This window comes from Danio aesculapii, chromosome 10, assembly GCF_903798145.1.
Source record: "Danio aesculapii chromosome 10, fDanAes4.1, whole genome shotgun sequence".
Classification (NCBI taxonomy): Eukaryota; Metazoa; Chordata; class Actinopteri; order Cypriniformes; family Danionidae; genus Danio; species Danio aesculapii.
In genome coordinates, this window is record NC_079444.1 from 13670673 (window position 1) to 13742761 (window position 72089).

General features: G+C 35.8%; 2 protein-coding genes across 2 annotated transcripts; one reads left to right on the plus strand and one right to left on the minus strand.

Annotated features, from left to right (window-relative positions):
- The first annotated feature begins 803 nt into the window (after window positions 1–803).
- On the plus strand, window positions 804–35730 carry ca9 (carbonic anhydrase IX). The gene is made up of 11 exons (XM_056466178.1): window positions 804–1069; window positions 18144–18176; window positions 19566–19736; window positions 21474–21616; window positions 24745–24837; window positions 24953–25019; window positions 25099–25256; window positions 30243–30366; window positions 32286–32342; window positions 34487–34580; window positions 34665–35730. Exons 1-11 carry the CDS (start codon window positions 967–969, stop codon window positions 34750–34752), a joined length of 1131 nt encoding a protein of 376 aa, XP_056322153.1. The 5' UTR covers window positions 804–966; the 3' UTR covers window positions 34753–35730.
- Window positions 35731–44103: 8373 nt separating this feature from the next.
- zgc:114200 (Gamma-secretase subunit Aph-1b-like) lies at window positions 44104–69774 on the minus strand. The gene is made up of 7 exons (XM_056466401.1): window positions 69286–69774; window positions 66153–66323; window positions 62285–62358; window positions 62047–62169; window positions 57276–57403; window positions 52569–52692; window positions 44104–51866 (listed from the first exon to the last, which is right to left on the minus strand). The coding sequence occupies exons 1-7, from the start codon at window positions 69396–69398 to the stop codon at window positions 51838–51840; spliced, it is 762 nt and encodes a 253-aa protein (XP_056322376.1). The 5' UTR covers window positions 69399–69774; the 3' UTR covers window positions 44104–51837.
- Between the last annotated feature and the right edge of the window lie 2315 nt (window positions 69775–72089).

Below are 72089 nucleotides of genomic sequence, written 5' to 3' on the forward strand. Positions count from 1 at the left end.
AAGATTGCTTCGCAATGCACATTATAATAATAATAATATTTTGATATGTACTAAATATCTTGATGGAAAATAGCCTGGCACATGGCATAAAAAAAAACTATAATTTTGACCCATACAATGTTTTTTTTTTTGGCTATTGTGCATCATAAGACATAAAGATTAGTGGTCCAGGGTACCAAAAATGGCAACTTCAATTTCCTTAATTACAATATTCATTCATTAATTTTCCTTCGCCTTAGTCCATTATTTATCAGGGGTCACCACAGTGGAATGAACCGCCTAATTACACTATGATTTAACATTTTTTTTTACGTTATGAAAGTTCATAAGTCATAACCCCCAGTTAACACTCCATGGTATAAAGGGTTAAAAGGTACTGACATAAGCATGTTACTAATCGTTAAAAAAGTGAATATAAATAAAAAAGCAATCATATTTCCAGATAACAGTAATGGTAAATGTAAAACAACAACACAATGACCACTAACAAAAAACTTTTGTTTTAAATACTTTTTTTGCCATTACAAATAATAAAAAATAGACTCTATTAGATGTAGAAAAAAGCCTAATACAGAATTAGCTGATCTGTTTGTAGTTCATTTGCTGAACTTTGACCACGGAGGGATAAAGGCACAAAGTTTATGAGAGAGAGAGATTTGGTTACATTCTAACTCTAAGAAAAGAAAAGAAAGAGAGAGAGAGAGAGAGAGAGAGAGAGAGAGAGAGAGAGAGAGAGAGAGAGAGAGAGAGACAGACAGAGAGAGAGAGACAGAGAGAGCGAGAGAGAGAGAGAGAGAGCCAGATCTCCTGGCACCTTGAGCACTGTGATTGGCTGGTCTGTGAAGTCCAGCCCAGTCAACGGACCCGAGTCACTAAAGTCGAGGCTGAGATTGAGATTCTGTAAGAAATAAGCAGAAATAGTTACCTGTGGACAGCAGCAGCAGCAGAAAAACAGAGGTCTTCATCATGCTGCTAGGTATTCTAATCCTTCATCTTCAACTGCTGCTTGTCGCATCTTCATCCTCTGAGGAAGACAGGAGCAGCGAGAGAGACGGACAGCATAGTAAAGGTGAGTGCAAATCAGTTAAGCGTCCATCAGTGTCCTGAATGAATGAATGAATGCTCTCCTGGTTTCTCCAATGTGAGGCACCTTAGACTTTACTGAAAGAGAAGAGCTGAAGCATGTCAATGAAAGAAAAAGTGTTAAAGATATTATCATATATATTTATTTACTTTTTAGTTAAATTGTCACTGAAATTGAAGTTGCCATTTTTGGTACCCTGGACCACAAATCTTTATGTTACACAATAGCCAAAAATACATCGTATGGGTCAAAATGATAGTTTTCTTTTATGCCATGTGCCAAGCTATGTTCCATCAAGATTTTTAGTAGATATCAAAACTCATTTTGATTAATAATGTGCATTGCCAAGCCCATCTTTCAGACAACTTTACACTGCAAAAAATACTTAATTTTCTTACTTAGATTTTGTGTCTTGTTTCTAGTCCAAATATTTAAAAAGTCCTAAATCAAAAAGCATTTTCTAGAAAAGTAAAAAAATAAAAGCTGAATTAAAACAAAGATTATTGATGTTTCTAGAGAATGCTATTATTTTTCATTGTTATTCAGAGTGTCTATTGCACACTGAAAAAAATTATTCAAAGATGATTCCTTGGATTTACGTTTTTTTTTTTTCTTAGCTAACTAAATTTTTTTACGTTAAGTGGTTGTAAACAATTTATTTGGGCTGAATTTAAACAAACAAATTAAGTTGAACATTGCTCAATTTAATTTGTTTGTTTAAATTCAACACAAATAAATTGTTTACATGCAAAACTTTTTTCAGTGCAGGCAATTTGTAACTTATTGATGTTTCGTATGAATATGTATGATCTCATTTGCATATTTTAGTATGACTTGTTTATCCACCAATGAGGTTTAGGAGTGTGGCTTGTGGGCACTGCTCCTTTAAAAATGCAATAAATTCATAAAAGTAAGCCACATAATTTCATAAAAGTAAGCCACTTTCCAATTCGTAAAACAGTTACGTTTTCTCATGAGATCTTTTACTAGCATTGTCATTGGTTGCAGAATTAAATTTGTCACTTGTTTGTTTAAATCAGTTTTATTTCTGTGCAGTAAAATTCATCAAAAAAAAAAAAGAATGACACAAATGAACCAATAAACTATGCCAAATGAACTGAGAGTGAGATAAAGGCTAGTTCATCGACTACAAAACTAGACATTTAGAATTAACTCAAAATTGACTGAAAGTTAATTCTACTCATTTGAAGAGTTTTGAACTCAGTGTTGAAGCTAATGAGTTAATTAAATCCCTCATTACTTCAACTTAAATGGAGTAAGTTCACAGTACTCATATAGATTAGTTATTTTTTAACTCAAATGGTTTGAGTTGCCTTAATTTATTAGGTTTTACTGTGCTCAAATTGCTTTGTTTACTCAAATAGATTAAGTTCACAGTACTCATTAGGATGAACTTAAATGGTTTGTTGCAATCGGTTTCCTCAAATGGTTTGAGTTACCTTAACTCATGGGGTTTTACAGTATATATATATATAGAAAGTTCTTAAATCCTAATCAAACTACCCATTTAAAATGAGCTGAAACAAAACAATTTGTGAGATTTTTGCAGAGAAATCTTAATTGTTTTAAGTTCAATCCACTCAAATTTGTCAAGTTAATCAATTTGTGTTGAATGAATAAGAATGAATTGTGTGCAATCATTCATTTTTTACAGTGTAGCTAGCGGCATATGTAAAAGTATTTATTAGATTACTTGTTACTTGCTTTGTCATTGTTTGCATAATTAAATTTGACAGTTTATTTGTTTAAATCAGTTTGATTTATTTCTGTGCAGTAAAATTCAAAAGACAAAACTATATGACAAAAATAAACCAATAAAGTAACTATGCAAAATTTACTGAAAGTGTGATCAAGGCTATGATAACATTTGTTTTCCACTGCTGAACATTAAATTGTATTATGGCTGTTTACGTTGGGTGGTTGTTGGATTTCTTCCATGTATTCTTGTTTTTAAATGCATTCTGGGGCATAGACTGATAGATGCATACATGTCTTCAGAAGAATTAATGCCATTTGTATCTGGAGATCTTTATTGCTTTGTTAACTTTACCAGTAATGAAGGAAGGGTGTGTATTTGCTATGGTATGGTTAATGTTTGATATAGCCTATTGTGAAACAGTTCAAGACATAACTGATATTGAAATTTAAACAAAATGGTTCAGCAAACAGGATGTCCTTAATTAATGCTATTAATAATAATAATAATAATATTTAAATTATTCAAGGGGTAGTTCACTCACTATTTAATCAACCTCAAGTGGTTCATCCTTAATCTGCTACTTTATCTATTATCCAATGGAAAGAGATTTGAACAATTTTTGAATCTGGGAGCCATCAACATTCATAGTGTTATGTCCCTGATAATGTCTAGGAGTGGGAGCAACAGTGAAAAGTTTTAATGTTGGTTGGGATGAGTGTAGATCAATCCCCTGCCTTCAAGACAACACACCAGATTCTAGTTAGTTAAAGAATTTATTAACAGAAAAATGTACAATAATAAAACAGACCTAGGAAGCAAAAATAGACTTCAGGAGGGGGAAAGGCCAAACCAACAAACAAAAGTACACTCCAAACTGACTAAACTGACAAAGTAAATTTAAATCAACAACAGAAATGTATACCAACTCCCTAACTAAATATAAAACAAGAGAAAAAGGGTTTTAGAAATAAAATAGCACCCACCTCCCTACAGCTTCCAAACACAAAATTATGTTTCACAAGCAGGGCTTAAGTGGTTTCAAAAGCTTTTACAACAGATTTTAACATCAACAAGTTAAGCATAACAGTGGCAATAATCTTTCTCAACAAAACAACCATGCAGATTAGAGACCACACTCTGGAAGCAAGCTTCATTGTGGCTTGCAACTAGCAGGCTTTTAAGCTTGCCGGGTAACGAGCAACAGGTGCAATCAATCAACCTCCTCTCCTCCACACCTAGCTGAGAAACAGATGACATGAACAGAGAGAGAGAGAAACCAAACACAATAATACTTTCAAACACCATCGAATATTTAAGAACATGACATTGAAGCACATATTGAGTCTGTCTGGAGCAAGTTCAACAGTTAATGCAGTTATACAGTTTCTGAAAACAACACAGCTAGCAAATAGGATCTAGAAATGTAATATTTGTATATATATATATATATATATATATATATATATATATATATATATATATATATATATATATATTTTTTTTTTTTTAATATACAGTATATAAATATATATATATATATATACACACATCCCTAATGATCACATCTCAGTCCAGAAGTTGGCGGTAATGCACTAAGTTTGCAAGCTGCCAATAAAATACCACAGAAGAAGAAGAACACCATCGAATGTATCAACGGGATGTAGGAAAACAAAAATGACTATGAAAGCCAAGGAAAAGGAAAAGTTGACTCAACTTAAAATTGTAAAGTAAATTGCTGCACAGCTTTTTTTGAGTTCACTCAACTGTTAAAGCCTGGTTTATACTCGACGTGTCCGCTAATTCGCAAACAGTTCACGCGGCGCCGCATTTGATTTGAGTTGAATATAAATCACTTGGAAGAGATTTTGTCTGAAACAGGTACGACTGCACAGACATCTTTATGATCCATGATCATAGATATAACCAGATGATCAATAATTCTTAGCTAGATATTGCAACAGCAGTGGGAAAGGAGGAATGTTTTTGTTAAAAGGTTTGGAAAAACCTGAGGGATAAGTTTGTTAAAGCCAAAAGAGGCCATGGCAAAAGTGGAGACCCATGTACACAATTACAGAAATATGTTTTTCCACCATTCATAGGTTTTGCACTGATTTATATATTACAATATTGAATTTAAAACAATTTAATAGTCACAAAACTATAACATAACTGGAAAGGATTATCTGAAGCTATCCGTTTACAATATACTGATGGCCTGTTTTTCTAGGCTTTATTGGTGATAATGGTCAGGAATGTTGGACTATTATTACCTTTTTAGCAGAAGAAGAGGACAGAAACTAGCCAAACAGTAATGTGTGAATTGTGTGTGGAGCGGGCTAAATCTAAAAAAACATCTGTATTTTTTAGTAACTGTACTTTTTTTGCTTTTATTCTTGCTTTTATTCTTGCCAACTTTATAGGTAAAACTGTCTGAGATATGAACAAAACAAGTGATGCATTAAAGTTTTATAAAAAAAAAAATCTAGAATGGTTATAAAAATCCTTATAATCATTCAAATAATTTTTTTAATGTATTAGTTTAAAATCATTGAATGATATTAATGATATGACGTAGTTCCAGAAACTTTCTATTAGCGGAAGTGCGCGATGTGGCGCCAGGTGAAAGTCTAAATCCAGCTTAAAGTTAAGCCAACTCAAACACCAAGTTGTCTAAATTGAGTGAACTTTTATTAATTTACAGTGAACATTCTTCAAAATATCGTTCTTTTTTGGACGGTGAAATGAGTAAATGATATTACCCCAGATAGCAAAATGACATAATTTCAACTGAAAATCAACGTTTCTTTTGATATCGAATCAACGTTGATCACTGACATTGTTTCAACATCGTTTTGCTCATCGGGGTAATGTTGAAACGACGTCAGGCACTCCATTCAAATCTAACCTAAAATCGACGCAATTGGTTACTTAAACGACGTTGAACCGCTATTGATTTTCAGTCGATCAAAACGACGTTATAGAATCCACACGTTTTCAACATATAATCGACCTAATTAGTTTGTCTACCTAACGTCGAAATGATGTTGATTTACAGTCGATTGGAACAACGTAAAATCAATACATATTCAACATAAAATCCATCTAAATTATATAACGTTGAAATAATGCTTAAACAATATTTAATTTTTGGGTGAACTCTTCTTTTAAAACCCTCCACCAAATCAAAAATGCAATTAGTAGTGATAAAGGAACATTAAAACTCAAACTCTCTCATGCTGGAGTTTTACTGCTAGCATAACACACTCATCAAGTATTCCTGGATGCTAGTGTTTGTGGTTTCTCCTGGTTGGAGAGGGTTTGGTCTACGTGCCGCTTTGAATGTACCAGCATCTACAACTCACCATTCACACCACGATGATGTCAGCGGTTCCCATAAAGACACACACATCCTTATTCTGAGGAAAATCTGACAAATACACAGTTCTATTGACACACCATTCTAAAGCACTGGATAATCCCAGTATCTGAAATGAATATGAGCATGAGAAATAATGTCTTGTCACATCAGCAGAATTTGAATTAGCTCTGCGACAGACAGCAGTAAGGGATGTTGAGTTAGTCATCTGCTGGAATAAAACTGAAAGTGGTATATATTGAGTGGGAAAGTGGGGAAGAAGTTGACTTCACAGAATCTTACACTGTAAAAAATGCTGGGATCCACACAATTCCTTTATGTTGTCCCAACACAAATCAATTAAGTTAACATATTTGTTATCACAAATTTAAGTAGATAAAAATTTAATTGTCCTAAAAAATACTCAAGAATTATGTTGATACAGCTCATTTTAAGCCCATAAAAAACCATCAAAAATCAGTTTTTGAGTGTAGTTACCCAGCAAGCGTTTTTATTTGTGTGTGTCTGCTTAAAGACATCTAACAGACATCTAAACATAGACATCTTGGCTAAAACAATGTGGTCTAAAAGACGTCTAACAATGGTCCAAAACTATAGTCACCAAATAGACAGGAATGAATGACTTAACATGTGAAGTCTGTCTGTTTATTTGATGACTACATTTTTGGGCTGTTGTTAAATGTCTAGTGACCACAATAAACCTCGTTTTAGTCATGATGTCTATGTTTAGATGTCTATTAGAGGTCTTTTAAATATGAAATTGCTTGGTGTAGTACAAATTCAAAGCAATTGACTGGTGACTGGAAGAATATGTAAATGGAGAATACAAATAGTGCTATGTACAAGTTACAGGACAATGTAAAAAATAGCGATTAACTAACAATAACCTATATTTTGTGATTTATGGATATTTTTTCATTTGTTTGCTCTTTTAAACTGCATTATGGAACTTCTTAGCTAACTTTTGATGTTGTAAAGTTTAACTACAGTATATACATATATGTGTCTGTGTGTATGTTTATATTTTGTATACAAATTTTTGTTTCAAACTACTTCAAATGTCAACAAAAGTAATTTTACTGTCAATTTTTTACATCAAAAGATAACATAGCATATATCAAGATCCCATAATGCAGTGCGAAAACATAAATAAATTAAAAACACGTGAATGTATATGTCGTATATATTTTTGGTATACACTACCTGACCAAAATCTTGTCACCTATACAAATTTTAGAAACCACAAATAACTTCTAGTTGATCATTTGGTATCAGAAGTGGCTTATATAAAAAACAAAGGCCTCTAGATTGCGCTTATTTTACCAAAATAAAATATGATCATGCCTTGATTTTGAATTATTTAATTAGGACAGTAAGGTCTGACTTTGAGCAGTGGAAAAAGAGTTAATATTGTGTATGATTCCCATAAGCTTGGAGGACTGCATCCATACATCTCTGCAATAACTCAGATAACTTATTAATAAAGTCATCTGGAATGGCAAAGAAAGCGTTCTTGCAGGACTCCCAGAGTTCATCAAGATTCTTTGGACTCATCTTCAATGCTTTCTCTTTCATCTTATCCCAGACATGCTCAATAATGTTCACGGTTGGTGACTGGGCAGGCCAATCCTGGAGCACCTTGACCTTCTTTGCTCTCAGGAATTTTGATTGATTTGGAGCTCTATCCTGCTGAAGTATTAGCCCTCTCCTGTGGTTTGTAATGTAATGAGTAGCACAAATGTCTTGATATTTCAGGCTGTTGATGTTGCCATCCACTCTGCAGATCTCTCATGCCTCATACTGAATGCCCCAAACCATGATTTTTTCTTCACCAAACTTGACAGATTTTTATGAGAATCTTGGGTCCATGCGGGTTCCAATAGGTCTTCCAATAGATCTACTGCAGTATTTGTGATGATTGGGATGCAGTTTAACAAACGATTCCTCAGAAAATCCACCTTCTGCCACTTTTCCAATTGATCAACTAAGTCAAGTTTTTAACTTTTGCCTTTACAATTGCGATTGACGACGACTTTTGTCAGGTAGTGTACATAAAGCATGCTAATGCTATAATGTGTGTTCTTGTAAGTGTACTATTTCAATGGTGCTTGGGACCAAAGTGCCCCATTTATATATATTCTTTTTGTGTAACAATAGCAGATTTTGCGTACACAACTATTATTTTTGTATATACACTGCTCTAATGAATCTATAGTCACTGACGATTTATAAGTTAAAGTTTTGTCACTCTCTGGTCAACTTCTGCTGAATGACTAAATGCAAATAAAAGGTCTCAGCTTAAGTTAAAAAAAATATCAAATCAGATTCTAAATAAATGAACTGCATTCAGTTTAAGGCTCCCTGATAGCGTTTACACACAGATTTAATGAACAGCAATTAATAATATAATTAATATTATTAATAATTAATAATAATCATAAAACAGCCAAATTGCCAAATTATTATTATTTATTTTTTTGCTAAAATAACATTACTCGTTTTCGAAATGTTTCAGGCTCATTTTACATTAGTGTTCTCAGAACGTTGTTTAAAACATTATTAGAACATTCAATCAACATTATACTAATGTTTCAAGATCTTTCTCTATCGTTCTCAATAGGTTTATTATAAAAATGTACTGTTTATTTTTTTCTTGGATGATTCATTTGGGTCATTTTTTTAGAAAATGTATTAACATTATTTTTTGATTATAGTAAAGTTACTCAAAATGTTTTCATAACGTTTGTCATGGAAATTTGCTAAAATTACTTCAGTCAGACATGGGTTAGAGCAGTGGTTCTCAATTCCGGTCCTCGGGCTCCACTGCCCTGCACATTTTGTATATCTCTCTTATTTGATGCACAAGGATCAGTTCATGGATGTCTCTGTTAAAGAGTTGATGAAGTGAATCAGGTGTGTTAAGTAAGGAAGACATACAAAATATGCAGGGCGGTGGGCCCGAGGACCAGAATTGAGAACCACTGGATTAGAGCAAAGCAAAATGGAATTTATTAAAACAATCCTGCAGGATGATACCTGTTACACACACAAAACACACGAAGTGAATGTGTAAAAGACTGTTTTAGTCTTTTCAACTGTCAGTTCTAGACCCTTCAGTGCACATACGCTTACATTTGTGCCACACTCCAGGAAAGCTACTTTTCTGGTGGGAAAGAAAAGATCTTGTGCTTTACTAACTCCTGACTAGGAGTGCTACAATGTGTGTAACTGGCCTTGGACAGTACATTCTGATTCTGTCTGGGTTCTACAAAATATGTTGTTCGTCCAGATCACACGTTTCAGTCTCATGTTACATTAAAGTTCTCAGAACATTATTTAAAACGTTCTCAATTCATATTAAATTAATATTCTAGGAATATGGTAATATATAAAACATATATATATATATATATATACATATATATATATATATTTTTTTTTTTTTTTTTTTTTTTTTCTATCAACCTTTCAAGAACATTATTGTAAATATATTATGTCTATTTGCTAACATTAACAAAACTCTTAAGAAATGTTCTGAGAACATTCCCTGTTAGCCGGCTCTCCATTAAAACAACAAGCATAGACTCTTCTGTCAGAATGAGTCAGGTATACCTAATTGTATTTTTAAGTACTTTCATGGGAAGCATATACAAAAAGTAGACTGAAAGCATTTTGTTTTAAAAAAAAAAACTATACTAATAACACACTTCAGCAAACTTCTTTCTCTGTGAAGGATTTTATCATTTGACAAAATGGACGTCTTTTGAATAACTGGTCCAATCCTATAATTCTGCAGTCGCTGTAGTTATATTGGTAAGGCTGTGTTTGAGTTGGTTTGTACAAACATTCAACAAATGTTTTGCAAACTACAGTGAAATCAGCTATTCAGCTATATTTGGGACTTGTGGAGCTGCGCATTGTTGGATTTGCTCTTCGGTTTTGGGGCTTTCAGCAGTGACATTTACATTACACTGAACCGAACTTCAACTGTAAAAACTGGACTGAACTGAAGCAGTTTCCATTTACTAGAACTTGATCTATGTTAAGCTGCTTTGACACAATCTACATTATAAAAGCGCTACAGAAATGAAGAATTGTATTTAATAATATAATATTCCAGCGTACTACTTGTAATGTTGAAAAATTTCCGTCTTTTTAGAGCCATCCATACACAAGCAAAGATGAAGAGACTGTGAGAACAGGTTTTGTTATTGTGAGTGAAAGACTGAGATAGCAGACAGTATCTTTTCCTTATTCACACACATCAGCGCACTCACACAATCCCTCCTTCATGAAGCGCAGTGAATGTGAGCTTTATGTGCACCAGTACAGATGCCGGGCAGATTTCAGCATTCACTGCTCACATGCATCAGACCTAAATGCCTTAGTCCACCAGATATCCTGCTGCACATACAATAACATACAAAAAAGTAGGCTTTGTTACAGCTAAAATATAAAAGTATAAATATATTAAGTATAATAAATAAATATTAATCTAATTTAATCTAAATCAAAACTATTTGCTGTGGTCTGGAAAAAATGGATTCACATAAAGTAAAAATCAGTAGTGTGAAGTAACAAATGACAAATATTGTAAAATGTTAAATTTTCTTTCCCATCAGTACATTTTAGTGCTGTATTGGTACTTTTGCTACACAATTTTTCTTCAACCTGCAGTCACTACTTTTATTTTTTCTTGTCTATGGGGATTGCTGAGTAAAAAAACCAGTCCAATCCTGTGATTCCAGTCCAATCAAATCACAAATAGATAGTAAATATTGAACAACCTCAAGACATTAGTGCTTTCAGTGGCGGATTTAGGCATGGGTAATATAGGCGATCGCCCAGGGCGGCATCTTGCTGGCGGCGACACGGAGAGACAAAAAAAGTGACCCAGTAAAAGCTTTGAGACAGGAGCGTAGCAACCGGGGGGGATGGGGGGGATGGGGGGGATGGGGGGGATGGGGGGATGCGTCCCCCTCACTTTTAGAGACAGACCATTTAGAAACAGGTGATTAATAATTATATGAACGTATGATCTCATACAGCCGTCCCCCCCACTTTTAAAATGTCTGATACGCCCCTGCTTTGAGATAATATTTACTTTATGCAAGTATATAGAGTGGTTATCCAAAAATAAAGACAAGTGGCAATTCACATTTGGCGTCTTTTGCAGACGCAAGTTTGTTATTCTTTATGTGCAACCGAAACAACACTGGTGAAAACAAATTGACGCATGTGCGCAGAAAGCCGTTCACTGCCCCCTTATCCCGGTTGTTTACATGCACGCCGATATGCGTCGACATGCAAGTCGACAAAACTAAAGTTTATATAATATGATGATGATGATGATACTTTGACTAAGCATGGCTATGAAACAGAAAGGAGGTATAATCAGGAGGTAACTAAGACATCATAATATTAATTCTCGGCCACGAGTCGGGTCTAAGACAACAGATAATTCTATAAAACATATTTTTTTGTATTCTATTGAACTGTCATATTTAGAATTCATGCAAAAGTCTTAGAATATTACTCCAGTTGTGTCTTTACATTGTTTTTCAGTTACATTTTGGATTGATTTATGTTATTTTTTAGAATAATAGTTGAATAATAATAATAATAATGATAATAATAATAGTAACAATAATCATAATAATAAGCAAATTGTTATATTTATTGAAAATAAATAAATGTATTTAAATGTATTTATAATTATTATTTTAAATGTATATATTTAAAATATATACTTAAATATTTTAAATATATATAAAATCAACTTTGGTATATATAAAATCAATTTTGGTACAATGGAAAAGTTAATTTTTGGAAAACATAATCTTTTTACTTTTACATCAAAGTGTAATTACAATTCCTCAGATTATAGTTTTGAGTAGGCTGAAGCTGAAAAATGTTTTTAATATTGATCAAGATATTTTTTCTGCCCAAGGGAAAAAAATGTTTTTACTCAATGGTAAAATATAACTTTTATAGACACTATGAATTAATTTAATTACTTTGGCTCAACTTATAGGGTACATACCTTTTTATAAGATGTAAGATAAGCCTTTGGTGTCTCCAGAATGTGTCTGTAAAGTTTTAGCTAAAAAAAACCCATCAAATTATTTATCATATAATGTACAATCTGCCCGTTTTGGTGTTTGAGTACAATGTAGCTGTTTTTTAAGCCTGTGGCTTTAAATCCAAATGAGCTGCTTCTCTCTGCCTACCGCTCCAACGTGCGTGTCTGCTTCTCTTGTTACATCAGATAAACAGCAGTCAGTGATACAGACACACATGAAGCTGAAATGATTAGACAAAAATACCAAGTAAGTTTATTTCATGTATTTGTGGTAGAGTTAATTCAAGCCTTTCTGATATGATGAGTCACACACAAATTCCATTTGCAATGCACACACATATATGTGCGTTTACTGACACCATGCGGTTGTGGTGATTACAGTGGTTAAGAATTACACATAGATTTATTGTCTTTATTTTAAACATGCTCTGTTTAAAAAACGTTTCTAAAACGTTTATGAAACGTTTTTCTTATAAAACTAATTATTGAGATGCAGCTGATCACAGAGACTTGTAACATATGTTTTAATCCCAGTTTTTTTGCAAAAAATGTACTGTGGACTTGTGTTTTGATCTTATTCTTCAATGTGAAAGTGCGCTTGTTGTTTTTGTGATTGTTTTAGAACTTCCGATTCAGTTGCCTTTGGGAGAAATGAGTAGGAATGATAAATGACAGAAGACGGTCAAACTACTTGCTCTACAAACAAGTGTTTGCATGATTATACAGAAAAAAGTAGAATAATATAATAAGAAAATATCAGTTTGCAACATCAAGCAGCAGAACAAAATGAATGGAAGTGAACGAGACTGGAAGTCTTCAGCCAAAAAGATTCAAATGGCTGCGCCCGCTCGTACGCAAAGAATAAGGTGAATATACACACTGTAAAATATTTGATTTACAGTAAATTACTGGCTAATAATTGTATTACTTTCACAGTAAGGTACTGTATGTAAATTCACAGTAAATTAATGTGAGGTACTTCATAATAACAATAATTGTGTAAATATTTTTAAATATCAATAAAATGCCTGTACTAGCATGAAAGTTAATGTGTATTCATTTCTAAGTTGAATAAAATATTAATAGTGTTTGAATTCCTATAACTAACGTGCAAAAGATACAGCCATTTTAACAGTAATTTGCTGTAATCATGATGTCTACCTTAATTTCACAATAAAATTCTGAATACTTAAAATTTAACGGTTAAATCCTGTATAGTGATGCAATCTACTGTGACAAATTACAGTAAGAATTCTGGGAAATTCTGGGAATTTATTACAGTGCATGTTATTATAGAAACATAGCGCCTGTCAATCAAATCGCAGGGCAGGGAAAACGGCATACCTACAGAACTTCACGTAGCATTGGGCCTCAAAATCACTGAGATTTGGGTCCTATTTTAAAATCAGGAAATCTTTAAAAAAGAGACTTATTGTGTTCATATCATCCCAATATAACTGTGGACCCACTACCTACACAGTTCTGTCCAAACAGCTTACAAAAGATGATTTTCATCATAGGCGCCCTTTAAATATTTATTTATAAAATCAAAGTAAAGTTGTATTTTGGATTAAACTATAATAAATACATGTCAGGTTAGGATATGCTATTGTCAATTATTTTTATTTTCATGATCTGATGTAAAATATTTGCTGGTGTTTTTATTATGGCTTTAAATGTCACACAAGATGGTAATCAAACTCTCAATAGAAATGCATACAAATTTAATAAACAAAAAAATAATAATAATAAAAATACAACTCAGAAACAAACTAATGCTTTAATTTTACCTATAAGGGGTTCCTAATTCATTCATTCAATTTCTTTTCGGCTTAATCCCTTTATTAATCCGGGGTTGCCACAGCGGAACGAACCGCCAACTCATCCAGCATTTGTTTTACACAGTGGATGCCCTTCCAGCTGCAACCCATCACTGGGAAACACATACACACATTCACACACACATACACTACGGAGAATTTAGCCTACCCAATTCACCTGTACCGCATGTCTTTGGACTGTGGGGGAAACCGGAGCACCCGGAGGAAACCCACGCGAATGCAGGGAGAACATGCAAACTCCACACAGAAACGCTAACTGAGCTAAGGCTCGAACCAGCGACCCAGCGACCTTCTTGCTGTGAGGCGACAGCACTACCTACTGCGACACAGCTTCGCCCCCTATAATCACTGACATAATTCACTCCTCTCTCACCACTGGTATTGTTCCTTCCTCTCTCAAAGTTGCTGCTGTTACTCCAATTTTAAAGAAACCTGGTTTAGATCCCAATAACCTCAATAACTTTCGTCCTATTTCCAACCTTCCATTCATCTCCAAAATTCTTGAAAAAACTGTCGCTGCTCAACTTCACACCCATATTTCCTGTAATAACTTATACGAATAATTCCAGTCTGGTTTTGGCCCACTACATAGCACAGAAACAGCTCTCCTCAAAATCACTAATGACCTTCTCCTAGCAGCTGACTCTGGTTCACTATCCATTCTTCTTCTGCTTGATCTAAGTGCGGCTTTCGACACAATCTCACATAACATTCTTCTGGACAGGCTCGCTTCAATTGGCATTGGTAACACTCCTCTCAGCTGGTTTCATTCATACCACTCAGGTCGCACTCAGTTCATTCAATTAAAGTCTTTCACCTCGTCATCAGTCCCTGTCACTACTGGTGTGCCCCAGGGTTCAGTTTTGGGTCCGCTGCTATCTATTGGTATTTTCCGCAAACACCAAATTCATTTTCATTGCTACGCAGATGACACCCAGCTCTACCTATCAACCAAACCCAACCACAAACCCAAACCCAACCTTCTTCCCTTACTAACTGCTTTGCAGACATCAAATCCTGGTTCACCTCAAACTTCCTGAAATTAAATGACAATAAAACTGAACTTCTACTTATAGGTACACGATCCACTTTAAATAAATCACATAGTTTTTTCATTCCCACAGATGATTCTGTCATTACCCCCTCCCTCCAGGTTAATAGTCTGGGGGTCATCTTCGACAGCACCCTTTCATTCACTGCACATGTTAATAATGTCACCCGGTCCGCTTATTTACACCTTCGAAATATAAATCATTTACGTCCTTCCCTCACACCTCATTCAGCTGCCATTCTTGTTCATAGTTTAGTCACATCCCGTTTAGATTATTGTAATTCCCTTCTGTTTGGCCTCCCTAAAAAAACTCTTCTTAAATTACAACTTGTACAAAACACTGCAGCATTATCACAAAACCCCCTCTATCTGTTACATCACACCCATTCTCCAACAGCTTGGCTTCCCATCTTTTTCAGAATTAATTATAAAATACTTCTTCTCACTTTTAAAGCCATCCACAATCTTGCTCCTCCATACCTTACTAATCTTATTCATATCGCCACACCTTCTCGAACACTCAGGTCTTCTTCCATTCACCTCATTGTTCCCTCTGTCCGCCTTGTCACCATGGGGAACAGAGCCTTCAGTCACTCTGCTCCTCAGCTTTGGAATTCACTTCCTCCTGATCTCCGTAATTTAGACTCTTTTTCACAATTTAAATCCAAACTCAAAACACATCTGTTTAGAACAGCTTATTCACTTTAACCCGACTGCATTTTTTAAAAAGTTTGTATTGTATTTTATTGATTTTATTGTGTTTTTATTTGAACTGATTGTTCTAGCTGTTCTGTACGGTGACCTTGAGTGTCATGAAAGGCGCCTTTAAATAAAATGCATTATTATTATTATTATTATTATTATTATAAGTGGTTCCTTTTGTCAAATTGAATAAAACATTTTAAAATCCCATAAACCATAATTTTTCACTTAATCCAATCTAAAAATGTACTTTCAATTTAAGTCACAGTAATTTCATTTATTTCAGTGTAAAAAGAAAAGAGCCCGCTGCTGGCCAAATCCAGAAATAATAAATATAAACGCTTAAGAAAAGACATTTCTGACTACGTTTAACTGTTTAAGGTAATAATATGAATCATAATTAAATTGTTCAAGTGTTTGTGTTTAAGGTTTTACTTTTATTAAGCCAAGCTTATGAAGAATACTTCACAAATTTAGTTGAGCTGTTCTTAAACATTTCACAACAGGCATATTTCCGGTGAGTGTCATTAAAAAGCTTGTACAGTTTTCTCAGAAATGGCTAAAAAAGTTTTATTATCTTGCTTCATCCACATATGGTGATGACTGATGAGTATCTCTAAAATGTTGTTGCTTTATTGAGTTAACTGATAGTGTTAAAGATAAAGTGATGATAACAATGCATATGCTGAATCAACCGTGCTTTCGTACTGTGGTCAAAGGGTTTTAAGGATAAACATTGCATTGTGTAAGGAATCGTGTGGATGTGAGTATTGATATTGTGCCCTGTAATCAGAAACTGTGGGAAAAAAGAATAGATAGAAGGGATAGTTCACCCAAAAATGAAAAAAAAAAATTCTCACTGTTTCATCTCCCTCAAATGGTTCCAAACCTTTATGAGTTTCTTTTTTCACTTGAACACAGAAGATGTTTTAATGAAAGTTGGAAATCTGTAACAATTGATTTGCACAGTAAGAAAAATAAACACTATAAAGTCAACGAGCATTCTTCTTGACAGATTTTTTTTTTTTTTGTATGACCTGTGCCTTTAAAAGTCTAAAACTATAAAACTCTTTGCTGTTACTGTAGTTTCAGCACCATCAGAACCATTTAAAAAGTTAAATGATACAACAATCAAACAATATATGACCCTGAACCACAGAAGCAGTCCATTTTAGGAAATTATAATAGAAATTTATACTAATGCGGTACGGTGACTCAGTGGTTAGCACTAAGTTCTGGCTGGGTCGTTTCTGTGTGGAGTTTGCATGTTCTCCCTGTGTTTCCATGGGTTTCCTTCTGACGAAAAAACAAGTTTTTTTGCGCATTTTTTCAGCTTCAAATGTCAATTGGAATGAACTATCACTCTAATAAACAAATTAAATATAAAACTAATTAAATTATTTTTATAAATTAAGGCACTAGTTCACTCTGACAGTCATTTGAAGCTGAAATGCCCTTTTCTATATTGTTCAATAGAGTAGTAGCTAATTTCGATAGATATTTGAAGCGGACAATATGTGCTACCCCTCTTTTCACATCCTTATTTAATGTGGTAGTTCATTCTGATAGACATTTGAAGCTGACAAGATGTGCTAACCCTGTTTGACAGATTAAGCTACCGGTAGCACATTCTGAGGAGGTAGCACAGATCGTCAGCGGTTTCCCCCACAGTCCAAAGACATGCGCTATAGGTAAATTGAATAAACTACATTGGCATGTGCGTGAATGCGAGAGTGTATGGGTGTTTCCTAGTAATGGGTTGAAGATGGAAGGGCATCCACTGCGTAAAACACATGCTGGAATAGTTGGGGGTTCATTGGTAAATTCATTGTGGTGACCCCTGATAAATAAGCGACTAATCCAAAGGAAATTGAATAAATGAATTTATAGAACAATATTTGGCTGAGATGCAGATATTTTAAAATCTGGAATCTGAGAAAATCTTTAAATTTGTCCAGATTAAGTTCTTAGCAATGCATATTACTATATCCAGTTTTGATAGTCTATATTTACAATAGGAATTTTACTAAATATCTTTATGGAACATTATATTTACTTAATATTCTAATGATTTTTGCATAATAAATATAGAATTTAAAACCCATACAATAATTTTTTGGCTATTGCTATTACATGTACAACATAAGTCTCATATCCTCAAAAATCTGACATAGAAACGTCCATCATTACTAAATGTCATCCAACTACAACAAAACCCATGTTTGAGCATCAAGTCTCAATCCTTTTTTTCTCCTTTCATGATCATCTTTTTTCTTTTTTTCTACAGGTTCTTCTCATCAGCATCACTGGGGTTACCAAGGTAAATATATTGTATTATAACTACCCACAGTCAGTTTCAGCTTAGATGTTTTTTTCTGGCCTTTTTGTTTCTAGCTCACTGTTTATAATTTATCTGCTCTATAATTTATCAGCTCTATCTGTGTATTTACTTACAAGTGGAGTAAAGCAGACACGTCAAGGATAAACTTTCTCTAGTACAATACACTGATAAACTGCATCACCTTCAAACCTGCATTACTTTTATTACCTTATATACAGTTGAAGTCACAATTATTAGCCCCCCTGTTTATTTTTTTCCTCAATTTCTTTTTAACGGAGAGATCTTTTTTTTTTTCAACACATTTCTAAACATAATAGTTTTAATAACTCATTTGTAATAACTGTTTTATTTTATCTTTGTCATGATGACAGTCAATAATATTTGACTAGATGTTTTTCAACATACTTCTATACAGCTTAAAGTGACATTTAAAGGCTTAACTAGGTTAATTAGGTTAACTAGGCAGATTAAAGGCAAGCTATTGTATAATGATGGTTTGTTCTGTGTACAATTGAAAAAATAGGGGGCTAATAATATTGACCTTAAAATGTTTAAAAAAAATAAAAACTTCTTTTATTCTAGCTGAAATAAAACAAACAAGACTTTCTCCAGAAAAAAAAAAAATTATCAGACATACTGTAAAAATGTCCTTGCTCCTTGCTCTATCTATCTATCTATCTATCTATCTATCTATCTATCTATCTATCTATCTATCTATCTATCTATCTATCTATCTATCTATCTATATATATATATATATATATATATATATATATATATATATATATATATATATATATATATATATATACAAAATGAGCCACACCCTTCTCAGTAATCAACAGAAAAGATTTAAAAGCTTTAATCAAACTCAACTCAACTCAATTCATTTAGTTCTAGAGCACTTTCAACCAACCACAATGGGTACCAAAGTGCTGTACATAAAAACACATAATACGGTTTTTAACGGTCACTTTCTCAGATGACATAAAACATGTTATCGAGTATCTTTGCAATAACTTGATTGTGTTATGAAGCTGTGTGGAATATACTGAATTGTACTGAATTTAGACACTAATAGAAATAAATGCAGCATTGAATCGTTAATTAAATAATTATTCCATTAACAGTGCATTAAAATAGGGATATATCACTCTCCAAAGAGCACTTCAGGCTCAGCGTGGGACACTCATGGACACCATATTGAAGTGTCGCTCAAACCAAACAATTATTATGCCATTAATAAGATCATTATTTTTGCTTTATATACAGCTGTAGGTTTCCTACAAGGCACTATATAAGAAACTAAATATCTAAATACAATTAAATATTTAAAATAATTAAATATGGCTGTTGTGTGTGCTTCAGATCAGGATGCATGGTTATCTGTATTTGAACACTGTGGTGGGAAATCTCAGTCTCCAATCAACATAGACACTCATAAGGTTTTGCATGAGCCCCGACTGCCCCCCATTCAGCTGGACGGTTACGATCTTACTGGCTCACACTCTCTGACCCTTCTCAACAATGGACACACACGTAAGTGAAGACCCATTCACAACAAACACTAGACTAGCTGTTATTATTCCAGTAGTTGTGTTTTTCCATTCAAAGTTGTCAGTTTCAATAGATGAAATTGTACCCATATTTGTGCATATTGCATTCATAATTTCCATTTCAAGATAACAAAATTATCGCTTTTTTAGAATGAAAGATTGCAACGGGTAAAAGGAAGATGCCTGATGTTTTGGTTTTTAAAATATGATATTAAATTTAGCACAAAAAGAGTATAAGATATACTAATAAGGATTAGAAAGGGACGCAGTTGTAGTTTTGTTCATTTGAACTGTTTAAATTGTTCCTAAATATTAATTCCATATTTTATTCCAGTTTAATCTACGTATGTTCCTGTTCAAGTTTGTTGATTTAATAATTTAGTCAATAATTAAAAGAAAATATATGTATTTACAGCTTTTCTCGTTGCCAGTTTTATACTTTAACTACTAGAGGGATTAAATCACATTTAAAAGCATAAGACTTGTTCATTATTTTTAACTAGTTATTAATATTGCTAGTAGTTATTGTAAACTAGTTAAAATGATTACATATTTCCAAATAAAGGGACTAAAAAAGATTTTTACTTTAGTTAAAGGAATTATGCGCGCATTCATTTTTCCTTCTGCTTACTCTCTTAATGATCCGGGGTCACCACAGCGTATTGAACCACCAACTATTCCTGCTTATGTTTTACGCAGCGGATGCCCTTCCAGCCGCAACCCAGCACTGGGAAACACCCATACACACTTACATTGACACATACACTCATGCTCTATGGCCAATTTAGTTCATCCAATTCACTTATACCACATGTCTTTGGACTGGGCGAGACCGGAGCACATAAAGGAAACCAATGCCAATTGGCCCAGCCGATACTCAAACCAGTGAGCTTCTTGCTGTGAGGCAACAGTGCTAACCACTGAGCCACCATGCCGCCGATAATCCGCTCATAAATTGTAATTCATTCAACAAATAGATATACATTTTAGTTAAAAAATTTATTACATATTTTGCACTCCTTTTAAAGCCTCAGAATATTTAGAATAAAATCTGAATATTTCCATACTTACATACTATAAAATAGGCTAAAAACAGTATGGGAGTCGAGTAGTATGTCCGAATTTATAGAATTCGAAAATCTGAATGTGAGAAGTACCCAGATGACCTACTTCTGGCGAGATTCAGAAGTGCGCATCAGATGAACTCTACGCTATCCCATGATGCACCGTGAGAGAATTCATGAATGGGAGTGAAGCGACACAACTCACGCGGGTAGGTCATATGATCATCACAAAATGGCGGATGTAAATTCAAATGCAGTACCTACTGATTTGGGACTCAACCAATGACTAAATCAGAATTTATGAGTGATCTGTTGTTTATTTTTATTCTGTTTATTTAAAAATAATTTTTATTTAAAAGTCAAGTTTTCTTTGATGATAGATGACAACAGTGCAACCTTTTTTTCAAATTTAATGAGATAATTCACCCCAAAATCTTTCCTTCTCACACTCAGGCGATTCTAAACTTTTATGAACTTCTTAATTCCTTTGAAAACAAAACAAGATATTCTGGAGAATTTTGGAAACCAGCGGCCATTGACATCCTTCCATGATTAGTCTTTAGTTGTTATGTTTTGTCGCTATGAAAGGTCTTCTATCTTCCTTCTGCTGGTGAATGAAAAAGCTCTGAAGTGCATGTTTTCTGTTCTTCTGTCAGTGCAGTTGAGTCTCCCCAACAGCATGCGTATCAGGAGGGGATTTGATCAAGTTTATGTTGCAGCTCAGCTTCACTTTCACTGGGGAACCACAGAGGTTCCTGGTTCAGAGCACACCATAGACAACATACACTACCCTGCGGAGGTATGCAGAGACAAAAAACACACTGTTTAAAACAATACCTCTTAATGACCTATATATAGCTGCTTTCACACTTTTCTGGAAACCTACTTTACATTTTATCATATTAAAGGGAGAATTCACTCAAAATTAAAAATTCTGTCATAATTTTCTCATCTTACACTTGTTTCAAACCTGTTTACGTTAAACGTTTTCTGTTGAATACAAAAGCAGATATTCCAAACAATGTTGGGACATTATTTTAGCCCTTACTATGGAAGTCAATGGCAATTTTTTTAAACATTCTTCAGAATATCTTCCTTTGTGTTCAACAGAGTTCAGAAGCACTTAAAGGTGAGTGGATATTGAGGACACTTTCATTTTTTGGGTGGACTGTCCCTTTAAGAAATGGGAATATGTCTTGTTGGCGCAACATCATAAATAATTTCTGCAGACTACAACATGAAAAGTTCTAACATTTCTGCTATTTTTACCAGTTTAATGTCTGATTTACATGAGACACCAAGTTAAATGCCATTCAGTGTACAGTAGTTTCTGTAGCAAAACTTTCTTGTCCTCTATACCTCTAGGTCACTGATCATCAACTGGCGGCCCGCGGGCCGAATCCGGCCCGCTGAGCCATTCAATCCGGCCCGCGACTGGATTCCAAAATTGTGAGGATCAAAAAGAAAATAGTGGTCCACACTATTAAAGCAACTAAAAATAACAACAACCGAGTCTCTTGTCAGAATAACCACCATTTATGACTATATTTAGGCTACACTCCGAAATGAGGACAGACTATGCGGTGTTAAGCATTTGTTTCAAACAGGCTTAAAAACGAACGAACGCATAACTTTTCCTCATACCCTTACTTAACATTTGTTTTTTATTTCTAAGTCTCAACAACATGCTTGATACTAGTTTGAAACTTGACAAAATGTTAAGCCAAAATTAGATTTTTATTTGATTTTCTTTCTGGGGGTCCGGCCCCCAAGGAGACTGTCTGGTAATACCCTGGCCCTCTGACAAATATAGTTGATTACCCCTGCTCTAGGTTATGATTTTTTGAGTGTTTCATCTTTTCAAATTAATACAATTTAGTATGATGTTTTATTTATTTCAACGCACAGTCAGAATAAGTTTCATTTTTACATAAATATATCTGTTAGACTGAATGATAATGGATTGTAACTTTATTTTAACCATATTTAAACATTAAAGCAGATGTTTGCATACATTTAAAATGATTTATATTTACAATTTGAGGAAAACAGCAAAATGGACACTCATCTTTGACCGATTTACAACATTAAAATGAAATTTCATATTTCAAATTGTAAAAACCTTTACAAATTGACTTCATCAGCAGAATATATTGGCATTAAGTGTTTTGTGCAATGTTTATATGCCCTGTGCACATCTTGCACTCTTATGCTGCACCTTGTGTTTTGACGATGTATGCATGTTTTGTGAATTTTTGTGCGTATAAATTAAATGTGCAAATAAATGTGAAAAACATACATAATTATTAGTGAATGAGAGCCATTGGCTTATTAGTGCTGTTAAAAGCACTTAATCAGTTGACTTTCTTCATAAAACTGAGTAAGCCCACAGACTTAAAATGATTAAGTAATATACTTAAGTTTAGTTAATAGGGGTTTACTCACTTTTTAAAGTAAAGTCGGCTTGTCGCTTTTAAGGCAATGTAATAAAATAACTAACTATTTACAGTGAGATGTTAAAAGGTGTTTCACCTTCCCAGATTTCCTTTACTTTAAAGGGACTGTGTTTCAAAGCCACTCCTCCTAAAATCGCGAATGTGCGCACCGCGACATTACAGCAGACAACCCACTAGTTCATGTCATTCGCCAGTTAGAAATGTAGTTAGTGGTTGGTCTGCGGCGTGCAGGAATTACACTTATTAGTAAGCCACACTTACATGCTATTTCAGAGTGAATATTCAGAGTAGCATGATAAACAGTAAAGGGAGGCTGTCATTGTTCAAAATAAACCTTCCTCCAGTGTGCAAAAGTAACTCCAATATTGATTCAGGATTTTAAAAGGTTTTGATTCAGCATTTGATTTTACCGCGACTGTGACTGTCTCATGTGCGCATATACGCACTATGTGTGGTTTATTTATAAACTCATTTCGAGAGGATCACGTGCTTATGATCAACACGGCTGGCTCCTCATTAGCTCCGTAATGTGACCCATCAGATAATTATGGAAGTATTATAAATAACCAGAGTTTTTCACTCCAGTTATCTTCGTCTTGAAGCTTTCCCCTCCTTCCACCCCAACTTCCTCCCTCTTTTTTTCCGATAGGGCGACACGGTGGCCCAGTGGCTAGCACTGTTGCCTCACAGCAAGAACACCGCTGGTCCAACCTTCTATCAGGCTGGTTGGTGTTTCTGTGCGGAGTTTACATGTTCTCCCCGTGTTCGCGTGGGTTTCCCCCGGGTCCCCCGGTTTCCTCCCACCGTCCAAAAACATATACCATAGAAATAGATTAAACCAAATTATCACCAAAAACAACCCTAGTTTACACTTCTCACGCGGCGACAAACAGGGGAGTTCTCGAGACCTACCTGAGCTCGAACTCCCCTCTCGCCCTTCTAACGGGAGGAAGCCCCGGGCTCGAGGATATTACGAGCTCAGGGCTCTCTCCCGGGACAGCATGCCAAATACGCTTTATTGATTATCAGCTAAGTGTGAACTCTTGAATGGCGGATATGCGTGAACAGTTGCGCAGAAGCCCAAATCTACATTTGTTGACAGACAGTTTGGACTACTTATCGGAATTATGGGAGATGTCGGCCCGACAATTTTTAATTGGATGAACATTTTTTAGTTTTATGCCTTACCCAGAACATAAAAATAGATATAAACACATTTAGATCATTACTTTAATCATGAAGATTGGACTGTGAAGAGACTTTCAACAAGCACAACAAAAAAATCTTTCTGAAGACAATCACCTACTGCACCTTTAAACAAAAGATTAAATTAATTTAAATAAAAAATCACACAAAACGGCTGCAGATTCTTCCAGGGTCTAGTTGTGCCTAGTCATAAGTGATTAAATCATTGCGTAATGTGTGACACATTGCATAAGCAAATGCTAAGACAATTTCCTCATTTCCCCAGATCCACATGGTTCATTATAACTCCAAATACGCAAATCTGACGGAGGCAGCTAGTAAAGCTGATGGATTGGCAGTGTTGGGAGGACTCATAGCCGTAAGTCTTTAAGCCTTTTTATGACTACAATAAAGTTTTCCAACAGAATGTGGTTTGACCAATGCCTACTTTGCAATACATTTGTTAGCATTTCCTTTTGACTGTTTCCCAACAGATTGGCCTTCATGAAAATAACAACTATGAAAAGATCCTGTCTGCTTTAACAGACGTCAGCACAGAGGGTAAGACACAGGAAAGTACATAAGAAGATGTTGGAAGATGATAATAATAATCTAACCTGATCTAATGGTCTTTTTTCAGAGTCACTTACTGTGATTCCTGGTTTTAATGTGCGCCACCTTCTGCCAGACAGTTTGGAGAGGTTTTATAGGTACAGCGGGTCTCTGACGACCCCTCCGTGTCTGCAGACGGTCAGCTGGACTCTCTTCAATGACTCCATCAAAGTCTCCAGAAGACAGGTTAGACTCTCAGGCCCCATTTACACTAATATGTTTTAGTTTTAAAACAGCATTTTAGAATGAAAAGAATCCGCGTCCACACTAGCATTTCACCCAGTTTTTCTGAACAACTCTCCGTCCACACTACACCACTGAAAACGCACATCACGTGACCACACACACACACTCTGGCATGCACTGCTGTGATGAGAGCTGTGCACGTCTGACTGTTTGTCAAGCATCTGCCGCTGGATCTAATCTCACTATATTTGATAAAAGCGAGATTTAACAAAATATTCCCAGACGTTGGTCTTTTGAATCTATTACTTGGTTTCAGGTCACGTGTTTTGGTTGAGATAAGTTAATATATTAATATATGTAACCGCGGGCACTCATTCTAGACATTTGACTGATTGCTTGCCTTTATTTTCCTATATTGTATAAACTTATTATACGTTTTACATTTATAATGGCCATTATTGATTATTAAAATTGATATTCAGCAAAAGAGGGCATATGTTTAATATTTTCAATGAAAATGAAAGGAGGCAGTAGTGTTATAGGCTCCGTTTTGTTATAAATATGCATACAGTGAAGATGACGCTCATATAAATACATAGATACATGATGCCTCAATATTTTTGGTGTTTGTTAAGTTGTTAATATGAAAATTAAAATAGACAGTTCCTCATATCATGTTTTCATTTTATTGTTAAGAAAGTGAAACAGCATAGCCAGTGATGTGAATGAGTTTATAAAGTACACTGTTCTCTGTGAAGATTCACCCGACGTGTCCTCGGGAGTTTGTTTTCCACATCAATATTGCTGTCTGAACTTACAAGGAGAGGATGCAAGACTGAACTGTGTGTAGGCTACTTAATATTGAGAAAAAGCCCCAATCAGATAGCCGTTTTCAGATGTCTGTTTTCCCCCATCCACACTGACATGGAGCAGCAGCGTTTTAAAATGAAAACGGCCTCTCCAGCGTTTTCAAAACACTCGAAAACCCTGACGTAGTGTGGACGGATTGCATAACAGTAGCTAAACTTATGCGTTTTAAAACTAAAACATATTAGTGTTTACAGGGCCCTCAGTCTTAAAGGGCTCCAACTTAGGCCTTTTAAGAAAATGTAAATTAAAACGGTTGTCTCCAGAATGTGTCTGTGAAGTTTCATGTTATAATACTCATCAGATCATTTATTATACCTTGTTAAAAATGTCAACTTTGAGGTTGGAGGGAATTTTAGCTGTTTATGGGCCTGTGCCTTTAAATGCAAGTGAGCTTGTTCTCACCGCCCACCACCTAGGAGATTTTGCTTTACAGAAGGATAACCAGTGTCCGATGTCAGGATAAACACACACAGGGTTATGAATTACTGAGCTAAAATTTTTCAAAATGCTATAAAAAATACAAAGTGTACCACTTACTGCTTCTTGATGTGCAGTTGGATCACAGAGAGTTGCAACTGATCTATTAATCCCAGTTTCTTTGCAAATCCTGTTTTGTGTACATGTTTATATGTATTAATACTGTGACATGGTTATATGTGCTTGAAAATCAATATTTAGTCTTGGGGAAATTCACACTGTTATGTCAGGTTGCGGTGGGCCTTAAATCATTGGGATTTTGATCAGATTCTAAAGTCAAGAAGAGACGGAGTCAGAGATTCAAATAAATAAATAAAGTTTACTGAACATAGTTTGCAGTTTCATCAGCAGAAGCCAGCTTTAACACTCACAATGAGTTCCTAGGCCGCTCTGCTTACAATCACAAGTCAATAACAATTATACTCTCTACACAAGACCAGAAAAGGTGTGATTCAGGTAACAGGTTCCGATTGGTTAAAACAAAGATAGACAATTCTAAATATGTACATCAATGCGGGGTCGTATCTAAATCCAGATAGGGATGGCGACAGGAAGCTTGGGTCAGGTCGCCCGTAGACAATTAAGAGCTGATCTCAGACCTGTAGAATTGACCCATCGGATGCATATACACACGCAAGTGACAATCTGTTATAAAAACCCAAGGTTGTTTCTTCGTTCTCTCAGCTGTCTTATCAACAACTGGTATAAACAGCATTCAGGCTGCTATCGTCTTACTACACACAAAGTCTATTTTGCATAAAAAGGAAATCACTTAAAAAAGAATTAACACATAATAATAACATCAAAATCACTTTAGACAGTATTACCACATAGCAATACACATAGGAAAACAGTTGTACAGTTGTTTTCAATCATCAAGCCCTTCAGTTCCACTCGAGGTCTCCATGACCTCTGAACTACTTTGGTTGCTCCTGAAAATAGAGTTACAAAAAGACAGGCAAATGCACTGAACTTTCTTATATTCTTATTATTGGGGATTATTTACCAAAACATATGGAGATGATTAAAACAGAAATTAATCAATTTAAATTGTGGTTTGACTTAAACAAATTGTCATTAAATATAAGTAAAACAAAGGTTATGTTATTTGGGAAATTAAAAAGTAGTCATAATTTACATTTAATAACTGATAATGAAGTTATAGAAAGAGTATATGCAATTAAGTTTCTTGGTGTTGTACTGGATCATAAAATTAGTTGGAAACCGCAAATAAATAATGTAAAATCTGTAGCAGTAGTGTATAAAGCAAGATTTATCCTGGACAATAAATCAATGTATATATTATATAACACACTTATGTTGCCATATGAGTTTTTGTGTTGAAATATGGGGGAATACATATAAATCTAACTTACGATCCGTATGTACAATGCAGAAAAAAAGTAATTAGACTGATAGAACGAGGGGTATTTGGAGCATACAAATCCTTTATTTTTTAAACTGAAGATACTTAAGTTCAATGATTTGGTTAAATTAAGACAGCACAATTTATGTTTAAAGCTAGGAATAAATGAGTTCTAAAATGCATACAAACGTTTTTTGAAGAAAGACAAGGAGGATATGATCTGAGAGAAGAACAATGTTTTAGGAGGTTGAAAACAAGGACAACTTTAAAAAGTTTGTGTATGTCTGTATGTGGTGTGAAATTATGGAACAGTCTAGAACAGACTCTCAAACAATGTCAGGATATTAATCATTTTAAAAAGTTGTATAAATGTATATTATTAAAGGAATAAAAGGATGAAGGTGATTGAAAAGGGATAAAATGAGAAAGGTATGATAAAATTTTAATTAATGGCTGTTTGCAGTACTATGTTTTTTTTTTTTGGGTCTATGTCACAAAATGTAAAGGTACAAATGGAATCAAACATATAATTTATCATAAATTCCAAAAGGACAAAAATATGTCTCATGTAAAAAGAAGAGATGAGTAAAAGAAGAAATAAGTTTAAGTAATAGACGAATGATGTATGTGGTAATAATGGGTGGGAAAATAAAAAGCTTGTGCTTCATCCCGCTCCATTTTAGACCATGTTGAAATGTATTTTTTGTTAAAGATATTTGGTAACACTTCATAATAACTACACACTATGAATAATCTATTAAGCATTAGCAAATAGTGAATTCATTATCTGTTTTGCATTAACTCTACATTAATAAACGTTAGTCAGCAGTTTATAACTGCAGCTACAAATGCTGTATTTTTGACTTATAACCACATTTATAATGTGTTTAATGATTGTGTTTTCATACTTTGTTAATGATTTATTTTTCATTACTAAATGAGGTATTGCATTATTTACAAACCAGTTGTATTCAAGAGTAGTTGGAGGTTTTTAAGATCATTTAGAATGAGTAAGTAAATGATTAATAAACTATTGAAATCAACGTTTATATATCTTATTATTCAGGCATATAGTAATAGTTACTATGTATGTTAATAAATGCTTTATTAACTCAACTTCATGCAGTTTTGTGACCTAATCTATAGTAAGGACTATTTATGCTTTATGAATCTTGTATAAATAACAATTAAAGGCTCAGTTAAATTATAAACAGGAAAAAAGAACATAAAGGACTTTCTATTCATTTGAAGATGCACAAATGAAACTATCAAATGAAAAATAAATCTTTGCAACCTTATCTAAAATAAAATTATCATACAGTTTAAACATTGCATCTTATTATATTGTTAAATTATTATATTGTTGTTGTTTTATCCAGTCTTATGTTGTATTTTGGCACTTCTGTTGTTCAGCAATTGTTTAAACCTTACAGTAATTTTACTTTTCAGATAAGATTGCAAACATTATTGTTCATTTAATACCAAGCCTTTAATTGTCTTTTATAAAGGATTTATAAAGCATAAATAGTGCTCACTTTGGATTAGGTCACAAAACCGCATGAAGTTTAGTTAATAAAGCATTTATTAACATACATAGTAACCATTACTATATGCCTGAATAATAAGATATATAAACGTTAATTTTAATAGTTTGTTAATCATTTACTAACTCATTCTGAATGATCTTAAAAACCTCCAACTACTCTTAAAATCAAATGGCTTGTAAATAACACAGTGCTTCATTTAGTAATGAAATATCAACAAGTCACAAATTATGAAAGTACAATCATTAAGCACATTATAAATGTGGTCATAAGTCAAGAATACAGCATTTATAGTTGCAGTTGTAAACTGCTGACTAACGTTTATTAATGTAGAGTTAATGCTTAACAAATGAATTCACTAGATGCTAATGCTTAATAAATGATTCATAGTGTGGAGTTATTATAAAGTGTTACCAGATATTTTATGTAGGATATTTCTGTTCGAAAATAAATAAATCAAAATAGAATGAAATCAAATCAAGCAATGTGTTAACCTTATTCCTTATTCAAATGATTATATTAATAACGTAATGAGAAAAAGGATAAATGTTGATCCATGCTGGGATGGACAGAAATCTGAATCCATCAGTGAACACGCTATACCTACACACATTGCAAATGTTGATTTTGCATGATAGGTGCCCTTTAAATCTCATCAGAAACACACGAAAGAGTGTCAGGTCATTTAGATCAGGCGATGACTGTTTTCTTCTTTTTTTTGTTTATCAGCTCGCGGCCTTGGAGGAATCACTGAAAACTGAACACAACAAGCTTCTGTCCAAAAACTTCAGAGCACCACAACTTTTGCATGGGAGAAAAATACAGTCATCTTTCCACACATCTGATAGTGGAAGTATGTGCAATGTATCTTAGCTCTGTTTTTATGGTGGCCTAGAGCAGTGTTTCTCGACCATGTTTCTGGAGGACCACCAACACTGCACGTTTTGGATGTCTCTTTTGTCTGTGACACCCATTACAGGCCTTTTAGTCTCTGCCATTGAGCTCATGGTCTGAATCAGGATGCACTCAAACTACGTACAGTTGTCTTGAACCGGGTCGAAGCACGCTTGTCCCCACTCCCGTCTCCTCCGACGGCCCGCACTCACATTGCATTCGAGTCTGAGCACGCTTACGTCTTTGATGATGTGCTGTTCAGTTAAGAAGCGCTCTCGCTCAACACAGTGGAGATTTTACTATATTGTTTTAGTCGTTTTGGATGCAGTAAAACGCAGTCAAATATTTCGCCGAACAGATCAGCCACTTTTGACGCTCATAAACCATCATAAAATCCTCGTGCTGCAGAAATTAGGAGGTTTGCTAAAGGTGTAGCTGTCGTGCAGTGAGGGGTTTGCGCCTTAATAATCTACGACAGTTTGTATTCATTGAACAGTAAGAATGATTAATAAATCCATATGAAACAGTCCCTTTTCGGGCTCAGGCGCGCTTTGCACTCGCACTACTGTGTTTGGTTAAGTAGACATGGAAAATGTGCAAAACTAGTGGTCCCCCAATAATGTGGTTGAGAATTACTGGCCTAGAGAGATCAAATCTGCTGCAAGTAAAGAAAACACATACAAATAGAAAAACACTAACAAACTAAAAACATCTACATTCATTTGAAAATACAAGCGCACTCAAGTTCTCACAACACGTGCAAATACAGAAACACACTACAAATGTGTGTCGGGGGACCCTAGTAAGTGATGAACCCGGCTGCATCTTGTTTAGAGTCTATGGTTTATTTAACCTTCATATTGTCTAAGAATTCTGTATAAACTATTCGCCCTTTGGGTCAAACATGACCCAAAATGTGTACAACCTCCAGGAAAATATGGAAACATAAAATGATTGATGTTTTCTACTGTTGGGTAAATTTTAGAAAAAGTCACCAAACTTCCTTTATGTATTCTTTCTACTGTTGAAATGGTTCATGGGTCATTTTTGTTGTTACTTGTGACAATTTTCAGAATATTATTATTATTATTATTATTATTAGGGATAAAAGCATATAAACAACAGAAGTTGTACAACCGGACATTAAAATGAACAAAAAACGTACCTCTCAGATCTCCGACAACACCGCTGACTCTAAACAGGAAGTAGCCGGGTTCGTCACTTTTAAGGGTCCCCCGACACATTTCTTTTGTAGTCTGCGCTATTCGCTTTGTGTTTCTGTATCTGCATGTGTTGTGAGAGTTACACGCATGTGCTGTCAAACTGATGAAGATGTTTTCTATCTGTTAGTGTTTTTATAGGCATGTGTTTTCTTAACTTGTAGCCCATTCGAGCTCTCTCAGCCCCCATATCTATGTTTTTTTTACTCAATTTGGTTGCAGCTTTTAGTGACCCCAAGAAGTCTTCATGTCTGTGTTTTGTTTGTATTTATGAAAATGTTTTTTATACCTATAAATGGTCACACTTTATGGTACAACAAACCATTTCTGCTAAAATTACAGTTACTAAGGTAGTAGTTGGGAATAGGTATTTGGTTGGATAAAGCATGTAAAATAAGATCATTCAGAATATGCACTTTTTAAGTACTAATAAACAGTCAATATCTTAATAATAGGCAGGTATTAAGCCACTAGTTAATAGTGAGAATTGGTCTCTATATTAAAGTGTTACCATTTATATTATAAGCCCAAAGCCTATGTGCAAACACAGATGCTGGACACACGCATGCTACAAAGCTTCATTTGATTTAACAGTGCCATTTGAATAATTTATGAGTTACCTAACATTTACATGTGGATTTTGTGTTGATTTTAACAGAACCCAGAGGAGCTCCACCGACAGAAACACAAGACAAGAATATCAAAGAATCTAGTGGTATAAATCGACAATTTGCAACCTTTTAAGTGTACTATACATACAGTTGAAGTCAAAATTATTAGCCCTCTTTGAATTTGTTTTTCTTTTTTAAATATTTCCCAAAATATGTTTAACAGAGCAAGGAAATTTTCACAGTAGGTCTGATAATGTTCTTTCTTCTGTGGAAAGTTTTATTTGTTTTATTTCAGCTAGAATAAAAGCAGTTTTAAATTTTTTAAACACCATTTTAAGGTCAAAATTATTAGCCCCTATTTTATTTTATATATTTACATATTTTTCGATAGTCTACATAACAAACCATCGTTATACAATAACTTGCCTAATTATTCTAACCTGCCTAGTTAACTTAATTAACCTAGTTAAGCCTTTGAATGTCACTTTAAGCTGTATAGTCAAATATAAAATAAATCAGTTATTAGAAATGAGTTTCTATTATATATTATTATATTTCTAAACTATTATGTTTAGAAATGTGTTGAATGAATCTTCTCTCCGTTTAAACAAAAATTGGGGAAAAAATAAACAGGGGGGCTAATAATTCTAACTTCAACTGTATATAGTATATATATAGCCTAAAGCAGGAAATAACATAAACTTGAGACACAGTCAGCTAGAAAGCTAGAGACAATTTATATGGTGTCAAGTAAAAAATATGAATAATCTTATAATATTCAGACATAAACAGAGACTTTTCAAATTCCAAAATCAAAAAATGTTATTTCCCACATTAAAAATGACTGTTAAAATTATTCAAATGATTATATTTAAAATTAAATTTAGCTTAGTTAATTTAGTAAAATGTATTTATTATTAAAAAGTAATTCATAGTAAATACTAAAAAGTCTTTGATTACTATAATAAAGTGTTTTGTATGCATTATAATATTTACACATTTTGATAATATACAGTTGAGGTCAGAATTATTAGCTCCCCTGAATTATTAGCCCCCCTGTTTATTTTTTCTCCAAAATTCTGTTAAATGGAGAGATTTTTTCAGCACATTTCTAAACATAATAGTTTTAATAACTCATCTTTAATAACGGATTTATTTTATCTTTGCCATGATGACAATAAATAATATTTGACTAGATATTTTTCAAGACACTTCTATACAGCTTAAAGTGACATTTAAATGCTTAACTAAGTTAATTAGGCTAACTAGGTAGGTTGGGGTAATTAGGCAAGTTATTGTATAAGGATGGTTTGTTCTGTAGAGCAGTGTTTCCCAACCTTGTTCCTGGAGGCACACCAACAGAACATATTTTGGATGTCTCCCCTATCTCACCCATTCACTTCAGGTTTTGGAGTCTCTTCTAATGTTCTGGTGAGTTGATTCAGGTGTGTTGGATAAGGGAGAGCTTGAAAATGTGTACTGTTGGTGTGCCTTCAGGAACAGGGTTGGGAAACACTGCTGTAGAGTATCGAAAAAATATAGCTTAAAGGGGCTAATAATATTGACCTTAAAATGTTTTTTTTTATTATTAAAAACAGCTTTTATTCTAGCCAAAATAAAACAAATAAGACTTTCTCAAGAAGAAAAAATATTATCAGACATACTGTCAAAATTTCCTTGCTCTGTTAAAGATCATTTGGAAAATATTTAAAACAGAAAAAACATTCAAAGGGGGCTAATAATTCTTCAACTTCAACTGTACACTACAGCAGTGTTTCCCAACCCTGTTCCTGAAGCCACACCAACAGTACACATTTTCAATGTCTCCCTAATTAAACACACCTGAATCACCTAATTAGAACATAAGAAGAGACTCTATATATGTATTGTTGGTGTGCCTTTAAGAAAAGGGTTGGGAAACACTGCCTTACAGCATAATGTAGTATTAACTGAACTGATAAACTGTAATAAATACTGTAGTTTACTTTAGGTTTACTACAGTAAACTGTAGTGTGTTGTAATATATTGCACCTTATAGTTGTTGAAAGACTACAGTATTGGGTAATTTGTTTATATTAGTTGTTGTATGCTCATAGTAATGCAGCAGATTAATTCAAGTATTTTACTATAGTATGGTTCAAAAACACAATAGTATTCACTACAAATTACTATAGTAACTTTACAATACAGTTTAGATTTAGTTACATGAACGTTGTGTTTCTGAAGCTCATTCGTTCATCTTTAACAGGGCACATTCTGGCAGTGACATTCGGTGTTCTGTTTGCCGTCACATTCCTGATCTTCTCCATTTACACGTATCGACAGCACAAAAAGTACTCGAAGTATGTTCATCATTTATCACCGCCCAGTCTGACTGTATTTCACACACAACAAATCATGTTTCTCTCTCACTTTTTCTTTTACAGGTTCAAAAAAGACTCCAAGCAAGATGTTATTTATAAACCAGCTCCTATAGGAAAAGACACTGATCAAACTACTGTTACTGTCTCATGAACAATAGTCACTTTTTTGTTGATGTTGATGATTTTTTTGTTTTTATGTTGATTTGTTGTTCGTTTTGGAATTTCTATATGTCTCGATACAAAATAATGTTTGCAAATTAGTAAAAAAAAGATTTCAAAAGATGAAATTAGTAAAAGATGTAGAAAAAACGTTTTAGTAAACGCACTGCACAACAAACATTTACATTGTAGCGATGTCTGTACAACGTTGCATTTTTGTGCTCGCTACATCGTTACAACATAGAAATGTAAGACGTGAGAAGGCTGTAGCAACGTTTTCGTGTGACATTCAGCAACCGTGAGACAACGTTCTTACTACATGTAGCAATGCTTTTTTCCTGGCAGTTTATCAATACTGCCTAGAATACAGGATAAGCAGTAATACTTTCCATTATCGATTAATATTAAATATTGTTTGTTTATTTTTTATTTAATTAAAATAATTACATTTTTTTTATTTTATTTTGAAAGCTTTGAAGTGTAAAAATGCCACACAAATGAATATAATGAAACTTTTTTATTATATATTTCACAACATTTAATACAGTTCACATCTAATTATAAGAAAACAGTATAAAATAAAGTTTAGATTATATTAAATAATTAACGAAATATAATTAAATGGCTAAATTTAAATGTCAATTGAGAAAGTAAACAAACAAGAAAAATGAACAAAAAAGCATTCAAATATAAATAAATAAATAAATAAATAAATAAATAAATAAATAAATAAATAAATAAATGTAAAGGTTGGTACAACGTTGTAGGAAGGTTGCCACGTTGAGGCAACGTTGTGTGTTTGTTGGGAGTTTCTTAGCCAAAACTGTTATACAGTTTCAGATGTGTGAAATTCCTCTTTGTTTTAATGATATATTGTCTTTGTTGTATTCTTTCTTACAGTGGATTGTAGATAAATGTTCATTTCCTCCATGGCTTTTTTGTTTTTGATTTAATAAATGTTTCCTTAATATCCCTGTGTGAAGAAACGAAATGATGCAGTTCATGAGCGGACAAACAATTCAGAGATTTTTATAAACCCATTAGATTAATTAAATGAAATGCACTTAATGACAGAAATCTTAAATATTAAATATCAGAGAAAAGTATTCTCATGGCGGGCTGCACGGTGGTGCAGTGGGTAGCACGTTCGCCTCACAGCAAGAAGGTGGCTGGTTCGAGCCTCTGGGTCAGTTGGCGTTTCTCTGTGGAGTTTGCATGTTCTCCCAGTGTTGGCGTGGGTTTCCTCCGGGTGCTCCAGTTTTCCCACACAAGTTCAAAGACATGCAGTATGGGTAAAGTGGGTTGACTAAATTGTCCGTAGTGTATGTGTGTGAATGAGTGTGTATGGATAATTCCCAGTGATTGGTTGCAGCTGGAAGGGCATCCGCTGCGTAAAACATATGCTAGATGAGCTGGCTAAGCCAAAAAAGGGACTAAGCCAAAAAGGAGTGACGCAGTGGCGCAGTAGGTAGTGCTGTCACCACACAGCAAGAAGGTCGCTGGTTCGAGCCTCGGCTGGGTTGGCATGTCTTTGTGGAGTTTGCATGTTCTCCCTGTGTTTGCGTGGGTTTCCCCCACAGTCCAAAGACATGCGGTACAGGTGTATTGGGTAGGCTAAATTGTCCGTTGTGAATGGGTGTGTGTGGATGTTTCCCAGAGATGGGTAGCGGCTGGAAGGGCACCCGCTGCGTAAAAACGTGCTGGATAAGTTGGTGGTTCATTCCGCTGTGGCGACCCCGGATTAATAAAGGGACTAAGCCGAAAAGAAAATGAATGAATGAATGAAAAAATGTTGTCATGACAGTGAGAATGTCAATAACGTTGATACTTTAAAAACTATTCAGTTAAACATACATTTTAAATATAGGCTATATAGGCTAAATATATTTTGTAACTGTAAGGTTTCAGAAAATAGTTTTTTGAAACAGAAGATATGGTTTATTTCAGCATTTATAATGTATTGCAAGGTATATTCATTAATTCATTCATTTTCTTTTCGGCTTAGTCCCTTTATTAATCAGGGGTCACCACAGCGGGATGAACCGCCAACTTATCCAGCATATGGTTTACACAGCGGATGCCCTTCCAGCTGCAACCCTGTACTAGGAAACACCCATACACTCTTGCATTGACACACGGCCAGTTATAATACCGTAGTGTTCTCCCACTATGGGGAGAACATCCAAACTCCACCCAGAAATACCAACTTACCCAGTCAGGGCTTAAACCAGCGACTTTCTTGCTGTAAGGCGATTTTGCCATTTAAGTTTTTGCATCTAAACTCTTCATGTTCAATAACATTAATGCACTCACCGGCCACTTTATTAGGTACACCTGTCCAACTCGTTAACACTATTTTCTAATCAGCCAATCACATGGCAGCAACTCAATGCATTTAGCCATGTAGACATGGTCAAGACGATCTGCTGCAGTTCAAACCGAGAATCAGAATGGGAAAGAAAGGTGATTTAAGTGACTTTGAACGTGGCATGGTTGTTGGTGCCAGACGTACTGGTCTGAGTATTTCAGAAACTACTGATCTACTGGAATTTTCATGCACAACCATCTCTAGGGTTTACAGAGAATGGTCAGAAAAAGGGAAAATATCCAGTGAGGGTTATGTGGGTACAAATGCCTTGTTGATGCCAGAGGTCAGAGGAGAATGGCCAGACTGGTTCAAGCTGATAGAAAGACAACAGTAACTCAAATAACCACTCCTTATAACCGAGGTATGCAGAAGAGCATCTCTGAACGCACAACACATCCAACCTTTAGGCGGATGGGCTACAGTAGCAGAAGACCACACTGGGTGCCACTCCTGTCAGCTAAGAGCAGGAAACTGAGGCTACAATTCACACAGGCTCACCAAAATTAGATAATAGAAGATTGGAAAAAACGTTGCCTGGTCTGATGGGTCTCGATTTCTGCTGCAACATTCGGATGGTCGGGTCAGAATTTGGCATCAACAACATGAAAGCATGGAACCATCCTGCCTTACCTCAACAGTTCAGGCTGATGGTGGTGGTGTAATGATGTGGGGGATATTTTCTTGCCACAGTTTGGGCTCATTAGTACCAATTGAGCATCGTGTCAACACCAAAGCCTACCTGAGTATTGTTGCTGACCATGTCCATCCCTATATGACCACAGTGCACTCATCTTCTGATGGCTACTTTCAGCAGGATAATGCACCATGTCATAAAGTGTGAATCACCTCAGACTGGTTTCTTGAACATGACAATGAGTTCACTGTCCTCAAATGGCCTCCACAGTCACCAGATCTCAATCCAATAGAGCACCTTTGGGATGTGGTGGAACGGGAGATTTGCATCATGGATGATCAGCCAACAAATCTGCAGACTGTGTGATGCAATCATGTCAATAATCTCTGAGGAATATTTCCAGTATCTTATTGAATCTATGCTACCAAGCATTAAGGCAGTTCTGTAGGCAAAAGGGGGTCCAACCCGGTACTAGTAAGGTGTAACTAATAAAGTGACTGCTGCCTTTCTCTCTAAAGGTGGACTTCAGAAACTACAGTTTATATAATGTTTCCTCAGATTGGGCTGTTCTTTACTGCAGGTTTGTTTGAAACATGGTGCAGAATACTAAACATTCACACAAGGATGCCTGTCAGCACCAGCAGCGCTTAAGACGATTAAACTTTGAAATCTGAAAGCCCTTTGTTTTCACATAAAAGTCCACAAGTTCAATTGTACACACATTATACAGGCCTATAGGCAGGTTATGTTGAGTATTTGTGTGAATTTTAACAATTCTGTGACCTACAGTGTAATGCTCTTGGCACGTCACAGGGCTATTTATATACAGAAGGTCAGAGATCACACAAGTCTAATGCTGAGTTTCCATCATAGGTTTCCAACTGGCACGTAGAATGTGCAGTGGAGTCAGCTTTTCAATTCGTATGGAAGTTGAGCTTTGATGATGCTCGTGCAGTGCTTAATGGGATTGAAAGCCTCAGAAAAGTTAGATTTTCGTTTACTTTATGCAAATCTTGAGCTCGGAACTGATAGATTTCTGAGCTGAAATGAAAATAATAGCGTATTTCTTTATACTTTATGTTCACACAAACATTCTGTATTAAACCTTTTGCAAAACTATTTTATGTCTGTGTTTATTCATTGATAATTTCTTCAAAGCAGCCATTAAACAATGTGCACGTGATAAATGTGTAAACACACTGTTTTCCATCTTGTTAATTAGCAAGCACACAATGGAAGAACGGGCGTGCTCTGCCCTAAATCTGACACGTGCCAAAACAGTGGTGTTGAAATGTTGCCAGCGACACTGAGCGGCTTTTTGTGGATGCACCATTCTGCGTCCTAACTGACGCTTTTGACACATGATAAAAGGTATGTTTTCGGTATGTGGCGCAGTGGGTAGCACGTTTGCCTCAAAGCAAGAAGGTCACTGGTTCAAGCCTCGGCTGGGTCAGTTGCCATTTCTGTGTGGAGTTTGAAGGTTCTTCCCGTGTTCACGTGGGTTTCCTCCGTGTGCTCTGGTTTTCCCCACAAGTCCAAAGACATGTAGTATAGGTGAATTGGGTAAGCTAAATTGTCCATAGTGTATGAGTGTGTATGGATGTTCCCAGTGATGGGTTGCGGCTGGAAGGGCATCCACTACGTAAAACATGAGCAGTTCATTCTGCTGTGGCGACCCCAGATTAATAAAGGGACTAAGCCGAAAAGAAAATTAATGAATGAATTTCTATTTATGCAATGTTGCAGCTAAACAACAGTATACATTAACAATGATTACCTCCGGTGTTGATTATACTGGTGCTTTATTCAGTGTTAAATGTTACTTATGTGATTTTGAATACCATTTTAGATGGCAGTTATTGCCATACTGAAAGCGGAAGCAGTTTACCTTGTATTTTGAAAATAAAATAAAGTTAAAAGCAATAAAATTAAACATTTTAGCAAACGTTAGAACTGTGTCAAAGCACCAAATGTACATTAAACCTTACTAATAATTTTATATGGGCATCACGGTGGCGCAGTGGGTAGCACGATCGCCTCACAGCAAAAAGGTCGCTGGTTTGAACCCCGGCTGGGCTAGTTGGCATTTTTGTGTGGAGTTTGCAAGTTCTCCCTTTGTTGGCATGGGTTTCCTCTGTGTGCTCCGGTTTCCCCCACAGTCCAAATACATGCGCCATAAGTTAATTGAATAATGGCCGTAGTGTATGTGTGTGAATGCAAGAGTATATGAGTGTTTCCCAGTGTTGGGTTACGGCTGGAAGGGCATCCGCTGCGTAAAACATATGCAAAACAAAAAACAAAACATATAAGTTGGCGGTTTATTCCGCTGTGGCGACCCCTGATGAATAAAGGGACTAAGCCGAAAAGAAAATCAATTAATGAATAATAATTTGATACATAAAAAAGTGAATGCAATGGCTAACAAGAAAACAACGAGTAATGCATTTACTAATTAACCTACTACTTAAGCCAAGCCAAGTTACCCAAAAAGCACCAAGGTTCATTCATTCATTTTCTTTTTGGCTTAGTCCCTTTATTAATCTGGGGTTGGCACAGCGGAATGAACTGCACATCCAGCATGTTTTTTGCAGCGGATGCCCTTCCAGCTGCAACCCATCATTGGAAAACATCCATACACACTCATTCACAACGGACAATTTAGCTTACCCAATTCACCTGTAGCGCATGTCCTTGGACTGTGGGGGAACCAGAGCACCCGGAAAAAACCCACTCCAACACGGGGAGAATATGCAAACTCCACACAAAAACGGCAACTGCAGCCCAGCACTAGGATTATTCGTTGTAATACCATTTTGCTTATAAGAAGTTAGGAGGTTTCATGCTCAACTCTTACTAGTAAAAATTACAATCAAAGTGACTTAACATTAAATTTTCTACTAGTAATATTACAGAGTTCAATTTAATTGTAATGAAAAGAAATGCAGTCAGTGAGGTTTCTAATTAATTTCCTACATTAAACAATTCCAACTATAACCATCCATCCATTGTCCTAGGACGTCCGCTTATCTGGGGCTGGGTAGCGGGGGCAGCAGTCTCAGGAGAGAACCCCAGACTTCCCACACAGGTGTACTGTTTAGGCATACTCCCATAAGCCCTCGAGCACCCTAGTGACGGTATAGAGCTGGTCCAGTATTCCACAGCCTGGTTGAAATCCGCCTTATTATTCCTGAATCCGAGGTTTGACCATCGGCCTGATCCTCCTCTTCAGTACCCTGGCATAGACTTTCCCAGGGAGGCTGAGGAGTGTGATCCCCCTATAGCTGGAACACACCCTCCGATCCCCCTTTTTAAAAGATAGGAACCACCACCCAAGTTTTCCAATACAAAGGTACTGTCCTCGACTCGATGTTGTAGAGGCGCGCCATCCAAGCCAGCCCCACAACATCAAGAAATCTGAGATTTTGTGTGTCTCATCCATCCTTGCTACTATGCCACTGCATCCTGCATCCCCGGTCTCATCTTCTTCAATATCAGTGAGTATTCCTTCCACCGTCCAACAACATCCCAAGTTGAAGTCAAAAGCTCACCACTGTCAACTCAACTTTTTCCCACTACTTCTGTGCCAGACGGTTTGCCAAAATCTCTTTGAGGCTGCCGGCAGTCTTCCTCCATTGTCTCCCCAAACTGTTCCCAGTTTTTGCTTCCACAACCAGCCAAGCTGCAGCACACTTGGCCTGTTGGTACCCATCAGCAGCCTCTGGAGTCCCACAAGCAGACTAAACCTGTTAGGACTCCTTCTTCAGCTTGATGACATCCGTTACTTCCGCTGTCCATCACTAGGTTTGTGGAATTGCCACCATGTCAGGCACCACAGGCTTTACGCCCCATTCACACGGGGCTTCAGTGTCAATGCTTGACAGAGGGCGTGTCTGAAGTTGGGGCTGACGCTATCGTCATAGCAGCGTCAGCCAATGAAATTTGTCAGCAATAGGCCCGTGGGATAAAACCCAACCACAAGGCACGCATACGCGCCACAACCCCAGACCTGGTTCCAGGGTTAAACCCTGGCTGTGCCATACTGTGCTACATCATGCACCTTGATTTCATTTGACTCATAAAGGCTGATTTATACTTCTGTGTCAAGTGATTCGGCGTGACCCACGGCACTTGCCTTGCCTTCTGTGTGCTGTTTGTGTTGCTCTGCAATAACAATTCCGAAAAGCTAGCTGGCAGTAGGTTTTTATGTTCCTCTGTGTCAAGTTTCTTCACAGGTGTTTTGTTTTTTTCTGAACGCTTCCTTAATGCAGTGTTTCCCAACCCTGATCCTGGAGGCACACCAACAGTACATATTTTGGATGTCTCCCTTTTCTGACCCATTAACTTCAGGTGTTGGAGTCTCTTCTGATGTTATGATAAGTTGATTCAGGTGTGTTTGATTAGGGAGACATTGAAAATGTGTACTGTTGGTGTGCCTTCAGGAACAGGGTTGGGAAACACTGCCTTAATGTACAAGTAGCTCAAACTCGTTCATTCAGAGGTGGGAACCGGCAGATGTGCAACACCATTAATCATAAGGTAAACACAAAACAAAAGTTTCCATCTGCAGCTCCTTTACGGGACTCGACACTTGTAAACACTCGCTCCATTGGGCTCGCAGCTCTCAGCACCGCCCACACCGTTATCAAGCTGACCAATCACAGAGTTTCCAATATGCATCATTGCGACGTGTGGTTAATGTTTTTGAGAGGTGTGCATTAGCGTCAGTGTCAGCCATGATGAGGGCTATGCAACCGCACGAAGGCTGCGTCGGAGCTCATGCATGCGCTTGAATCAGAAGTATAAATCAGCCTTAAAAGGTTTTTGAAACGCACATAGTCTGACCGAGTATGTGAACATTATGCAAACCTCCTTGCCTATTTGTATATAAATGTAAAGCAAAATTCGGTAACACTTTATAATAACTACACACTATAAATCATTTTTTAAGCATTAGCAAATAGTTAATTCATTATTTGTTAAGCATTAACTCTACATTAATAAACGTTAGTCAGCAGTTTATAACTGCAGCTACAAATGCTGTATTATTGACTTACTGTATAAGCACATTTATAATGTGCTTAATACTTGTACTCTCATACTTTGCTAATGATTTATTTTTCATTACTAAATTAAGTATTGCATTACTTACAAACCAGTTGTATTTAAAGTAGTTGAGGGTTTTTAGGATCATTCAGAATGAGTAAGTAAATGATTAATAAACTATTGAAATCAACATTTATATATCTTATTATTCAGGCATATATTAATAGTTAACTAATATGTTAATAAATGCTTTATTAACTCAACTTCATCAAGTTTTGTGACCTAATCTAAAGTGAGGACTATTTATGCTTTATAAACCCCTTATAAATGGCAAATAAAGGCTCAGTTAAATTCTAAGCAGGAAAAATGACATTATTTATTCCTTTTCATTTAAAGATACACAAATAAAACTGTACTTCAAATGAAAAATAAATCTTTGCAACCTTATCTAAAATAAAATAACTGTAGAGTTTAAACATTGCATCCTTTTATATTGTTAAATTATTATATTGTTGTTGTTTTATCCAGTTTTATGCTGTATTTTGACACTCCTGTTATTCAGCAATGTTTAAACTTTACAGTAATTTTATTTTTTAGAAAAGATTGCAAAGATTATTGTTCATTTGATTCCGAGCCTTTACTTGTCATTTATAAGGGGTTTATAAAGCATAAATAGTCCTCACTTTAGATTAGGTCACAAAATTGTGTAAAGTTGAGTTAATAAAGCATTTATTAACATATTAGTTAACTATTAGTGTATGCCTGAATAATAAGATGTGTAAATGTTGATTTCAATAGTTTATTAATCATTTACTAACTCATTCTGAATTATCTTAAAAACCCTCATCTACTCTTAAATACAACTGGTTTGTAAATAATGCAATACTTAATTTAGTAATGAAAAATAAATCATTAACTAAGTATGAAAATACAATTATTAAGCACATTATAAATGTGTTTATAAGTCAATAATACAGCATTTGTAGCTGCAGTTACAAACTGCTTACTAACGTTTATTAATGTAGAGTTAATGCTTAACAAATAATGAATCCACTAGATGCTAATGCTTAGTAAATGATTTATAGTGTGTAGTTATTATAAAGTGCTACCCAAAATTCTTTACACATTTAATTCCTTATTCTCTTTCTTCATGGTATCATCACTGTTTTGCAAGTGTTACTAAAATATCCTATGCAAATAAAAATAAAAATCTTATGCCTTCCAGTTTCAATTCATAATTCCATAAATATAAAAATCCAAAAATATTTTAGTTTCCCCCAAAATAACTCCTGATTCCATAAACTGATTAACAGGGCCTTTAATCTCTTTCCAATTTTGCATATAAACAGTAATCCGATTCCCTGTTTGGCACATCATATTTTTTAGAAACTTTATATAAAGCAGCATTAAAATGTTACATAATTACAAGAAGTCCTTTTATACTTCAAATTCAGATAAGCACCGAGTTATTGTGTCCAAATATACAGAACAGAATGTAGAGAGAGTTTGATCTGCACAGTTTTTAACACAAAATGTCCAACGTAAAGCATAAATTGAGTACAGAAAATAATACGTTAATGTACAGAAGTGTTGGTGGTTACTGGAGATGAAGTGTGCTGATCATATTCAACACATAATCAAATGAAATTCATGCCTTGACACAATGAGCTGCCAACATCCAGAAAAACAAAGGTGTGATCTGTGATGTACCGCAATAAGCGTGGTCAATGTGGTTTAAGACTAAATGACAGGAAAATACTGCAAGTGATCGCTGTGGTGTTACTGTGCTGGGATAAGAATTAAAGCCAAACCGCAAAGACAAGTGTAAAACCTAGCAGTGTAGAGTAAGTCTCAGATACTACAACTGAAGAAAACATGGCCAACAGGCAGCACCAGTTATGAAGCAGATTTAAAGGGATAGTTCACTCAAAAATGTACTCAATGTACTCAAAAAATCTTAACGAGTTTCTTTTCTTTCTGTTGAACCCAAAATAAGATATTTTGAAGAATGCTGGAAATATCAGCAGCCACTGACAACCATACACTCAAAAAAATTACGTTTGCTGTTTGTTTGTTCAAACTACTTATTTAAAATGAGCTGAAACTACACAATTCTTGAGTTTTCGGAAGGACAACTTAATTGTTTTATGTTCAATCCACTTAAAACTAATCATTTAACCTAATTTCTACATGTTGTCCCAATACAAATTGATTAAATGAAACCCAGCATTTTTTTCAGTATAGTACAATGTAAAAAATCTAGGGTTTCACACAATTCCTTCATGTTGTCTCAACACAAATTCATTGATTTATTCATCTTATTTCGGCTTAGTCCCTTTATTCATCAGCGGAATCAACCGCCAACTTACCCAGCATATGTTTTACACAGTGGATGCCCTTCCAGCTGCAACCCAGTACTTGGAAACACTTATACACACTCAGTCATACACATACACTACGGCCAATGTAGTTTACATAATTTACTCAGCGCATGTCGTTGAACTGTGGGGGAAACCGGAGCACCCATAGGAAACCCACGCCAACACAGGGAGAACATGCAAACTGTCCTAGCCGGGACTTAAACCAGCGACCTTCTTGCTGAGGTGATTAAGTTAATAGTTTTTACAAATTTAAATGGACTGAACATAAAACAATTAAGTTTCCCAAAAAAAAAACGTAAGAATTGTGTTGGTTCAACTCATATTGTAATTTGAACAAACAACAAACATATTTTTTTTTAGTGTAGAAAAGTATGGAAATCATTGACTAACGGCTTCCAACATTCGGCAAAATATCTTCACTTGTATTGAATAGAAGAAAGAAAGTCATTGGATAAGAAATGATGACAGAATTTTCATTTTTAGGTGAACTGTCCTATTGATGAACAGAAGATTCTGGAATATCCAGATATTGCTTTCTGTTCGTATGTTTAAAGGTTGCATTCAGTTGTCAGAACTATTTAAAAAAAAAGAACTTTCCTGCTTTATATTAAACAATTGAGCTACAAACAACAAAAGATGGTTCACTTTAGTTTTAAGTGTCCTCGTTACAGTGTAAACATACAGTTAAGTATACAGTTAAAGTCAGAATGATTAGCCCTCCTGTGAATTTTTGTTTCTTGTTTCCCAAATGATGATTAACAGAGCAGGGAATTTTTCAAATATTTCCTATAATATTTTTACTTCTGGAAAAAGTCTTATTTGTTTTATTTCGGCTAGAATAAAAGTAGTTTTTTAATTTTTTTAAAACTCATTTTAAGGTCAACATTAGAGCTGCATGATTCTGGCTAAAATGGGAATCACATTTTTTTTGCTTAAAATGAAGATCACGATTTTCTCACGATTCTGTAGATGTAAAATACAGGTTAACATGAGTAGGCTATTATTATTATTATTTCTCAAACATGGTAAAACAACAATAATATTAGGCCTATGAGTAGGTCTACTGTTGGTTAAAATGCTAAATTTTGTATAGACTTGGAATGGTGGACTTGAACAGACTTTACATATGTCCTGTTTATTAATTCACAGTAAAGTGATGACATCAGAACACAACTATTTATAATTCTGAAGTTGAATTATTGTGTTTGAGACATACGCTTGTCATTTGTCATTGACAACATTATTAGACCATTTTTTTCACTGGTAAAATTAAACATTTGTCATTATCAGATTCCCTCTAGCATTATATTCAACATTATATAGACTAGAGTAGTTATACTGATCAAGTAAATATTTATTTCACTCCCAAACGATCGCTCTGTGCAACAAACCAAACGTTTTTTACAACTTTATTAGCTGTTATTCACAGCCTATGCAGGTTCTGTTCACTAAAGTAGACATCAATGGCGGAGGTGGACACATGCGCGTACTCTCGGTAGTAAACAAACATTTTCGCAGTCGCTGCTACATCATTGCATAAAACAGAAATGACATTTCTGGGTGAATTATACCTTATAAATACAGTATGTAAGACTTTTAACGCCATTTGGAGATGTCCATTTTCCTCATTGCTGTCCATGTTGTTGTATAGACTTTTACACTTCTCTCCTGACATATAAATGTCATGAAATATAATTGGCAGAATCGTAGAAAACCTGGATTAAGATCGTGTGTAGGGTCGAATCGAGACCGCGATCTTTTTTTCGATTAATCATGCAGCTCTAATCAACATTACTAGCCCCTTAAGCAATATTTTCCCCATCGTCTACGGAACAAACCAAAATTATACAATGACTTGCCTAATCACCCCAACTTTCCTAATTAACCTAGTTAAGCCTTTAAATGTCACTTTAAGCTGAATACTATTATCTTAAAAAAATCTTGTGAAATATTATGTACTGTGATAACAGCATGGATAAAATAAATCAGTTATTAGAGATGATTTATTAAAACTATTATGTTTAGAAATGTGTTGAAAAAATCTCTCCGTTAAACAAAAATTGGGTGAAAAATATAGAGAGGGGGCTAATAATTCAGACTTCACCTCTACATAGTTATATTATATAACACAATGCGCTGTTTTTAAGAGGACTAGGGTTTTGGTTTGCATGTGATTATGCATAATTGTATTTATTACTATAGTAAGTACACGTGTTACAAGATCACAGTAAAATAAAGTGTTATATAAATGATTCAGCATATCACTGAAAAATGACACACTGTGATGACCACTCAGTTTATGAACTGCATAATTACACATTGAGATGGGCAGGACAGTTGTTCCTTTTGAGACGTTGAATTTCACATTGTGCATTCAGTTGTCACAACACCAAGAACTTGTTTTGAAATGTATACGACAATTTAGAAAGGGTTGTCAAAAGTAGTGACTTGCAGGACCAATCAGTACTTAAAGTTAAAATCTGTGTGAAGCGGAAGTTAATGCAGACTTTTATGTCAGTTTGAAGACGTATTTCCAACTGAAACTGAATATCAAGTAGGGGGCGGAGCTTTATTTTTCAGCTCCTCCTCTCATCTTTCATTTGCAGCACACTAACACTTGAAGGGGCGTGGCTAAACATTTTTCACAGAAGGACTGTCATTTCAGACAGGAAGCATTCATTCATTTTCCTTCGTCTTAAGGCCGGCTCACACTGTGGGATTTTTTATAATCCTGAACGATTGTAGCATTGTCTGACTGCACATACATGGCTTCCATGTCACACCGTATGATCTCACCTGTCAGAATGTCAGACTGAACGACGCGGCAAACATGGAAGAAAACTTCCCCTAAGTTTGATGTCATCCAGCCGTGACAGCTGCATTCTGAAATGATTCCTCACAGCAAACGTAAACAATCTGTAAACAAACTGCCAGCACTTCATCGAAGGAAAAATCTGATCGCAACGGGCACGGGCACTAACGGGCTGTCTGAAAACAGGTCAAACCAACGATCAAAGACCACAGATTTTAGCTCAGGATTTCAGGAATCTTTAAGGATTTCCCAAATTTGTCTCAGATGACAGAATCGTGGCTGAAATCTCACAGTATGAGCAGGGCTTTATTCCTTTCTTGCTGTAAGGCAACAGTGCAGACCACTAAGCCACTTTGCCAACAGAGAGGAAGAAAACGGTCAGTTTTTAGTTAAAGTTGACCAAAAATACTTTTTTTTTCCTCCTGTGGATTAACTTGCACATTTTAACTGTTCAATTTAAACCTAACAATGTGTGCTTATATGGACTTTACACACTTGCCATCGTGTTTACTTCTCAACAGATTTGCCTGTGATTGGCTACAATGATCATCGCTTGATACTGATCTAGACATTGGAGTATTTGAAACGGCGCTTTAAATGTTAGAGGTAAAAGGACACCTAAAAAATGATTATTTTTAATATAAAGTCGGTACTTTTGACAACACTGTAAATGTCAGTAAGTGAAATGCTCTTGACTCTTATAGGCTTATATACACATGTATGTGTGAAATAGTGAAAATAACATTAGTAAAGAAGAGTGAAACATCCTAAAGCCCAAAGTATACTTCAGATTTCATCAGTACACTACATTGAGAATAGTGCGCATCATGTGACTTTCACAGCCCAATTATTCTAACCGCATATACAACGCAAGTGCTGATCACACCTGCAGCTTCAGTTGTTTTTACATCACTTAATTTGTTCGAAAAGTGTCAACAGGCCTCAGTACTTCAAATGAAATCGGAAAAAAAACCCTGAAATGACATCATTTTGAATAAAATCCAGCCAAAACCAAGCTCTTTTTGGGTTTGTTTTGGCAGTTTGAAACAGGGGGAGTGGGGGGGATTTCGTTTTGGTCCTAAACACCTTTTATCTGCCATTGATCCATGGCAATTACGCAATCAATGGGTGTGTTCTAAAACTCAGCCATCTTAGACGTGCTTCAGAGTTCAGAATCAGACAGGAGAAAAATATCCAGCACAACAACACCAAGATAGCAACATGAATACACTGGAGGGTGGAGTAGCACAGCTAGTATAGATGTATTCGCACATGTACTATTACTTGTGGAAAGACTCAGCTTTGAAAATTGAAATGCTTTGAGAGTTGAAATGCTCAGCTGAATCCTTTGATCATTTTACATTTGATAAAGTTCTAAACGTGATTACCTTTGGTGTCTGTCCATGGCAAATATAAATCAATGTGAAGGCTGTTTGTCAGACATTTATGATCTCCTTTCTCAGCCGCCAATGTTGTTGTGTTTAGCAGTAGCCTACACTTAAGCAGACACGTTTAAACCCCACCTCCTGCAGCAGAGGGGTGTCAGATTGTCGAAAAAAAAGTATACCGTCACTAAAGCCTTTTCGAAATTCTTTATGCCCTCAAATGAAGAACTAAAAAAATTCAGTTTAAAGTATACCAGAGCCTTTAACCTGTTTGTTTCACAGTTGGAACTTAAAAAATACAGCAAGAGACTGCTGAAGCAACAATAGAAAAACACATTGTTCGATACACTTGTTTGGAGAATTAAAAAATTGTTAAAAGTCTTAAGCTTTAAATGTGTAAAAATATAAAGATGATGTTTCAAAGGACATGATCTTACACAGTTTTAAAGAGAAAAATACTGATAGATGAATAGATTAATCTAATTTTGTGCAATTGGTGCATATCAGGCTACAATGAGTGTTTATGCGAGATCTTTAAGAACCAATGCTAACTATAAGGGTGAAATTCCTGCCTGAACTTGCGAAGAAATGTAACTATCGTACATCTGTCAGAAAAGAGGCTAAATCATACAAAATGATACAAATTCATCTATATGAAAAAGCGAGGCATCACAGTAGCACAGTCACCTCACAGCAAGAAGGTCGCTGGTTCGAGCCTTGGCTGAGTCAGTTTGCATGTTCTCCCTGTGTTTGTGTGGGTTTCTCCCACAGTCCAAAAACATGTAGTATAGGTGAATTGGGTAAGCTAAATTGTCAATAGTGTATCTGTGAGAAAGAGTGTGTAGATGTTTCCCAATGATGAGCTGTTGCTAGAAGTTGGCGGTTAATTCCGCTGTGGTGACCCCAGATTAATAAAGGAACTAAGCCGAAAAGAAAATGAATGAATGAAAAAGCACAGTTTTTAAAAACTATCATTGATGGATGAGCAAATCATACCAAAATGTACAAAGTCGGCACCAATGGTTTAGTGTTTAATGGTAAGTTCGATTCCCACCTCGAAACCCTATGCCAATCCTTCCCCTCTCTCCTCTCCCCATGCTTTCCTGTCTATACTCTCTACTGTCCTATCAAAGGACAAAGGGAGGGTTGTGCGATTTAGGGAAAATATCGAATTACGATTTTTCGGAAATATTGCGATTTAATTTTGTATTCAAGCTTCAGCTCAATAAGCCATGGCAACATTTGTGTGACAGCTCTTAAAAATGACCCGTTTTTGTTTGGTGTCTGTGACTTTAAAACTAAAATATTCCCATATTACCGATGTCCTGTCCAGACACCATTATCCCAATTGTCCACGCTTTCCTGTATGTTTTTTTTGCTTTTATTGTGGCCGTTCTGCATAGTTTGGTTGCGGAATTCTGATTGGGCAGAACGAAAGTGTGGTCACTCAATTGGCTAGTAAAACTATTAAACACAGACGGCAGTCACGCATTTGCTCTAGGTGGGTAAAATTAAATAATGCATATATATTTCATATCACAGCCTATTGCGATTAGCTAATTGCAATGTTTTAAATTGCGATTCAATTTCAATTAATCACAACCCTAATCAAAGTTGAAAATAACAATAATAAAAAAAATTTACAAATTCAAAAATTTCATACAAATTAGCCATCATATCGAAAAGTTTCGATTTGCCGTATTGCGTTGGAAATTCAGGATTTTCTTTAAGCTTACCATCTTGTGAACGAGTTTACAAAAAAAAACATGACAGATCCAATGGATGTTTTCCCTGTATTACCATCAAATTGAATTATATTTATTTTAATAAAAATAAACTGTGTACAAAATGCTATATTATTGTAAAAACAGCCTACACTTAAAAAGACACGCATAATTAAGCATTAAAGATGTAGTGTTGAATAATCTGAAATTAAAGCAAAAAAGGATATTCAGTAACTTGCTCTGACCAGTTATTTGACTAAAAATCCTTATCTTGGACTTGACGATATCAAATAGAATTTACATTAAAGTCTGTGTTTGATTTTGTGCATAGTGTACACATAAATAAAAAAGAGGTATACTTTGGGCTTGAAGGTGCTCAGGTTTCACTCCTCCCCTTAAAGCGGGCGGACAATAAGGCTTGATTCAGAAATGTACCGACATCAACAAAGTAAGTTCAAAACCACAACCATTCACAAGAGCCAGAGAATGTTGCTTTCAAAACAAAAGAACATTTCAGATCTGTCTTATTGATTTGCATTCAGATCAAGCTATTTACAGCGTTTGAGAGACAGTCTGCGCCGTCGAGATCCTGGACGCCGGAGGAGACGTGTCTGGATCCCCTCAGGGCTTTGAGCTGGTGAATGTGCTCTTTCATAAACCGCTGCTATTCAGTCAAGCAGCCTCAGCCGTTCTGTTGTCCTGGATCTCACTGGGGACGACTAAAAGCATCTTATGAAGACTCCGCTTCAGCTTTCCGGCCTTAAATAAAAAAAAAAACAAGAGGCGACAATTTGACAAACAGGACTGAAACTGTTTAGTACAGTGCTGTGTGACAGTATTGATTTCAGATTTATGCGTTTGGCAGACAATTCTGTACAAAGTAGGCATGGGCCGGTATAAGATTCTGATTATTTTAGATTTAGATAGGTTGTTTTGAGCTCAAACTTTACAGACACATTCTGGGGACACAAAAGACTTATATTAAATGTGAATAAAGGGGTAACCTAGGTGCCCTTTAAAACTAAACTGTGCAGAGCAGCGGCCTTCAAAAGAACCAAGTTTGACAACTGTGTGTTAAAGGCATAGTTCGCCCAAAAATGAAATGTACTCCCTCTCAAGTGGTTTTAAACCTTTATGAGTTTGTTTATTAGGTAGAACACAAAAGAAGGTATTTTGAAGAAATCTGAAAACCTGTAACCATTGACTTCCATAGTAGGAAAAACAAATACTATGAAAGTCAATGATTACAGCTTTCTTCTTATGCGTTTACAAGAACAAAGAAACTCTTAAAGGTTTAAACAAGTAAAAGGTGAGTAAATTAGGAGAATTTGAATTTTTGGGTGAACTGTCCCTTTCAAATACTCAACAGAAATATCTGGGATTGGCTGGAATTGCTATCAACTATTAATCTCAGGAATCATTCAAATCTAGCAATTAATGTAAGGTATTTGAGTGTCTTACGTGTGCAGAGTGCACTGAGGTTTTGCAGGGATCCTCCAGAGGAGAAGAAAGCCCAGATGCCCATCAGCAGAGTAATGCAATACACAGGAGGCAGACTGCCTTCATACAGCGGGTTCAAAAGAGACTGAAGACAGAAACAGACAGCATCTGAAACTCACAGCTTTTTAGACTTCTAAATGACATACAGTTGAAGACATAATCATTAGCCCTCAATTCGCTACAGCTGAATAAATAATCATTAACTGTCTCAATTTTTTTTTAATAATAATGAAAAGAAAAACTGGTAACATTTTGGGCCCTTTCATACACCCGGCACAATAAGGCGCAAGACCGGTTTGCCCTGACGTGTTGCTATTTTCAGACCAACGCAACCTTAATTTTTCAGTTTTCCACCACTTTGTTTAAATAGCAAATCTATTTGCGCCTCCTTGTGGACTCATGCATGTTTTGGTCTAGAAAAGAGGTGTGTTAAGGCGTATTGTTGGCACATTGGTATTTTGAGGAACTAAATTAGACTGAGAAATAGACCAGCAGAAAGCAGACCAGAGCGCATTAGTTGTGCACCTCGCTTACACGCTGCTTAAAACACGCAGGATGTACAGAAATATCTCTAAAAATAAAAAAAGAATAAAAGGATTAAAATATTTTTAAAAATTATTATTTTCTACATGAATATAAAAACCTCTGGCTTCATGCCTTCATCTCAGGGGGCTTTTTTTAGTTTATCATGACAATTTGCTTTTGTATAATGTTATTAATAGTAGTAGTATTATTTATTATATGCATGTTTATATTTGTTTTATTAAAAACAAGCTTAGGTTTTTAATAAAACAAATATCAGGTTTTGGACCATATGGGGCATAGCATGTGTATTTGGATATAACTCAGTTGTGACCACACTTCATTATTATTGTTCATTTATTCCTGGAAATTAGAACTGAATTTAGAAATAGTTTTGAAACAAATCTTTGCGCTTAAACAAAATTAATTATGTAGGCTAATGGATGTCTGCGTATAACATGTTTCCTCATCCACGAAAGAGAGAAAGTCAAAGTAAGAGTAAAGGCCGATTGGAGGAGGCTCATTCTCTCATCCTCGCGCTGCAGATCATCTGTTTAACTGTTTTCTCACTAGAAGCGTTCAGTTTTTTCCCTTACAAAGTCCGTCATGTAAATAGCAAATGTGCCATGGCGCGACGCAACTGACTCTTAAAGGGAATCGGAGATGAGACTGATTGGTTTATGCTCAAAACACCCAGAACTCATTAACAAAATAAGCTCAACCCAGTTAAACCATGCGCTGCGGCAGAGAGCATATTTTTCAGTCCTTAAAATAGAAAAAGTGGATTCGGACACACCCTTAATGCTTTTGGGCCCTGCGCTTCAGACTTTGCGCATAGATCGTTAAAATAGAGCCCTTTATTTTGATGGTCCAGTTGAGTATTAGTAGACTGTTTGCTTAATATCTGCTGATTCTGCTCCTTTAACAGACATTTAACTGACTATAAGAAACTTTGCAAGTACATGTCAACTTACACTAACACTAAACCTAACACCAGCCTAACAGTCTACTTATAATGTAATGAGAATTAGTTGGCATGTAGATGCAATGTAACCTAAGTTCAACAAATGGACAATCAAAATAAAGGGTGACCAAAAAATTTTTATAAACAACAACAGTGTTTTATATAATTTTTTCTTCTGGAGAAATCTTAATTTTATATTATTTTATATATAGTTTTTATATTTAATTACATTTTTTAGTCTGAAATAAAAATGTAAAACCTGCAAAAAGAAAAGTGAATATTATTTGCCCACATTATTATTTTTTGTTTGGCTTTAGAACAGACCTCTGGTGTCCAAGGACTTGCCTAATTTACTGAACTTGTAGTTAACCTAATTTTAAGCCTAAAATTGCATTTTAATACTAGTATTTTCCTAAATAACTATTAAATGTTAATGTCATCATGGCAGAGACAACATAAATTTACTTATTAGAAATGAGTGATTAGTCATAATAGTTTAATTAGTGACTAAATTATTATGATTAACGCAGTTGAGAAAGAACTGTCTCTCCGTTAAACAGCACTTAAATATTTGAAAAAGAATAACATTTTCACAGGAGGCTAATAATTTGTCTTCAACTGTAATACGTAATGCATATCATCAACAAAGTGAGACCAAATAGATGTATATACAATTTGAAACGCATGTTTATATAATATATAAAGGTAATAACAAGGCCAAAGTCTGACAAGTTATAAAAAAATACAATCTCTGAGCAATAACATTTTCTGAGGAAAGTTTATATACACACACGGAAGCACTCAGATAATCCCAGCTGTGCATGTGAAAGCGATACACCTGTGACCTCTTGATGCTTTCAGTTCTGCTCTGTAATGTAATGTGAACCTCGACTGCTGCTTCTAGATGAAACGGGAAACATCTGAGCAATGATATAAACGAACCTTTCTAAGCCAGCATAACCATTTAATAGTACACATCTGGTGTAACTTCAGACTATCAAAAGCTACAGATTAGAGTTTCTACAGCAGATTATGTAGAGTTCGAAAGTGTTTTATGTTTTTGAATGAGGTCTCTTGTGGCTGCAAAGTTGCATATACAGTCAAAATTATTAGACCTCCTGTTCAAGTTTTTCACAAATGATGGATTTTTTTTTCTCACAGTATTTTCTATAATATTTTTTTCTTCTGGAGAAGGTTTTAGTAGTCTAGAATAAAAGCAGTTACGTTTTTTTAAAAACATTTTAAAGTGGTGGTTCACTACAATATCATATTTTAAATTAGTTGATGTGTAATGTAGCTGCGTGAACATAAACAACATCTCTGAATGTAATACGCTCAAAGTTCAATGTAAAGGGAGTCATTGGCATTTGAGGAGTTAGCTTAGCAAAGCCTACAGTGAATGAGGTTTGGGGACTACAAAAAAATACATCCAGGTTAAAGAGATCATAAACCCTTCCGGTTACGCACATACACCATGCGCAGTGAAGGGGTGTTCCAGAGGTGCTGTAATGTTATAGCAGAGAAAGCAAAAATGCCGTCCAAACGCAGCTATTTCCATAGAGCTTCTTCTGTTTCTGTATTTGGGCTTCTCTCTTTGTGTCGTGTCCTTTTAGAAGTGCTTACAATTTAGTTTTAATTATGTTCCAGAGAATTCTAAAAAAGATATAGCTCTAGCATTTGACAAAGGACAGCTTTCAGAATATTCCCCAGTTTGCTAGATTCAGCTAAAACTCCTCAAAGAAAGAGCAGCTCCAACCATAATAGAAGCTGTGGATTGTGAGCCACAAGCTGTAAGTATTTTTATTTGTTCAAATTGATCTATTACATGTATTGTGTCTAGCGTATGTTAGGTACGATTTGTTTTAGCAAGGACACAAGGATGTAAACAACAGGAAATGCTCTTCGGCAACGTTAATAATTTAGCTACAAATTCATATTTATCCGTCAAAGCGCTGTAACACCCACAATGTTCACCAGCGGTGCAGTGTCTCTCTAAGCGGCCACTTTCCCTGCAAACTATATCTTAAATAACAAACTCGCAAAAGATACATGAACATTTCTTATTACTTTCACATGCTTATAACGCAAATATATATGAAAGACACTTGTCAGATTTTATTTTAGAGAGCAGGCATGAGCTTCAGCTTTATTTTCTGTCTGATTCAGGCTTAAACTGATACAGCTAACAGTTACACTGACTGAAAGTATTTACACAACGGCAAAGCGCGTGCTAGCAGAGGTGTGACGATTCATGGCGATCCGCGAATCACAGCACATTATGTTACCTGACTAATCAGAGCAACTTGAGGGCGGGCCTTTCAGAGGAACTAGGAAATATAATAGTCATTTTCATGCTAGCCGAGAAGCTGTATATAATTAAAATGTAAATAAAAAAAAAATAACATGATTTTCTACAAGTGAAGCATGAGCACAAATTGCTTTACATCTTATAAACACAACTAAGCCATAAAAATTCACTTTGGACCACGCCTTTAAGATCAATATTATTAGCCCCCTATATTTCTTTTTCAATTACAGAACAACTCACTGTTACACAATGACTTGCCTAACTTGACTAATTAACCTAGTTAAGCCTTCAAATGTCACTTTAAGCTAAATACTAGTATCTTGAAAAATATCTAGTAAAATAGGATGCACTGTTATTATGGTAAAGATAAAATAAAACAGTTATTAGAAATAAGTTATTACAACTATTTTATTTTATGTTTAGAAATGGGTTTAAAATAAATATTTTCTCAATTATACTGAAATTGGGGAAAAATATAATATATATAATAAATATATATAATAATTAAAATTGACCTCAACTGTGTGTGTGTGTGTGTGTATGTATATATATATATATATATATATATATATATATATATATATATATATATATATATATATATATATATATATATATATATATATATATATATATATATATGAAAAAAAAAAACTCAACATAAAACGAACACAGACCAGAGGCCTATACCACGAAGATACTGAACTTTTGTACAGTACTGCTTTACATTTGGTGAAATAAATGATTGGTGAGCATAATTATTAAATTATTCCAAAGTTTTGACAAGTATAGTACATTTTGTTTGCTGTTAATTAACACATGTAGACGGACAGATTGGGGACAATTAAAGTTTGTGTGTTCATGTAAATCTCACCAGGCCAGCGACTAACAGGTGGAGACTGACGACGACAGCGATGACCCACCAGCAGCTCTTCTCACAGCCCTCAAAGAACAGGACGCCCCAAAATGTGTGCAGCAGCGTCAGAGCCAGAGTCATCAGTGCTGTCAACACCCAACATACAATCTTCAATCAGATCACAGAAACCGGATTTCTTTGTCGAACCATCAGTTTAATAAATAACGACAGTGGTGTCATTGCTAAAGGGTTTCATTGTCCATTACTTTTAACTGCTCTAAATATTTTCTTTTTTCACTTGCACCAAAAAAAAAAAAACAAAACAAAAAACTGTACACAATATTAAACAGAGATGTAAAAGTAAATATATACATAAAAATAAACAAAAAACAACATAAGATTGAACATTTTTCTATGTTCTAGATCAGGGGTCACTAATAATGATGATGGCTGACTCACAAATGAATCATTCTTTTTAACCAGATCTTCTAATGGCCCGTTTCCACTGAGTGGTACGGTACGCTTTTATGGCTGTTTTCACTGTCAAAAGGCGTACCGAACCACACCGTACTGTACCACTTTTTCGGCACCCTTTGCAAAGGGTACCAAGGGTACCCAAAGGCCGAGCTAGACAAGCAGCTGAAGACTATTGGTTTACAGAGATACATCATTCGCTCGCGCAACAAGCCAGAATAGTACAAAAGAACCACCATGTTTTAACAACACAGCAGAGACATTACACCGTAATAATATATACATATAATAACGAGCCATGGTTGACCGAGCTCAAACCAACCTTGTTGCCGTCTTGATCTACAGACACAAAGCCAAAAAGAACAAAATCTGCTGTGTCCTGCAGTTGTTTATATGAGCCCGTCTAAAAATGCAAGCGGTTTCACGTCTAGAGAGCTCACAATCGCGTCTATATTTGAAATAATGAACTTCTTGAGCTCATATTAATAACGTGTGCGTGATAATTGAAGCGCTTTGATATCAGATACTGTTGGAAAGGAACAAACGCGAGAGAAAAGCGCGAAAAAACAAAGGAGAAGCCAGAAAAAACAGCAGCAAATGATGTGACTATTATGAACTAGGAATGATGGAATTACATTCTAACAAGAGGCTACATGTGCTGGTGAAGATTAAAGACACATATGAGAGGTTTGCATTGACTGTGGGCTATATTTAGTGTTGTTTTTGAACCCAAATAAAGACTGAATGTATGCTGTGTGTAGTTTTTCTGTAATTGATAACATATCAAACAATGTAAGGATCTGTATGCATTCATATATGTTGGCATAATTTATTTCATATAATAGCAGATGTTACAGTAGGCTATTTCACACTGTCATTGATCTGCAGTTATAATCAAATTATGTTCACAGAAAGGTTAGTAATAAACATTTATACACAAGTATTTATGTGTATAAAGCATCTGTTTTGTGAGAAGTGCTTCTCATATGGTATGTGAATGACACGTACAGCTTTACTTTAGATATTTCCTCCAGCGAGAATGACGTCGTCTGAAACTTTGTCGTACACCACCCTGACCAAAAGAGTACCATTGGTACCCTTTTAGCAGTGGAAACGCAAGCCTAATAAAGGTGACCTGTACCGTACCACTCAGTGGAATCAGGCCATAAGAGAATCAGTCGGACCAGTACACCTAATTAAATGAAATCGTTTTTTTTTTAATCGAATCCCTTTTTAACATGCCTGATTCCCCTCTGACTTAAAATACATTAATTCCCCAAATTATTCAGTTATTAGTTTAGTAAACGAAGATCAGATTTGAGAACTGCTAAACTGATAATACTGCACATGAGCAAATTAGCAGGTGGTAAACCGAACACAAACAGTATATGACAGCCTACTTTGACTTACACTGTAGAATAGTAGAGTAGTGTCTGTCTGCGGACAGCAAGAGAGGGGCGTAACATGAAGGGGGCATAACTTAAGTTATGGAGACGCACATGTCAAAACTATGTTGTCAGCAAGATGGCGCTGTACCCATCAGTTATTAACATCTACACTTACTCCACACCAAAACCCAACCATCACAGCTATTAATCACTACACCTACCACAACCCTAAACCCAAACATCAGTTATTAATGTCTACACCTACCCCAACCCTAAACCCAAACATCAGTTATTAATGTCTATGTTCTCCCCAACCATCACAGTTATTAACATACAGCCAAGAGTTGCAGAGGCTTTTATACTTGACATGCTTGATATTGTATTGTTATTGGCAACCAAAAGGGGCGACGGCGAGTAGGCTAACTTTCATGACAAAAATGGATGAAGAAGCCAGTGAGTGGAGTTGCATGATAGAGTTGCTAGTTGAATATAATAAATCAAATAAATTGGTTGTGGGTAATTTGGAGAAAACTCATGAAAACATTTGCTGAACATGTTCTCTGCTAAGCATTTCCACCATCTTGTCAACAACAGCACGTCTCTCGCATGGTTCAATGAGATCTCCATAACTGCAAGTTACGCCCCTTCATGTTACACCCCTCTCTTGTAGTCCGCAGACAGATACACTTAGAGTAGTACCATCTCAACCCAACTTGGACAACTGATTAAGCTGCAGCATGGGTAAACCGAGGGCTTAAATGAGAGGATCTGGCCAAACACAAGTTTCTTTCATAACAGAAAATCATAATGGATTTTAAATATTAAGTAAATCATGCTTCATTTGGGTTGCAAACTTAATTGTAAGCAACTTTTTACGTCATGGTGATGTTTTAACTTACTGAAATTATGATTACTGATTATATATTTTTAATATATGTTGAGTCCTAACATGAGAGGATTGTGATTATATCATTGCAAATGACGTTATTTCATTGTAGCGTTAAAGAACCATTTTATTTAACCGGTTCATTATCTGAAAGATCTGGTTTGCAGAAAAGGTTCAAACTTCCCATCAGTTGTCACTAACCCTGTTTCTGGAGAGCTACCTTCCTGCTGAATTCAACTCCAGCCTTGATCAAACACACCTGAACCAATAAATTAAGACCTGAAGCAGCACTTTATAATTAAAGAACAGATGTGTTTGGCCAGGGTTGCAACTGAAAGGATAGAAGATCTCCAGGAACAGAGTTGGCGACCCGTTCTAGATCAACTCTTTTTTCAAGGGGTTTAGAATAATAAAATATCTTTTCTTTCACAAAACACTAAAAATATTACAGGCCGGTCTCAACATTTTTCAGATTTCTTTTTTGCATTTTAATTTAAAAGTGATCTATGAGAAATCCAAAGTAAATCACATGGTCCCAGTGATTATTTACTCTTTATCGGGGGAAGAATCATATATGTTGACTTAGGCCCAATCCCAATTCTACCTAGCCCTTCCCCTTACCCCTTTTTTTGCGCATTCACATCAAGGGGTAGGGGTGTCCCAATTCTCTTTAGCTTGAAGGCGTAGGGCTAAGGGGAAGGGGTGAATACCCCTTAGAACGAAGATCTTTCAGGACCACACTCGAAAGCAAGGGGTAAGAAAATTTCCCAGAATACACCAGTCACAACGGCAAATAGTTACACCCGGAATAAGGAGATCCACAAATTACAATTTTTTGTCAATATTACGAATTTTTACAACAAACAAGCATATGTTTTAATATATTCATAACCGTGTACCTGTTTTACCATCATGCTTTATAAAAAAAAAAAAAAAAAAAAAACTAGAATAAAAACCACTAAATTTCACGATCTATAATCCATAGTAATAACTCCTGTACAGCAGTCCCACAACATTCTGACACTCGAATACCCTGTCAGAAAAGTCTAGTGGCTGGGAATGAGCTTTTACAGTGTCTGCTATAATGTTAATGTTGTTTTTGGTGTGTTTACATAGATGAATATGGCCACTGTGTTAAATGCACAGTATTACAATCTTATTGTCACATTAGATCGTTATTATAACATAATATATGCCTTCAGTGATTTCCTGAAGATAAACACCAAAAAATAACTAAAATTGGAATAATACAGCAGTCACGATTATCGATCTAATATGAAGCAAGAGATCGCGATGACATATGATGGTGCAGTTCTGTCCCATTTCTTAGGGGTAAATTTTAAACCCCCTTCCCCTTGGCCCTTAAAACCAAGTGTGAAGGGCAAGGGGTAGGGGTACAAAAATAGAATTAGGATTGGGCTTTAATATATTAATAATATAATATATGGTAATATGGTAACTAGTCATAAAAGCTCAAAAGCATTGTAATAACCCCCAGTAACACTCCAGGTTTTTTTTATGAGGGACCTATAAAGCATAGGTCACACACTTAATTCCTGGAGGGCCGCAGCGCTGCACAGTTTTGCTCCAACTCTGTCAAACACAGCTGATCCAAATAATCGAGATGTTCAAAAGAGTTGGATCAGCTGTGTTTGATTAGGGTTGGAGCAAAACTGTGCAGCGCTGCGGCCCTCCAGGAATTAAGTTTGTGACCTATGCTATAAAAGACAGGTGTCAAACTCAGTCCCCGGAGGGCCGCTTCTCTGCACAGTTTAGTTTCAACCCTAATAAACACACCTGAGCAAACTAATTGAGTCCTTCAGACTTGTTTGAAACCTACAGGTAAGTGTGTGGAAGCAGGTTTGGAACTAAACTGTGCAAAGCTGCGGCCCTCCAGGAACTGGCTTTGACACCTGTGCTATAAAGGGTTAAAAAAGTCATTGGTTCTGTCACTTGTGAATGGCTTTGATTTTGACAACAAATCTACAAATTTAAGTTATTGGAGATGATTCATTAATCTTAAGGCTTTGCAGGACCTCACCAGCTGTAATGAAGTAATACTGCGAGTCTCCAAAGATGCCAACCGTCCCGGGACCCAGAGAGTCAGACAGGATGTTGATCATTGAAAATGCACCGCTCATGACCCCGAAACCCAATCCAGCCACTGTACACAAAACATAAGGACATAATGACAAACCTGGAGCATTACATGCCTTGAACAGGAGACATCAAACAATGACATGAAGTTTCTTTTTGAGTGTGTCAGGAGCACAGTTTACCGTAAGCCATCTGCCGGACGGAAATGGCCGAACTGGCATCATCACTAATGGCTGCCAGACCCTCAGTGGCCTTCCTGATGAATCAACATAAGGCAAAAAATTAACAACAGTTTCAAGGAAACAGATTCCTTATAACAACAACCCGAAATAAGCATATTCCAATCATGAGCAAACCAATACAACACAGACATGTGAAGATTTGATTTTAGAAAGAAGTCCAATTTCACAACATCCATTCTGCCTTTTATATTTTTATCATTTAAAGTGCCCCATTTGATTTTACAGATAACACATTTCAGGAAGTTTGTGAATGTAAAAGACAAAGCAAAACAAAGAACATTTCTGGACAAAAAAAAACAACTATCTTCATTAGTTTGAAAACACACGCAAACTCTCATTTGAATTTGACAACACATACAAATACAGCTATAAATACAGCACTGCTAATAGGACACACCACAACAGAAATGTTGGGGAAAAATTATTCCTGGTTGTACGTACGGTTCCTTGTTGTTAGTTTATTTGTAATAATGTAATCGGTTGTTTATCGAAGGGATGCAGCTGCGGCCAGAAGTTAACAATAATTTTTTGTATTATTTCATAAATTACCAATTTAATAGTTTTTTAACATCTACCCCTGCCCTAAACCCAACCCTCACAGTAATGTTCATTCATTCATTCATTCATTTTCATTCGCTTTTCCAAGGCCGGGTTGCGGGGGCAGCGGTCTCAGAAGAAAACCCCAGACTTCCCTGTCCCCAGACACTTCTTCCAGCTCCTCCGGAGGGATACCGAGGCATTCCCAGGCCAGCTGAGAGACATAGTCCCTCTAGCACAGGGGTCACCAATCTCGTTCCTGGAGGTCCGGTGTCCTGCAGGGTTTAGCTCCAACTTGCCTCAACACACCTGCCTGAGTGTTTAAAGTTTACCTAGTAAGATCTTGATTAGCTTGTTCAGGTGTGTTTGATTAGGGTTGGAGCTAAAATCTGCAGGACACCAGACCCCCAGGAACAAGTTTGGTGATCCCTGGTCTAGCGTGTCCTGGGTCTTTCCCAAGGCCTCCCCCCGGATGGGACATACCTGGAACATCTCTTTAGGTAGGTGTCCAGGAGGCATCCGAAACAAATGCCCGAGCCACCTCAGCAGACTTCTCTCAACGTGGAGGAGCAGCAGCTTTATTCCGAGCTCCTCTCGGGTGACATGGCTCCTCTTCCTATCCATAAGGGTACACCTTGCCACCCTGCGAAGGAAACTCATTTCGACCGCTGGTATCCGAGATCTTGTCCCAAAAAGCTCATGACCATAAGTGAGAGTAGGAACGTAGATTAACCGGTAAAAAGAGAGCTTTGTTTCGGCTCAGCTCCTTTACCACAACGGACCGGTACATGGACCGCATTACTGCTGCCGCTGCACCGATGCGCCTGTCAATCTCACGTTCCATACTTTCCTCACTCATGAACAAAACCCCAAGATACTTCAACTCCTCCACCTGGGGTAAGAACTTTCCTTCAACCTGGGGATGGCAAACCACCTTTTTCCGGTGGAGCACCATGGCCTTGGACTTTGAGGTGCTGAATCTCATCCCAGCTGCGTCAAAAACTGCCCCGGTGAATGCTGAAGGTCCATGTTCGATGAAGCCAACATAACAACATCGTCTGCGAATAACAGAGATAAAATCCCAAACCGGACCCTCTCTGTCCCAAGGCTGTGCATAGAAATTCTGTCCATAAAAATTATGAACAGAATTGGTGAAAAAGGGTAGCCCTGCCGGAGTCCAACAAGCACTGGAAACAAGTCTGACTTATTGCCAGCAATGTGAACCAAACTCCTACTCTGTTCATACAGAGACGAGACGGCCCTTAACAGAACGCCTCTAACCCCATACTCCCAGAGCACCATCCACAGAATGCCACGAGGAACACGGTCGAATGCCTTCGAACACATGACAACACATGTGGACTGGTTGGGCATAGTCCCATGGATCCTCGAGCACTCTGGTGAGGGTATACAGCTGGTCCAGTGTACCACGGCCCAGACGAAAACCGCACAGTTTCTCCTGAAACCTAGGTTTAACTATCGGTCCGATCCTCCTCTCCAGTACCCTGTCATAGACTTTCCCAGGGAGGCTGAGTGTGATCCTCTATAGTTGAAACACACCCTCCAGTCCCCCTTCAAAAAAATGGGAACCACCACCCTAGTTGTCCAGTCCAGAGGTAGTTTGCAAGTTACACAGTAGCAAAGCAGCAGGGGTGGATGAGATTCACCCTGTGTATCTTAGGTCTCTGGATATTGTGGGGCTGTCTTGGCTGACAATGGTCCCTACAATAATCGCATGGATGTTGGGGACAGTACCTCACAGCAATGTAAAAACAATAATTATTGTTGTATGGCAATTGCATTGTTGTAATAATATACATAAATCTAGTTAATTTCTGGCAGCAGATGTATCCCTTCAAGACTTTGCCTTTCAGATATCCGACAATGCAGGAAGCAGCCGGGTTCGCCTCTTCTTGGGGTCCTCAACACATTTCCATAGTATATATTACACTGTATAATCCATTGTATATATTTTGCAGCATTCTTAATTTATTCTACTAGGTAAGGCAAGATCTTCACCAAATCTACTTTTCAAGCTGTTTGGACAGACATATGTGTAGATATAGTGTATAGACCATCATATTGGGGTGATATAAACACACCCAGTCCTTTTTTTTTTTCAATTTAACAACATAAAAACGGTGGACCAATTGGAGTGGGTTTCAGACCGACTTGACGTAGGAGTGCGGTCCCCCCGCCCAACGAATTGATTGACAGCTGCACGTATTAAAATGTCCCGGTAGTCACGTGTATAATCATATCAACAAGACCAGACGTGTGCAAAGCAACTGGGAATAAAAGGTCTGTTCAGTTCGCTAGGATCATCAATCATCATCAAATGTGATCAAGAGTGAGTTTTACATGTTTAAAATGTTTAAAAACAGTGCACACATGTAATGAAGTACAGCAACTCACTTCAGCTTTACTTCATCACCACATCCACGTGTCAGAACAATTATCAAGGAAGACGCTTCAATCCCGGTTTGTGGACGTTAAATCGGGTTTATTTTTGTACATTAACATAAGAGATATCCATACAGCAGTGGAGATTAACTTGTATCCTGTCACATTTGCGTGCAAAAAGAGTGCAAAGCTAAACGCGCTCTGTCTGTCTCTGTGTGTGTGTGTGTGTGTGCACGTGAACTTTGTAACGACATTGTGTGTGACTCATTGATGCAACTGCACAACAAATACTGATTGGTAAAGTTCTTACTGTAGTATTTCTCACAAACGCTACGCGAGATCTTCCTTTAAGTCTGACATAGCCGAGGGAGGAGATTAAGGCACGCAGAAACGGTAGGCGGGGAGGAATAGCCATAAAGGCGCAGTACGACAAAACAGCCTCCTAGTGAAAACATTTATAAAATAGAATTTTGCAAAAGGTATAATAAAAAATCTGATGGGTGTTTTGAGCTGAAACTTTACAGACACATTCTGGAGACGCAAAACACTTATATTAAATCTGAAAAAAAGGGGTAACCTAGGTGCCCTTTAATGCATAATAAAGCGTGAAGCATCAGAATCGGTACCGGCCAATCACCATGACAAGGAATCGGCACTCAGTATCGACTGCAAAAATCCTGATCGGACCATCCCTAGTCAGAACACAATTTTTCTAAAACAAAATGAAAAGCAGTTCTGTTTTAAGCACATTGTTGACGTGCAAGCATACCCTTATCTTAATTACTGCACATATGCTGTGGTTGAATCATTATATTTGGCATAATCATGAGGTTTCTTATCATTTATTGCATGTCTTAAAGAGTCTCACCTGAGCAGTCTGTAGTAGGCAAACCGAAACACTTCCTGGAGCAAAACCGAAAAGAAAACCCCAAAAATCAGCAGACCCCTGGGAAGACTGGGATCCTGAGAGTTGCTGGCCTTCACAGCAATGAACCAGACCAGAGAAGACAATAGCAGAGACAGCAGCCAAAAAAACGCCCTGAAACAAACACATCACACATGAAAAATACTAGTTTTGAATAATTTTTGTTTTTGTTAAAGGGATAGTTCATCCAAAAATGAACATTGTCTTCATTTACTCACCCTTTAATTGTCCCCATACTAGTTTGAGGTTTTGTTTTTTGTTCTAATAAAACAAAAATGATTTTTGAATAATGTTGGAAACCTGTAACCATTGACATCCATAGCAAAAAAACAAACACTATAGAAGCTGTTGGTTAAACGTTTCCAACTTTCTTCAAATATCTTCTGCAAAACAAAACCAAAAAACTAGTTTGAAACAAGTAAAGGGTGAATAAATGATGACAGAATTAATGTTTTTGGGTGAACTATCTCTTTAAATGTAATGATAGAAACATTCTAATGAATCTGATCTAACTTCCAAAAGTAAAAAATGAAGATCTGAAAGTTCATAAACTCATTTGTTAAACACTTTATGATGTTTACGATTCATGAACTAAGCAATAATGTGTTCATCCAAACAAGTTTCATTATAAAACAGTGGTGTCAAACTCAGTTTCTGGAGGGCCACAGCCCTGCAGAGTTTAGTTCCTGACCTGCTTTAACTTTTTTTTTTTGATTGTAAATATGTACAAACTTAGTACAAGAGAATACATCTCACAACAATTATGAAGAAAATAAAAATAAATAAAATAAAATGAGTGAAATTATCTTAGTTATACAATCAAATTATAAACAGATACCAGGGGTAAAAAAAATAAATAGGTAAGATGTATAATCATAATAATAAACATTTTTTTAATAAAATGAAATTTACGTAATGCTTCATTTTATTTTAGTTTTTCGGTTTCTAATGTTACATAGTGTAGTACCATATTGTTTAATCTCCTTTATAAAATGATCACAATTTTGCTTAGCTTTGGTCCATTTCTTAACATGAATATGGTATTTTCCAAGTAATATTATTAGCTGTATAAAAAAATTGGTTGTATTTTTTTTAATCAATTCCATCTTGTACTAAAGCAAACATGAAATCATATAATCCAATTTGTATTAGGTGTAATACAAATAAAGAAAGAAACATCAATCCAAAATAATCTTGAGTATACACATTGAAAAAACAGATCAGTAAAAAAATTTAAAAAAAAAAAATCCGCAAGAGTTCTCTTTATCCACTTCAGACCATTCAAATAACTCTTTTACAGGATAAATTCTGTGTACAATTTTAAAAGATACCCGTCTTATTTTATTACTTAATGTATTTGTTAGAAACCATACTTTCTTCCACTCAATGTTTCCAAATTTTGATGACCAGAAGACTGTTGAAGATGGAATATGATTCTTTTTTTAATACATTTCTAATAAATCTATTACTATATTTTCATTCATTCATTTTCTTTTCGGCTTAGTCCATTTATTAACCTGGGGTTGCCACGGCGGAATAAACCGCCAACTCATCCAACACGTTTTACACAGCGGATGCCTTTCCAGCTGCAACCCATCTCTGGGAAACATCCATCCACACTCATACACTATGGACAATTTAGCCTACCCAATTCACCTGTACCACATGTCTTTGGAATGTGGGAGAAACCAGAGCACCCGGAGGAAACCCACGCAAACGTGGGGAGAACATGCAAACTCCTCAGAGGCTCGAACTCCCAGCCGAGGCTCGAACCAGCGACCTTCTTTCTGTGAGGCGACAGCACTACCTACTGCGCCACTGCATCACCCATAACTACATTTTTCTTTAACAATGGTAATATCACCAATAAATAAAACATCATCACTTGTCTTTGGCTGTTGGTCCACATTGTATACAGAATTACGCAACAGTACCAACTTTACTTGGTATTGCATCAAAAATAACAGCATAGTCTTTTGGTTTTTCAGGAGCTTTAAATTTAAGGAGTTCCGTTTATGACAAAAGAAATCTATGCTCTTCAAGTAATTGACTGACTGTAAATATTCCATTGTCATACCATGATTGAAAAAATATAGACTTCCTTTTGTAGAAGATATCTCAATTATTCCACAAAAAAATACAGATGTGTTCTAAAATTATGTTTATAGACCAACTGTCAAGCCAGCAATGCCTGCTTATGAAAACTTGCCAATTTAACTGGGATTTTATCAATAGAGAAGTTACATTTTAAAAGAAAATTTATGCCACCCAAAGAGTTAAATATATAATTCTGAAAGTTTCTTTATTTTTAATGTATTCAATTGTCCATTTTATCTTAAATACCTCGTTGAGATCTGCAAAAATGTAACACTTCAATTAGTTTAATCAAGTGTGCTTAATTAGAGTTGGAACAAAACTGCGCAGAGGCCCTCCAGTAGTTTGATACCAGTGTGTTAAAAAAAAGGTAGTACTGTTGAGCTACCAAACTTATACAATTGAAGTTGGTTTTATAATCGCACATTTGGACTTTCGCCTACCTAATATAATTTCGGATAAGTGTTCTTTGCAAATTCAAATAGTAAAATCATAAATGAGGTAAAGTTGTTTTAAATTCACACATTAGGACTTTCTCCTATACAACCATCAAAGTACAACATTGTTCACAGTCAAATAAATAGTGCTAATGTTGTTTTGAATTCATACTTGTGATTTCAGACAGAACAAACTCAAAGTACCATGGCAAACAATACAAGGAGCAAGTCACAAGTTGACACTAAAGCAATGTGCGAACATAAAACCAGCTTTACCTTAATAAATCATATTAGCAGCCAATTACCTTGCTCAGTTAATTAGTGCTAATGTTGATCTGAAGTTATACTAGCATGTCATTTCATACCGAATATTCGAAGCAGCATGTCACTGTTCAAAAATAAACTAATGCGCAAATATAAAACCAACTTTACACCAGCGGTAATACTATGGTGTCACATTCTACAGTGCTGAATAATTGATTAATGGTTTAGTTAAAGGTCAAATGTACTAGATTACGTGAGTGAAATATGGTCAGGTTACTCACCCTGCGATCAGAATGATGATTCTTAAAGGATCTTTGGCGACAGTGAAAACAAACAGGGCGAAAGCGGGACCAAACGCTATGAAGGCACAACCAAAAAACACTGCCAGAGTCATTCTGGACCCACACCTTCCTCTCGGATCAACAGTCGCGGTCCGATTAATCGATTACGAGGTAAAATCGAGCGTTTTGAATTGAAAACACGATCAAACCTAGTAAACAATAGGCACAAATGTACTTAATTCTCCATCAGTTAGAGACAGTTTAAACCTGCTGTGTTCATTTACAGCGTTACAATTCAGACAGAAATTCCTCCAATACAGACAGAATCGAAGCTAATAAATCTGATAATGCTGGCGCGCTTTATGTCGTTCTTCCGTCAGCGATTTGTTTGGTAACATTTTTAAACTTGAATCTGTAGTTTCTCTTTCCTGAATAAAAAAATCACACGCGACACTTCCGAGGGCTTTTGTTTGGTGTAAATGATCAGCTTCAGCTTCCGGGTTTAGGCGTTTGCAGTGCGCACTCCTGCCGCTGAAGGACGCTGACCGTGGTAAACACACGCGGAAGCCTAAAGGGGTAGTTCACTCAAAAATTAAAATTCTGTCATTATTTACTTATCGTTTACTTGTCAAAACACGTTTGACCTTCTTCTTTCTTCCTTTGAACACAGATGGTATTATGAAAAAATCTAAACACGTGTAACCATTGTCTTCCATAGTAGGCTATTTGTTTTTTTTTTCTACTATGGAAGTCAATTGTTACAGGTGTACAGCTTTCTTCAACATGTCTTCTTTGGTGTTCAAGTGTAACTTTTTGATACCTTTTTATTATTAGTAGAAAAATATTATTTGTAGTAATAGTAGAAATACTTGTAGGCTACAGTTTGTTTTGCTATGGTAAATATATTTAATAAGCATAAACAGAAAATTAACCAACTTTCTTATAAGGCATGTAGGTCAAAGATGAAAAGGGGATTTTGTGATCCTGGATTAACATCCATGTTTATCCTGGAACATCATTTCTGTTAGAAAATGTAACCCAACCATAACTGTAAATTATTCCCAACATCAGATGGGAATAATAGTTGGACAACAATCACGTATAAGTGCATAAACCTAACCGTAAGACTTAACTTAAACGGTAAAATTATCCCTTAATTCTGATTGGCTGATTGGAATACTGTTGCAGGATCAACATTAATCCAGGAACATGTCCTACTTTGTGAAATCAGGTTGGTGACGACGAGACTATAGGGCACATGCACATTTTCTCAAAAAAATCCAGGGAAACACAAAAGAGTGGGAGTTGTAGGGTATGACCAGGGGCGTATCGGACATTTTAAGTGTGGGGGCGGGGGGGAGGGGGAAGCATAACTCTTTGGGTGGCATACATTTTCTTTTAAAATGTAACTTCTCGGGGACGGCTGTATTATATCATACATTCATATAATTATTAATCACCTGTTTCTAAATGGTCTTTCGCTAAAAGTGAGAGCGTATCCCCCCCTCCCCCTCCCCCCGGTCTCCAATCCACAATTAACTAGTCCGACATTAGTTCTGAAATGTGTGGCTATCAAGCTCGCTGCCAGGATTTTAACTCTTGTAACATTTGTTATGGTACTTTCAATGTGGAAAAAGTAAGAGGTTTACTTTACCCCTTTGAATTCTCTGGTCTGTCTCAGTTTACCACTAAACTTTTTGAAAGCTTTTTATTATAGTAGTAGAAAAAGAGAAACACAAGATTACCTTTAAAAAAAATCATATTTTAATTGACCTTTATCCCGAATATAGTGATAAATTCCATTGCTAGGAAACATTCTGAATTAATGAGAAACGTGTACATTTTACTGATATATAATTTTAGTTCACCTAGAGGGGAGCAAATGAAAAAAAAAAGTCTCATTTTACCCCACTCTCCTTTACTGGGGCTGAAGAAAAACTCAACAGCAGAAGCCTTCAATCCTTCTCTGACCCACTTTTCAGTTTATTTCCAACCTGCTTCAGAGTATTTTCAGATGATCCTTCATCAGCTTCAGGTGTGTTTGATTATACATGAAGCTAAACTCAAAATTTCACCCTAAAATTTAAATTGATCACATTTTACTCTCCCTGAAGTGGTTCCAAACTTATTTTCTGCTTCTTCCATTGAACACAAAAGAAGTTATATTGAAAACGTTGGTAACTACTTTCAAATCCAACATTTTTATAAATATCTTCTTTCGTGTTTAACAGAAAAAAAGAAACACAAACAGGTTTGGAACAAGTGAAGGGTGAATAAACGATACCAGATTTTTTTTGTTGTGAGTAAACTATACCTTCAAACGCAATGCGGGTTACCAAATGGACAATAGAGGGCGCTATAATAAAAGGTAAACATTTTGGGCCACAAAACTATCCACTCCCAACACGTACTTAACAGACGCCTCCAAGGCTGTTCCAGAAATTATCCTGTCCTCATATATAGACATAGCCTACACATACAAACACAGTAGTCAACATTTGAAGTGAATGAAATCCTTTCATCAAAGTTGTCCTAAAACTATACAATGCCCATTCATATGTCTTAAACAACACCCATTCATGGAAAATTTCATAAACATTTTCAAATGTTGAATACTGTGTGCGTGTACAAAAACAACATTTTAGAAATCTTAAAACCTTACAAAGCAATTCATTATTAAACATTACAACAAGAAAGTTTTAAAGGGCACCTATTTTACAAGATGTAAGATAAGCCTTTAGTGTCTCCAGAATGAGTCTGTAAAGTTTCAGCTCTAAATACCCATCAGATAATTTATTATAGCC

Coding starts and splice junctions, on each gene's coding strand:
- ca9 (XM_056466178.1), top strand. CDS start 967: ATGCTGCTAGGTATTCTAATCCTTCATCTTCAACTGCTGCTTGTCGCA. Junction 19,737..21,473: donor TCTCAACAATGGACACACAC/GTAAGTGAAGAC, acceptor TTCTTCTGTCAG/TGCAGTTGAGTCTCCCCAAC. Junction 21,617..24,744: donor ACATACACTACCCTGCGGAG/GTATGCAGAGAC, acceptor TCATTTCCCCAG/ATCCACATGGTTCATTATAA.
- zgc:114200 (XM_056466401.1), bottom strand. CDS start 69,398: ATGACTCTGGCAGTGTTTTTTGGTTGTGCCTTCATAGCGTTTGGTCCC. Junction 62,359..66,152: donor GCCTACTACAGACTGCTCAG/GTGAGACTCTTT, acceptor TTGATTCATCAG/GAAGGCCACTGAGGGTCTGG. Junction 51,867..52,568: donor CCTCAGTGCACTCTGCACAC/GTAAGACACTCA, acceptor TTTTTATTTAAG/GCCGGAAAGCTGAAGCGGAG.